The 72,089-nt window shown below is 44.3% G+C and overlaps 2 protein-coding genes across 5 annotated transcripts; both read right to left on the reverse strand.

Moving 5' to 3' along the window:
* Positions 1-14,606: 14,606 nt before the first annotated feature.
* Positions 14,607-27,384, reverse strand: LOC119163157 (uncharacterized). 3 transcript variants are annotated; one of them, XM_037415100.2, is made up of 5 exons: positions 27,139-27,376; positions 25,276-25,342; positions 17,794-17,939; positions 16,357-16,465; positions 14,607-15,252 (listed from the first exon to the last, which is right to left on the reverse strand). In XM_037415100.2, exons 1-5 carry the CDS (start codon positions 27,341-27,343, stop codon positions 15,036-15,038), a joined length of 744 nt encoding a protein of 247 aa, XP_037270997.2. In that variant the 5' UTR covers positions 27,344-27,376; the 3' UTR covers positions 14,607-15,035. The 3 variants fall into 3 exon arrangements, with proteins under 3 accessions (XP_037270997.2, XP_037270996.2, XP_075730045.1); XM_037415099.2 differs by having other exon boundaries at positions 25,207-25,342; positions 27,139-27,374; XM_075873930.1 differs by lacking the exon at positions 17,794-17,939 and having other exon boundaries at positions 16,357-16,413; positions 25,207-25,342; positions 27,139-27,384.
* An 11,548-nt stretch (positions 27,385-38,932) lies between these two features.
* On the reverse strand, positions 38,933-59,254 carry LOC119163158 (uncharacterized). Of its 2 annotated transcripts, none has more exons than XM_037415103.2 (5): positions 59,068-59,254; positions 53,613-53,742; positions 45,638-45,780; positions 44,552-44,654; positions 38,933-39,243 (listed from the first exon to the last, which is right to left on the reverse strand). In XM_037415103.2, the coding sequence occupies exons 1-5, from the start codon at positions 59,135-59,137 to the stop codon at positions 39,027-39,029; spliced, it is 663 nt and encodes a 220-aa protein (XP_037271000.2). In that variant the 5' UTR covers positions 59,138-59,254; the 3' UTR covers positions 38,933-39,026. The 2 variants fall into 2 exon arrangements, with proteins under 2 accessions (XP_037271000.2, XP_037270999.2); XM_037415102.2 differs by having other exon boundaries at positions 53,613-53,748; positions 59,068-59,253.
* Between the last annotated feature and the right edge of the window lie 12,835 nt (positions 59,255-72,089).

Raw genomic sequence — 72,089 nt, forward strand, 5'->3', positions numbered from 1 at the left:
ACTGCGTTGATCTTGAACCTGCATGTGTGTATACATCGGCTGAAAATTTTATCACGTAGGTTATTTGCGGCTCACTATTCATGATGAGTGAAGCGAGACCTACTCCTGCTACCCTGAAGTTGAGCAGCACATACACTTTGCTTCATGTAATAGGTGCTCTTTTTCAAGGCTGGTTGTTCGTGAGAGCTTCCTTATAAGCCTCGTTGAAGTCATCACCTTCGGCTACAGACAAACAACGAAGTGCTAGTTGGTGCCTGATAATAACTTATGATTCAATTTTTCTTCAACAGACTTGAATGTGCTAAACACGTGCATCGACTCTGTCACCATGTTACGAAGGTGCCGTATCACAATTGTGGAGAATCCAATGGCGGAGATTGCTGAAAAAACCTCAAGTAAGCATGCTAATTTCGCTCTTGCTTTTCTTGAAAAATCACTTGTTTCCCCGAAGCACAATGGCAGTTTTTTTAGAAGATAAATTGCTTACCTGACCATTCGAAAACAACTGTTTATAAAGTATAGACGAAATTTCAATATGGTATAGCCTACGCCAGGTAACATAACAAGCCAACTAATGTTACATGGAGATTTTGCTGTTGTTTTGTCTTTATATTTTGGTAAAACTGAAGCATTATGAAACATTTAGACTGTATAAATTCGTGGTCGATGACATCTTTTTTATGTGAAATGGTAGAGGCTGTGCACTGTGCAATGTCACTGCACGTTAAGATCAGACGGTCGAAAGGTATAGAGCCATTCACTACGTCGTCTCTCAGAATCACAGATTGGTTTCAGGACGTAAAATCCTGGACAAGATGATGATGGTTACTATTCTTATTTTTATAATATACTGACTCACACTAAAGGTTTTTTGAATTTTCAAATTAATACTGCATACGAGAAAAACAAAAAACTGTTTCTTCTTCAATTATTAAAAATCACGTCAGTGCTCATTTGGGCCATCGGTAATTTGTGCTCCATCGTGTGAAACTTCCCTGGTGGGTATGCGCCACAGAAATTCGGCAAGCCCCTTCAGCCAAGTAGAGAAAGTGAGAGTGTCGAGTGAAAACGAACACGTGAAGAAGAAAGAGAAAGTGTGAGACGAAAGAAGACTAGAAAGAAATGAAGCGTTAGAAATAGTAAGGAAGAGAAATATAGTGACAAATGAGTGGAATAAAGGAAAAAAGTTAAAAGCACACTAAACGAGAAAGAAACATATGTAGAGAAAAATGGACATGAAAAAGAAAGAAAAATAGAAATTGCTAGAAAAAGAATCAACATATTTGGCTTTCTCAGCTCGACTTCCCGACTTTATCTCTATTTCCCAAGCTGAGCAACTGGCAATAGCCCTAGCATTGCGTAAAGTGCCCCAAGATCTATCAGCAGCGATTGTTCTAACAGACTCTCTCTCGGTCTGTACTGCCTCAAGCTCACCAACTTTTTTGCGTACCTTAAAAATTTTCTACTCGATCATTCCTAGACAAGTGCGACTCGTTCGACTAGTTTGTGTACAAGGCCACAGAGGTTTAGCTCTCAATGAGCAGGCAGATCCACTATTTGTATCTTCTCTTGATTGTCCTGTTTTACCTATTTTGCCTACTTCTGAATATCTCACAGCAGCACGCTTTGAAAAACACACAACGGCCAATAACTTCGAAAAATCTCCTTTGTTTTTATCAGACTATCCACAGCTAAAGTTTACTTGGAAGAACAAGTGGTGTTCATCAATAAAGAAAGAAATAGTAATTACAAGGCTGCGTTATCGAGTCCCTTCGTTGAACTTTTACCTTCACAGGTCATGTCTCGCAGAGTCACCTTTGTGTCTTCATTGTAATGAGAGAGAATCTTTTGAGCACTTTTTTTGTGATGCCGAAAATTCAAAATTCAATGAAAAAAACTACTAGAAGAGCCTTTACGAAAGATGTACTTAAGCTTGGCACTTCCAGTGATTCTTTCATTTGGCGCAATCACATTTGGTCTCAGCCACAGGAGTGTTTTTACCGCTGTTACCAATTTCTTACAAGAATCTAAAAGAATGGAATACTAAACATAGATAAATTCAGTTGTTTTGTGTATAGAATTTGTGTGTGTGTGTGTGTGTGTGTGTGTGTGTGTGTGTGTGTGTGTGTGTGTGTGTGTGTGTGTGTGTGTGTGTGTGTGTGTGTGTGTGTGTGTGTGTGTGTGTTGTGTTATCTTTTCAAGATTTTTTTGTTTATTTAGCAATCTAACACCTTTAAAATATTACCTATTTTACCTCAGGAATTCAACCCTTCCTTTCAAAAAGTCAATTGATTTAAAAAGCAAGGCACCGTCCCATTCATGGCCTATCTCCCTAGGTGGGTTGTGCCATGTTGTTGAGGAACCAACCAACCAACGAACATATTTACACAGCGCAGGACTACGAGTAGTTAAGGCGTAACTACGGAAGAAGAGGCAAGGACAAAAAAGAGTGTGTGAAACAGTGCCATTTTCTGTCTTTGTCTCTTCTTTTGTAGTTACACCGTAAGTACTCGTAGTCCGGCGCTGTGCAAATATGTTAATTCTCAATCACCGACTAGCCCAAGCATCTGTCTTATCGAGAAAAAAGAAAGAAATTGAGAGGGGGAAAACAAAAAAGTAGAAATAATAGTGTTGTACTTACTTTATTTGAGCGTGACATTATGACTCACGACTGTTCAATTTTTATATTCTCTAGATAACTGATTGGCTAATATTTCTTATCCAAATTTAATTTTTATCTGTTTATTAGCCAATGGTGTAACGGCCAGTCCACCGTAATGGGAACGAGACAAAACATAAGCACAAGCAAGCGAGCAGGAAGCACACGCAAAAAAGAGGTACAAGAAACAGAAAGAGAGGAAATCGACACGTCCCACTCATTGTTGGAATCGATGTAATGCAAAGCAGCGAGCGAAGAGCAAATCATGCTGCACATATCATTCATGTCAGGATTTACGTGTTAGCACCTGTCATTTACGTTCACCACACACTAATGTCACATAGCATATATGTTTTGTGTACAGGTATATGGGCCAATATATATATGTACAAATTTGCACGCACAGACAAATTTCGAAAAGTTGCAGATGTTTATATAACCAGTTGTTTGCACTTGTGCAATGATGCCAGCAAGAACATGCGTATTAGCAACACCAGAAGCTGATATGAAGTTCTGATGCTCGCGAGGATTCTGGGCCTGGGCACTGCTACATAAATCAACTACAGCGCATTACAGCTAACCACAATAGACGTCAACCCGACGTGACGGCTTTATGAATAGAGTATAGAGTACATATGTGATGTATAAAATTTTGTGGGCAGTACAGCAACCACTGTGAACGTTTCATAAAGATTAGCGTCCACTTAAAACGTATTTCCTAGACCTGGCATAGCTCTGTGCTACGATGCTTCATTGCCACGCACAATGTTTGCGTTCGATCCCAGCTTGGACCCTGACATTTATTCTTTGCATTCGTCGCGGCGACGCTACCAATGTCGGGTATTTTTGAACGCTCGCGCGTTAAAATATCCCATGTGTGTTCTGGTCGTTCCTGGGTTTATACTAAGTCTCCGTCCCTTGTGTCACATACCCGAATACCAGCTGCACATACCCGCCCGTGGGTATGTGCCACTGTCTGGCGGGAAGTGTTTGACGACGTACGAGACGGGGTTGTGACATTATCGATGTCTTGAACAGCGCGTCATATTTGCCACCCCATCTTACCCTCCCTTGCTAGTTTTGGTTCACGCCAAGATAAAAGGGTGATTACTAGAGCACCCAAACTTAAGCGGCTGGATAGAAGATATGCTCGAAGTCACCGAAGTTGACTGAGAAATGCTTCGCATTTATTACAGTAATTGCGAACACCTACGTATGTGAAGTTTTGTAGACTCGAGGTTTCCTTGGAGATGCTTATTGATGCATGACATAACTTTGTTCACTAGTTAGCCCTGACTGCACTGAATTTGTTGTGTGTTTCTAAACAGTTGTTAACAATTTAAAGTACCTGGTATACTCTACTATGGGAGAGCAAAAAGCCGTCCTGTGGGCCTCACCGACAACACATCCTTAACGGTACCCTAAACGGCCCCAATATCGTGGCTCTCACACTTGAAGCCATCGCGTAACGAGAACTCCACCGTACCATACGGTAAAACGGTTGCTCATATTATTTCATTTTTCATTTCAAACTCATACAAACAGTGTTAGAATCACTGGCGCTAAAATCATTTATCAATAAACTAAGAAGTTTCTCATCAACCCGCATAATATTTGGTAGCATTTATTTTAGATGGTTCCTAATGAAAACATTCACTTTTTGATGTAGGGCTATTTAAAAACAAAGTTTTTTGCTAATCACGTGCATTGCATGTTCTGACAATATTGCGTCATGTCTCTGAAGTGCGAATTCTCAATTTGAATGTCAGCCGTTACATTTTTTTTCTTTTATGCTATATTAATTTTTAATATTTCGCCTTCCACATTTTCTACATACAGCAAGCCTTAAATAAGTAACGCACTTCAAGACTTGATTTTTTTTTACTTCTGAAAACTTTAATTCTCGTTAAAATTAGATTGTATTTTTAAGTAAAATTTAATGTTTGAACGTGGTTCTGTTCACTTTTTCTCCGCAGCTCTGCCAGGGAAATGTCAGTTTGCCTCAGTGATGTTCTGAAACCTTGCTCCGAAGCACAGCACTTCTACGCCTGGAATCACATCACCAATTCTTACGCCCTGGCTCTGACGGAGCTCTTCTGGCACGACAATATCACTGTGTCCCACGTCCATCCTTCAGTTCATGAACCAAAGAAAATCGAGTTTATTTATTCGACCACTGAAGCTACGCTGACATTACACAGTGCAACTGCAGGGCGCGTTTCGCTAGGCTTTTCAGGCCTAATATTGATCACTATTTTAGGGATATACACTGCCTAGTAGTATTAATTCATGACTATTAACACTAGTTATAGTTATAAAATACAGCAAAAAGGGGAAGATGAAAGCTTGCTACGAAACATTTTCTAAGAAGCGGTTGTGTCGAGCAGATGTCTTGGCAAGCGGACTTGCTTTTTATTTAATTTTTGTGCATTGATATGGTATATAAGGAGATGTTAGCGAACACGTACAGCGCCAGCTACTCCTTAGCCCTTGAGTATAAGTTGAACACATATCTTCAAGGTAAATATAATTGGCAGTACATTGAATATACAGCATGCATATGCGAAAATACAATCATATGTACATTTCAGGCACCACCAGCACAATGTTCGAAAGTCAACAACCATATCCTCTGGTAATGCCTCTCGTTGACATTCGATCCAACCGGCACAAACTAGCAGAGCACACGTCTGGTCCTTATGAAGATGTATTCACTTATGTGTACACAGAAGTCGACAGGACATTCACTTTAGAAATGTCTTCCTCAAACTAGTCTTCTTCGAAGCAACAGATTCCTAAAGGCTACAATTACAGATTTTAAGAGTTCGAGTGATAATACAATATCACAAACGCTATGAAGAGCCACGCTATACGACAACATAATGTTGCTACATCTGCGACTCTGTACTCTTGTACTGCCAAATTCGGAACTGCAATGACGTTTTTCTCCCTGATTTCATTTGTTCGATACGAAGACATAAACTTTACTAAGCTCATGTATGTTCAGAAGGCAAGTGTTTGTGGAATAGGTGAGTCCTATAACGTAATGCTCCAAATTAGTTATGCGTGTCAAATTGCAGCTTCCTTTTCACGAACTACTTTTCTAATAGCGTGGTAGCCCACTGGTAGAGGGTGTCAAAGCTTGCACATAGCGAATGTTAACGAAGTCTCGTTGCTCGTGGGGAAATGTATCCACAAGATTGTGCTTTTGTAAAACAAATGTCACAATAAAAAAAAACATTTCTGCGCCACACCGCGGTGGTCCAGTGGCTAAGGTACTAGGCTGCTGACCCACTGGTGGCGGGATTGAATCCCGGCTGTGGCGGCTGCATTTCCGATGGAGGCGGAAATGCTGCAGGCCCAGTTGCTCAGATGTGGGTGCACGTTAAAGAACCTCAGGTTGTCGAAATTTGCGGAACCCTTCACTACGGTACCTCTCATATTCATATCGTGGTTTTGGCACGTTAACCCCACATATCAATCTAACATTTCTTCGCAGCTTGTTTTTTTTTATTTTATTTGCACTGGGCTTCAACCCACCAACGAACTGTTTCCACCAACTATCAGATCGTGCACGAATTTTTTTATGTGTCCCAATTGTTTAACCAGTGCTGTTAAGGTTACACGCAGAACCCCAGTTAATAGGTTAATTCTGCAGTCAACGTGAGCACCGGCAATAACACTAGAAGATCAGATGAGGCCCACAAAAGCTGATGAGTTGCGCTGATGATTATACTGTTGAAGGAGACAAATGTGTCCATCACTGTAAGTGAATATTGGGGGTTGTTTGTACATTGATGAGGACCATAAAAGTCGTTAATGGGAATGTTACTGGTGTGTTTTGAAGGGCTTCTCGACCATCACGGAGCCACAAGTGCACAAAGACAGACGTTGAGTTCAAGCGGGAAATGGTGAATTTGGAAAACCTTCAATAGCTGGAGCAATGCTTGCAGACACGGCCTATATTCGCTCACTCCAATCAATACATCGATACAGAGGTACATATGGGTGTAAGTTGCGCAGAACTTGCCTCTGTACTTGAACAATCAGCCAACTCTTTGCATCAAGTGGATAATCAGGGTGGGAGTCCTTCAGGTCAGGAAAAAAATACATCAAGAGTATCACAACTGACACCAACCAAAACGTTGCAGCGGCGTATTGAAGGCATTCGTGGGGTGGTTAAGAACACCCTCCCGTTTTGCCGCGGGTTGTAGTTTGTGTGTATACACCGGTGCAAGACTTCCGAGAGAACAGCTGATCTCTTGAGCCGTTTGCTGTATGGGCCATGATTCGAGTAGTAGCCTTCTTTTCCAGTTAATCTCGCTTTCAAGGTTTGTCGTTGCGTTGAAATTCATCTGGTGGTCAAATATCTCAAAGAGCTCGGCGACGGCTGGGCGCTCTTTGTACAGCTTCCGCACGTCGTTGGTGTGTTGTCCGAGTATGTTAGGTTTTTGTCACGCTAACATTCGTAACTGTCACCACCTAGAGAGGGCGCTAAAGTAAGTCCAATTATAAACCCAACAAGGCCGTCATTTGGGGGATCACGCAGCCGGCGGCCGCCCCTGATGTGCCCATCACTTCAAACTGTGTGGTATTTTCGGCTGAAACCACAGTGCACATGTTTTCAAGACTTTGTGCAGGAGGCCATATACTCTAGAATGTATTATATCCCACATTACGTGTTAAGCAACGCGTGTGCGTTGTATTATCGAAGGGAAAGAAGTTATGAACACCAGGCACATCGTTTGCTAAGGTGCAAATGGATGCTCGTACAGCTTTGTGAAGAGTATTCAAGTATTGCGCCAGCTGACTTGCCCATCGTGGACACGCACCAGCCGCAGTTCGAATTCTGAAGCAACGAAACGACGGGGGTGAGTTTACGTACTGCACTGGCTTACTTAATTTTGTAAGGGTAGCGTGTATCGTTCTTCGACTGGGTAGTCTCGCCGACTTGGCGCGTTTGAACAGCACCTATGAAAGTGTATTTTTTTCTTCACCCGAAAGTAGTATAGAAGCGCCTCTTGCTCACTAGGCCGTAGTTGTCCCCCGCCACCACCGCCAGTGTCCGTGATCAAATCGCGCGAAATTAGCAAACAAACCTAGTATCCATGACACAGTGGGGCTCGAGCCCGGGTCCGCTGAGTGCCTGTTCAGTATTCTACCACTGAGCCTCGCCGGTTCTTGGGACTTGTTGGCGCACTTGACTTAGGCAGGATTGATGTCGGAAAAGCAATCGCGTTTCTACGACTTATAAAGCGTTTTAAAACAGTGAAAAAACGAGCAGTCGTCGCACAATGCGAATAGCGTAACGAGTGGGTCATCCAATGCTCCAACCCGTTACAAAAGCTTGTTCGCGTTCACCCCATAATAATGATGATGATGATCCTCGTAATTCTGGTGCACACCCACAAAGGGGTGCATATTTACTTGTCGTCAGCCACTGCATGAACAATTGCCACGAAGTTTCTCGTATAGTTTAGCGGAAACCATGATTTTCAGAAAAATGATAAAAAACATCATAATTAATATCAGCCTACTACCCCAAAACTTTTAATCTTAATGCCATAATTGGCATCAAGCAAGTGTGCTTGCAGCAGTTACCCAATGAGTGTTTAGAAAAAGCTCTGAAAGGCCGATCATCTAGCTTTCGCTGTGACTGTGCTGTGCCTTCTGCGTAGACCTGGCGCATTTTGAATGGTTTGCAGTCTTCATTCATTCCATATTTCACAAAGAAGCGTAATCATGTCACATCTATTTATAGTTTGAAAGCAAGCAGCTCTAAGGCGTCGCACATTGTGAAAATTCCCGATTTTCAAGCGTTACCAGTCATTTATTTTCGGCAACACTCTGAACTGTCCTGAATATACCTTATACCTATTGTTTAAATAGTAATTTGCTTCCCACTACGAGTCAAATGACAGCACTCCCCCCCCCTCACTGCGTGTAAAGAATGTTTATATATCAATTCTATGAATCTGTACTAGGAACGCTTCTCGCTTACTTTTTTTTATTGATACATTCGTAAATATAGCAATACCTCATATATATATCCCTGCTTTTAGACATATTATTCGTTTATTTCAAGCGTTCTCTGTAACTTTTTTTAAATTTTTGATAACGCGACAGCGTTAAACAGGTCATTTCGCAAAAAGTTTGGTGTCGGCGTGGGCGTCATCGATTGCAAGCGAAAAATTGTAACCTTGTCTACAACAACAAATCCAGAAAATTGCTAATAAAAATAAGTAATACATCTTGGGCCTGACTGCGGTTGAAACCCGGACTGTCTGTGTGGGAAGCAGGTGTTCTAGCTCAGAGCCACGAGATTCGTTGAAATTGCTATGCAAAAAATATATTACACGAATGTTATGCAGTTGAAGACGTCTTTTTAATTCATCTATATTGCGTAGTACAAGCGCGAAATCAGGCCAGGCGAGCTTCCATTGTAACTGCAGTGAGCTCGTTGTATATACATTTAAATTTTTAAATAAAAATTTAATGTGCATAAAACTGCGCGTATTTTCGCTGGCAAAATTGACGTTAAGAAAAAGTTAAACAGTGCACGAAAGATTAAACACCCAGAAGGACAAAGAGACACAGAGCTCAACTCACAACTGTTTTACTGCGTGTTCCGCATGGCCTTTTACGGCACGCATCAGAGCAACAAAAATAAATTATAGTGAAGGGGTCATGACACCCCATTTTACACCATAATATGTGTTCTGTGGGCTAGTTCTTGTGCGTTCACAAACAAGCTGGCGAAAATTCAGCACGCTTAGTCGTGTTGTTAATTTATAATTGAATATTTTTTTTATAAACGAGCGAGCGGCCTAGTGGTCGGGCAACACTGGCACGCTCACTAGCCGTGACGTAACGAATCGTTTGCTCCGCGAGCTTCTGCATGGTGTGCAGTCTGGAGGGCGATCGCGGATTCGCTCGCAGGATTTCAAGCTGGATGGTTGTGCCCTCGCGATCTCCGACATCAGCGTAGCTCCCGCCGACTGGTTCGCCCTCCGCGGTCTCCTGATGCCGTGCAGCTCTCGCATTGTGGCGCCCCGCCCTTGGACTGCTTCGACCGGATCTCCACTTTCCTATCTCCTTCTTTTTTCTCTCGCTTGGCTGTCTTCTTCTCCGTCTATTTTCCTTCTATTCTTTTTATCCCTCCTTCCCCCCACCCCTATAAGGCACTGCGCCGTGTCGCCTGAAGGCAGACAGAAATTAGGTGCATTTTTCCTCTTCATTCTAACCACTACCACCAATCGCGTTTCATGGTCAGCTGCGCTTGCATTCGAGTTGTTTCAGAGTTATTCAACATGCCACTGGAACTGAATGACTTGCAGCGGTTGAAGCAATGCCACCACGTCGCCCACGCTGCGCTGTGGGGTGCCAGAGCATGCAGAACAGCGAGAGTACTGCGTCATTCTTCAAGTTCCCTAAAGTGCTCGCCAAACGCAAGGCTTGTGAGATAGACGTGCGCAAGTGACACGTCTGTTTTGCGCTCAGCGCACTTCACGGCAGACAGCTACAATGACGACCAGTGTCTTATCGACGGGTTTGGTATACCAGGGAAAAAGCCAAGGCTGCGGCCGAACGCTGTGCCGACCGTGTTTTCGCACCATCCCGTCCACCAAGCTAAGTACCGGAGTGCTTTTGAATAGCGTCAAGGGAAAGAGGTAAGTGGATTTGTCGATAGCAATAGCGTTGGTTCGCCCCATCTTCGACGCTTTCTTCATCACTCGAGGTGGTGGTGATGAGGACGAAATCAAAATGCACAGAGTGCAAGATGTCTTCACCGCTTCTGCTGCTGGATGAATCTTCGCCCGAATAGTGAGCTGATGACGGTGCCGACGACACGGCGATGGTACCGGTACTAATTCCCCAACACTTGCAGACCAAGCGGCAAGCAACACTCGCAACTCAGTAAACACACTGACTACGTGCTGAAGGTGCCGTTTGGTAGCAGACGATGACATTGCTTCTATTGGTTAGTGAAGTCACGTACCCCAATACAAAATGGCGGTCACCGGCCGTAGGCGGAGTTTACAGCCGAAGACTTTTACGGTTTATTTTGGACTGAAATAATCTCTCACTCTCCAGTTTTCACACGTGTGCAAGCATATTCGAATCTCTACCTTAGTTTTTTTTTTTGTCAACAACCGCGAATTGTTCGGTGACCTTGTCATGACCCCTTTAAAATACTGTACTCAAACATTACATGACAAGATGTTGCTGAGAAGGGCATACAGTGGTGGCAGTGCAGTCGTAACACTAAAGCAGGCTAATGGTATACAAAGCAAACGTAAACATAAGTAATTACAAATGCGAATCCTGCAGCGACCTGAGAAACAAGACAAAAACAAAGAAACCATGGAAGTTGCGCGAGTACAGAGAGCACGAAGTCAGCAAAACGCTATTGACGAGCCATGCGCTCGCTCTATGTATTGTGCCTCCTTCATAACAAGGAATAATTCTATCTGTAGCATTGTGGCGATTGCGGTGAACATCACAGCATTAACAAATAATAATAGTTATTCCAAAATTCGCACGCTTTTCACCTGATTATATTGTCGTCTCAGACCTCCAGTAGATGTCCACATTTGCTGGTGGGATATCATGAAGCCCTTTACCGAGAGAGACTATCAGTGAGTCAAAGTCCACATCATCAACACGTACATCGTGGTACCGTCCGAACTTCTGCAGCATCCAAACGTGCCTGTGTTCAGTACCCTGCCATCCTCTGCCGATTCACTGACAACTGACGTGAACACCAGCGGCGCTTCCGACATTTCTCACGCTTGGTGGTTAGAATGACGGGATAAATGCTCTACGACAATACCACTACATGTTGTATGAGTAATTGATAGTTTTGCTGTTACTGACATTCCCTGAAACTTTGACACACCCGTCATTTCCTGGTTCTTTCACCTTCGGCGATCTCCCAGAGTTACAAAAATACGGGAATACAAAATCTGGCGGTGGAACTGCACAGAGTTTTCAACAGAAAAGCTGAAGTAGCTTATTCTACAACAGTTTGTTCGCACTCACCAAGAAAATCCGCATATTACAGCAAGAAACGTGAGCAAGCTACACCATTCTTCCGAGGTACGGAGAAGGCAAGGGCATCTGCCCACTGGTTAGGAACAAACACACGTTCATTGTCCGCAATTTAAGAATTCCGCCCAGAAATATAGTGCTGCCAGTTAATATAATCATCCTAAATGAAGCATAAAGCATATTTTTGACGTTCTCAGCGTATACAGCAGCCCGAAAAAACACAGGCAGTGGTTCAAAACCGTGTAATCACCAATCACCAATGTGGTCAAGCTGGCGGGCTACTCATCTTTCATAGTGCCTAGGGACTTAACACCCCTTTTCATGCATGAAACTACGTACACGATCGACACGACCTGAAAGAAAACGTCTTTGCCAAGAAACGAATAGTTTCAGCGTCTCTTAAGGGCCAAAGGTGGCATTGGCGATCATAAGGGGTGCATCTACCACCTGAAACTGTACAAGACCTTACTTTTGCAAAAAAACGTCAGCTGGGTCAAGTGGTCCAACCTCATGGTTGACCCCTGTAGTGATCACTACATGCCTACACCAGTTCCGGCCCATGAATTTGTGCTTTGTAGCAAGACAAAGGCCAGCAGGGCGTGGAACCTTGCGCGCGTTCGCAGCTCATGCGACGAACCTCTGCCTCCCATTATGTCGAAGCTCAGTATGGTAGTGCATGGAAGACCACAGGATGTGGTTACCATACAGTACTTGGGAGCGCACATCGTGCCATTTTTCTCCCTAACTAACGACGCTTTGAGAAGAATATCAAGTACCGGTGTTTATTATGTACTTGTTGAGGACATCCATGTATCGAATTCACGATAAGCTGTGTTCAGCTACAGCTTAACAACTTCAGCGACCACGATGGTTAAACCATGATAAAGGGTCTTAGCCGTCGCGATGGAGAAGTGCCACTGGCGTCGTTGTGAGCGTGGTGACATAGCACAATGACATGACTGCAAAACTTCAGTAGACGAAGTGAAAATTCTCATAATCACTACACTATTTGCACTACTTCTGTGAAAACAGTCTTCACTATTGTGCTACACTGATTCCTATGAAAGAAGCATCAGTCATGTCTTTTATTCATTTTGCATCATGGGTGCGTACGAAAATGGGTCCTTTTTTTCGTGTGAGTCTGAAAGAATGCAGCACATCTCTGGTGAATACGCTGAAGTTTCTCCAAGATGTACACACTACAAAGGTTAAATGGTGTATATCAACAGCTCACCGGAGACGCTCGATGAATTTGTCCGTGATGTCTGTCTCGTTCGCAATGTCATCTAATCGGCGACGGTTCGCCGATCAGGGCTCCATTCACGGACTTGTCTATCCATATCGCAAACTTTTTTTTTCTCTCAAACTTCACTCCTCTCTCCTTTAATTTCTCCTTAGTCCTTCTTTTGTGAGCTATTGCTGAGGCCTGGTACTCTGGTGCCGGCAGTTGCGGGTCTCACTTTGTTTTATTTTTTTTTATATTATAATCACTTCACCACCCCCACTCGCAACTACTTCTCTTTAGTGTGACAACGGATGACAAGTGGCGAAGTAGAATGCCGTGGCTTTTTGTTCCCTTGAGGAATAGAATGAGATTGCCTCATCTGGAAAAAAAAGGTGTCTACAACATAAAACGTTTTTTTTTTACTTGTAAGAAGGCACATTTTTGGCGCCAAACCTCAAAGCACGACAAAAAACAATTTACCGTGAAATCCAAATAGTATAAGATTTCTCACAACAGATGATTAAGTGTGATAGGCTTTCGACTCCATCAAGCTAAATAGTCTTCACGGTTTATGATGGGCTCGTAAGGCGAGATTTTATTGCGCATGATTGCATTTTCGAGTGTATGGTAAAGTTTGTCGAACTGCAGAAAGCTCAATAGTTTGTATCTGAATGATTGCCGAGGGTGAAACCCTTTGCATCTCTGCGAGAATTTTAAACCGCTGGGCCTCTGCAGCGCTGTAGCGTATGACGCGCCCGGCGTTTTCTTTCTTTTTCTTTTGTGGGAGCGGGGGCGGGGATTCATTTAGTAAGAAGGACCCAGCTCTTTGTTGTTACTTGCACAAGTTTGTCGTCTGATGTATACACTATATACGTCTAAGAACAGATAATAAAGCAAAAAAAATGGACGTGGCAAAGTGGTCTAATGCTGTACCGGGTGCAGTGAGGGTTCACAGCTTCTAATCCTGGTGGCGCGCATCAATTTGTTTTAAAGACGATAGTTTTTCTTGGAGACCTTCGGCGCAAACATTCTGGTCTGTCTGTATGTCTGTACAACTGTTCGTTTGTCCGCCCTTAACAGTAGCTTAAAAGGCATCATACTGACCAAACGATACTCCAAACGGCTGACCCCATCCGCAGTGCCCACCAATATTGCTCAAAGTTCAGCGCTCATACTTATGCGATTGTCAATTAAAAAGCAATTATTATGCATATCTTAGGCCCCATAACAACACGTCAATATTATGTACGTGTATTTTTACTAGAAAAGGCATACATAAGAAATTCTTAGGACCGTAGCGTTCATCACGCTGCGCCGACCATGCAACACTTGCACGAGCAGGCGAGTGTTTCCAACGTTTTGCTAAGACGACACGGTGGTGGCACCTACCCGTCGCCTTGCGTTCTACAAGTTATCACCTCAGAGATGAGCGCGCATGCCACCCGCTTTGTTTTCCAAGATAACTGCCACTTAGCGCTCATGTCTTACGTGTGGCTTGACTTGATGCGCTCGTTCGCCTCCGCTGCACGCTCAAGGCACTCTAACGCAGCGCCTACAGAATACCATTTACCAATTTTCTTGCACCGAACATTAAATAAATGCTTTGTGCACTCTTTCCAGACGCAAGAAAGACTATCGTCTTTCGACGACAATTGCAGTATAACATGCAGATACAGGGCCAATTTTTATTCCTTTTCTTTGTGGCCTTGTATATGTACTGATACGTATGCATACATACGACATGACGGCGACGACGAAAAACAGCTCAGAGTGTACATGTAATTGTCATCGCAATAACTGAGCTAGAAAAAAAAAGTGCAACTGTGCTGTTGCTGTATCAAAGCCTGAGTCATGCCACACTGGCCATTTCTTAGAATATGTACCTGTAGTCTTAACGTATTTATTTTCTTCCATATATTTTTCACTCTGAACGCAACTGCATGCTAAGAGCAGTCTTCAGATGATTCGTATAATCCCATTCACGGGCGCGTTTCTCATGGGGTTTTTAATTGTCTGGTATGAAGAACCGAATGTCTCATTGACCATGATCCGTGACTGCGGGGGGGGGGGGGGGGGAGGCTTGAATACATGCGTGCTCATCTACACATAGCTCCGTACTGCCAATCCCAGGAGGCATGCTGCAATCGCCGCTGTTGCACTTTTCGTTGGGTAAGCAGCGTTTTGCATCAGAGGTAACCAGGACAGCTCGACAATGGCGTCGGCAATCTTCAGCAGGTGGGAGATCGCGGCATGGTGTTTCTTCACGCCACACGTTTTAACCGCTGCCTCGACGCATCCCTTCAAGTTTTGTGCTCCCCTGCAGGAAACGACGTGGAAAGAAAGTCGTAACAAGACCTTTTATTGTGGGTCAGAATAACGCTTCTGGATACAGCAGGTGTTGCTAATGATTGATACAAAGAACTGTGAATAGGTGTTATATATCTTCGAATCACCTGCACAGCTATACACTTCTGACGCCTTTCAACACAACAAGTAATTATTCTGAGAATCGATGTTTTTGACTTCCACGATTCATGGTGAAATATCACCTCCGCACTCTTTTTATGTAGGAATCACTTAATTATTCCTGATTGCTGAACGGGCTAAAATATTGCTTCAGCTGTGACTCAACTGTGATCGGAACACCCTATATTTCCAGTGCGCGTTATTCAACTCTAGCTGCAAAGACTTTCAGAGACAGCTCTCACCTGTGCCAGAAAAAAAGTGGAATTCATTCCATTATCTGGTCATACTAAAATACTACAGGCTAAATATGTGAAGTGCGTACGCACAAACATTAGAACCAAATAATTAGCACATGCCGAGGTAACTACCGGGGAGGAATAGGTGAAAAGAAATCATCTTTTTGACGCTGTTTTCTTACTCTTATTCTTTCCCGGAGGTTTGTGTTGAGTACTTTTCTTGTAACACGCAGCTACTAACCCAACAACAAGTTTTACTAAAACATATATATGTAATTATGTTCAAATTGAGCGTGGGAAATATCCGTCAGTGTCGCTAAAAGTGAGACAAATAAGACTAAACCTGAACCTTCAGCATAAGCGAAATCATGGCGTCTAAAATTGGTTAACAAATAAAGAATACGGCGTGCCACCTACCACAAACCTGTGCTGCGGAGGTGATATGTGATTGAGTAAGAGAATGGTCTTGGGACGTTAAACCCCACATATCAATCATCAATGATTGAGTAAGAGAAGTCAGGCATTCAAAGAGATTACTTACTAGTCAAAAGAATTTTCACTAGTTATTCGCATACTACACCCCGATGTAATCAGCAAGCATTCCTCGCATGCTAGGAATAATTGTGGTGCGCTAACAATACCGACCAGTTTGGTGGCTGACACTATTCTGAATCGAAATGTCATTCGGTTATAGCACATGCCACACAGGTCAAGCTCACCTGTTCTGTTCAGGCACCTGATCTTCCAAAGTGCCACTTTTCATATCAAGGCTGACACTGCAAGTGCGCATCACGTTGAGATCAATGCATTCGCGAAGCTGTGCCACAGCTGCATAGTAAAAAAACGAAAGTAAAAAAACATGAAGTAAATATACATGCGAATAGAAAAAACTCTCCAGCCACTAGGACCCAGTGGAGTGCATGCGGAGAACTCTTTAGAAGAGCACTTGATGAAGATTTAGTTTCGTTCACCCCATATATTCTAAAGTGCCAGAATAATTGCTTTCACAATGACTTCTTCGTGGAGAACTGATATAATGTTTTTGTGAAATGAACAATTTTGCCTCGGGAAATGTGCGACAAGTTATCGCTGCTGCAAAGCTTCGTCTTCTTGAAACATAGCCATCACAACCGCCATTCCAACTCCTGTCTTCGGTCTCTACTGACTCTACTGCATCAAATAGGGCCACCTTCAAAATAGTAGAGCATATTTTTAATTGTCACGATATTGTTCTTTCAAATTCTGAAACAATTGGCTATGTGGGTACCTTGATGCACTATTTATTAATTTATTTATTTAGTACATACTGCCAATCCCTTTAGGGGTTATTACGGGAAGGATACAAACTATAATTATATATGGAAAAAGACAAAGAAAAAAATAATCCGAATTATTGTAATAGTGCATGTTCTTGTCATCATACGCATGAAATCATCAGCCTATCTTGTGCCTGGCCCCACCGCAGTGGTCTAGTGGCTAAGGTACTCGGCTGCTGACGCGCAGGTGAGATCAAATCCCGGCAGCAGTGGCTGCATTTTCGATGGAGGCGGAAATGTTGTAGGCCCATGTGCTCAGATTTTGGTGCACGTTAAAGAACCCCAGGTGGTCGAAATTTCAGGAGCCCTCCACTACGGCGTCTCTCACAGACATATGCTGGTTTTGTGACGTTAAACCCTGCATATAAATAAACCAATATCTTGTGTCTACAGGGGACGAAGGTATTCACCAAAGCTCACCAACGCAACCTGCCATGCGTAAGCTCATTTGGTTGCGTAGCAACCAAGTGAGCTTACACATAGTACAAAAGCAACGTAGCAACGCACGCTAGGTATACGGTTTTTGCATATTTCATCGCTTCACTCTCCCACATACTCAATTAATATTCGTTCCACGTATCCACATCCTCGCTTTTCAACTCTTCGTGTATATTTTTGTCCCTCATAATGACCTATATTAATCGGTCCTTCTCGTTAAAGCCTGCATATATTTACTTGTTTCTAGTTTTAACCACAAGAAATCTGTCACGCTCACCCACGCAGTGCACTAAGCCTACTGCATCGCCAGTTTATCTTCGTTGGTGTGCACCTGTTTTAATTTCCGTTTCTTGATCACAAAGCTAAGCGCACTGGCAAGTTGAAACGCAGGTGGGTACCTACACTCGCAGTTTTGTGCTGAAGTTAATTCTTCACGAAGCGCCACGTAGCCTCTTTCCATCCTAGAGAACTCCTTTCTCTCGCTTTCCGTGCACCTACCGTAGCGATGTTGCTTGCAAAAGTTGTACTCGGGAAACTCCGATGACTCACTGTAAGTACAACGAGAAAGAGTACTTACAAAAACATTTTTTAAGAATTCTTGCATGTTTTCTGACCTGTTTTCGGAAGCACAACTATAAGGGATTACAACTGCACTGAGCAATCCTATAGCTTCCATCGCACGAAGCTACGCAGAAAAGTGAAGCGGAAACCGAAAAGATTGCTAAAAATTTTCTGCATTGTTGTGTCGAAGCTCTTAGGCCACGTGATTGCGAAGTGAGGTGGCCATCTTAATTGGCCAATGAGCAATGAACATGGCACTCAACTACTAGGTACAACGAAAGAGGAAAAATTCAATGGCTCTTGTTAATCGTTACACACGTCATCAATGACAGCCAACAGGCGATCAAAGCAATGAAAGCATACGATAAATTATTTGTTAGGATTAGAACATTTTGTACATACGTGTTGTGGGGAGGACGACGACGAAGTGATTGCTTAGCAGATTGCTGTTTCACTAGGTGCTCTCTTTTTTCGCCTAATTATAAGTGAACTTCGCGAATATCACATCCGTGTCCGTCGGTGATAGACGTGGACCTCACGGACGTCCGCCAGATACGGCGACGTCGGCGGTGGCCGCATCCAGGAAGCGTTCGGGAATCTACAGCGACTACGACAGCGAGGGCACTCTTGTTTACCCAATGAGCAGCGAAGAGCCTTCCGACGACGACGACTTTAAGCTGGTGCTGAGCCGTAAAGCGAAGAGGTGGAACGGCAGAACGTCTTCGTCATCGAGTACGTTGAACGACAGAGTGCCAAGGAGACCCGTGACAAACACTATCACTTTTGTCCCTGAGGTGCCGGACGGTAACATGAAGAGCCTCAACAGGCAATCTGTTTCGATGATGCTGTAAGGACTCGTGCCAAACGAGATCACAGACATCAGAGTGAACACGCGTAAGAACGTATTGGCCATCGACGTTTTACATGCTGCGGCACTTAATATACTGCGCAACGTCAACGAGCTGGGGGGAATGATTGCTCGCTGCTACATTCCTGTGAGCTCTAACGTCATCACTGAGTCATCTACGATATGGATACTGCCATTTCCAGCTCCGACTTCGATGTTCTGGTCAAACCGGCAAATAAACCCAGCGTCATCGCAAAAGTTGTCTGTTTGGGAAACTCACGCTGCTTGAAGATCATGTTCAAGGGTGACTCTCTTCCTTCAAACGCAAAGATGGGCCATTTTTAGCATTCTGTGCGACCTTTCGTACCAAAGCCCTTACAGTGTCATAAGTCTATGGAGATGGGCCACGTGAGAAGCGTATGCGAAAATAGGACGGTGTGTCCTTGTTGCGCGGAAGCCCATTCTGCGGATGACTGCGAAGCAACTACCCTCAAATGCTCGAATTGTCATGGGTCACATGCAGCTTCTTCAAAAGAATGCCCCAAATGCAAAGAGAAATAGCCATACTGAAACAAATGGTCAGAGACAATTCGTCGCATCGAGAGGCTGCCAGGACCGTCCGAAAGAGGCGTCAACATCGCCGCAGTTCATCAAAGAATGCCGCAGACGCTGCATCAAAAGCGCCACTCCACCACCCCTCTCTTCCACCGCCCTTGCCTCCCAGACCGAAGGCGGCCACCACAGTCAACAAACCAACGAACAGCAATGTTGCAGATGAATCAGTTTGGCCTTCATTGCCGAAATCACAGCCACCTGCGAATTCCAAGCGCACATCGACAATCACATCCCTCCAGCCAGCCACTGACAAGCTGCCTGAGGAGGACACAGAAGTCATCAGAATGTTCCGAACACTCCTGGATGCCATGCGAAAGCTGTGCAGCAGCCTGAAGTCTCCACTCGCTCAAAGTGCATTACAAGTACTGGATGCTCTATGTCCCGTATTTGCAAGTCTCCAGTAGCAACCATGGCTCGACCAATTTTCTCCTTCCGCAACGAGGTCCAACAAGCGTCGATAATGCAGGGGAACGCGAAAGGCCTGAGATCTCGCATCTCTCCATTCCGTCAGTATATATTCATGAATCGTATTCCTATAATAGTTATATGTGAACCAAACGTGCAACAACCTCCTAAACTATCAGGGTATGAAGGTTTTGTTTCTTCAACGTGCGAGGAATGCAGCGAGGTGGTTGTTTACAGTCGCACAGATTTCACATATGCGCATCACGCAGTTCAACCGCATAATGACAATCAGTATGTCTGCTTACGTGTTAAAAAGGAAAAGGTGTCATTCACACTTATTGGTGTCTACATATCACCATCCAGACGATTTGAACAAGACCGATGACGAGACATACTGACAACTACGGGCCCATGGGTTATAACTGGAGACTTCAACGCATATCACTTAATCTGGGGTAGTTCGACGATCAACGCTAAAGGAAGAAACCTCGTGTCATTCCCCTTCAAGCCCGACCTATGTTTCTTAAATGATGGCAGTCCTACACATCTGCGGAGCCTTACGTACAGCAGTTGCCTCGATTTGACTCTGATATCAAGAAACTTCCGGTCACAAGTGCACTGGTTTTCAGACATCGAAACGCATGGGAGTGACCACATTCCAACCTATATGCGAATAAGGGGTCTTACTAACTCCTCTCCTAAGACCACAACACGAAGAATTGATTGGTCCGAATTTCAGTGACTCATGTAAAATACATGCGATGAAGACCCTGACCAGAACTTCGAGGATGTCATCAAAGAGGCAATGAGGGAAGCTTCTTGTCTCCTCCCGTTCACCGGCGTTCAGATTTCGATGTTGAACTGGAAAACTGTGTGCGCTTCGCCGAAGGGCGGAAAGGAGATACAGGCGGAAGAAAGCAATATGCGACTTGAAGCTGGCACGACGCATACAGAAAAAAGTCCAATGACGTTTAGACAAACTTGAACAGGAACCCTGGAAATCATTCTGCGAATCATTGGATCCCCGAAAGTCGTTGTCACGCATATGTAGCACTATTCGTGGCCTGCGCTTGACTCCCCAACAAATACATCATTTCATGGCTTTAGCCCTACATTTAGGCCACACCCAACTTGAAGTGGCAAATGAGTTCTGTACGCGAATCGCTGGTGTGTCCGCCTTGTCCGCTGGCACCAATAGGAGCGTTATCCCTGAACCCGGCATTTCTGAAATGGACAATCTTTTCACTATAGAACTTGACGCATCTTTGGCGGCTTCCCGACGATCATCTTCACCAGGACTCGATGGCATTACCTACGCCCCTCTAGCCAACTTTCAAGAGTACGCAAGGGGACAGTTGTTATGCTATCACAACCACTCGTTGTAGGCGGGCATTTTTCCCCAGGATTGGAAGATAAGTCGACGTGTGCCACTACTCAAAGCAGGAAAGTCATCATTTGATTTCACATCATTTTTCCCTATCGCCCTCGCAAGTTGCGCAGGAAAAGTCATGGAAAGGATGATACTTACATGCCTGGAATGGTACCTCGAGCGCTACAACGTATACCCAAACTGCATGACGGGTTTTCGGCGAGGTAGGTAATCTCTTGACGACGTGATTGATCTCACGACATTTATCCAGTATCAGAAGAGCCTCGAGCACATGCCACTGGCACTCTTCCTCGACGTCCAAGGGGCTTATGACAACGTAACACATAGAGCCATCCTAGACTCGTTGGAAGCTGTCAGAATCGGTGGTCGGATGTTCAAATGAATCCAGGATTGTTTGACCAGGAGGTCTTTTTTTGTACAAACCTTAGATGAACCTGCCACCAATTAGTATACCTCCCGTGGCGTCCCTCAGGGCGCCGTATTAAGTTCCACTTCATTTAACATCGTGATGGCAAGACTTCGTGAAGTTTTGCCAAGTACTATCCTCATATCCATATATGCTGACGATATTTGTCTATGTACTTCGGCTGTAACTCACATACAAGTACGTGCAAGAGTCCAGCAGGCTGTTACCCTGACATGCTCATATCTCCGCAAGCAAGGTCTTTCCATCTCAACGAAGAAATGTGCATTGGTTGCGTTTACTCGCAGAGCCATGACACAATACCCCGTTACCATCAATGGACAAAATATTCCATAACGGAAGAACCATCACCTCCTGGGTGTGATTATTGACAGGGACCTTTCGTGGAGTGCCCACTGCGATTACCTGAAGAGAAGGCTAACTTCCATGGTTCATATAAGGTGGTTCCTCTGCGAAAAATCTTGGGGTACATTGACAAGGTCAATGATGCAGCTATACAGGGCACTGTTTCTGAGATTTTTGTGCTACAGCTTGCCGTTACTGACAAGTACGTGCAAGACGAACATCCGCACCCTCGAAAGTCTGCAAGGACAAGCACTACGTGTGTGCTTAGGATCGCCGCGATGCACCTCAACCTACGGGGCAATTATGATCGCAAGAGAGCGTCCAACTCAAACATACATCACCACTGACAATTTGAGAGCCCCCATAAGACACCTCTGCCGAAACACCTCTGCCTTTCGTGGAGTGCCCACTGCAATTACCTGAAGAGAAGGCTAACTTCCATGGTTCATATAAGGTGGTTCCTCTGCAAAAAATCTTGGGGCACATTGACAAGGTCAATGATGCAGCTATACAGGGCACTGTTTCTGGGATTTTTGCGCCACAGCTTGCCGTTACTGACAAGTACGTGCAAGACGAACATCCGCACCCTCGAAAGTCTGCAAGGACAAGCACTACGTGTGTGCTTAGGATCGCCGCGATGCACCTCAACCTACGGGGCAATTATGATTGCAAGAGAGCATCCAAGTCAAACATGCATCACCACTGACAATTTGAGAGCCCCCATAAGACACCTCTGCCGAATTCCTGGTCACCATGTTGCAGTGTTGCCACTTCAAAGACCACAAGCGATGTTTTCAAAGACTATTTCTGCCCATAGAGAATTCCTTCCTTTAGGCTTCACTCCAGCAACAAGACCAGCGTCACCTCTGTGGTGCCTACAACAACTACAGGTGTACCTCACTATTCCGGGAATAACGAACAAGAGCCGTCATTCAACAGTCGTCCTACGACACGTGACATTGTCGCTACTCAACGAAAAATATGGCCAGAGGACCCACATTTAAACCGATGGATCGGTCTCGGCTGACAGCTCCACCGGTGCTGCTGTCATCCCGACGTTCCAGGTCACTATAAAGTTCAAACTGTCGCATACGACAACATCCACAGCAGCGGAGCTTACCGCCTTACGTGCTGCTATACTTTATATCGCGGAAGCCCGACCTCGAAAATGGGCTGTGTTCTTCCAAGGCATCCCTTCAGAGCTTGCAATCAGCTTTACGGCAAAGGGAGCATCAACAACTAGTGAATGAAATAAGAGAAGTGATTCACGATGTTTTGTTGAAAGTAAATGACGTGGTGTTCCAGTGGTTACCGGGAATTGTGGTATTGTCCGTGACGACCTTGCTGATAATGCTGCTCGATCCACCCACAAGGACGCCCAGACAACCACAATTCCATTGTCGAGCACCAACGCTGCAAGGGGCCTTCACTCGTTCGCTAACACCGTGTCGGAAACCTGGCTGAGTGACCCCAGTGTCAGGAACCACCGCCTACACAAATTGGACCCATCGAGACAGCTTCAAGTTCTATCGGACCTCTCCCGCCAGGATGCAACTTTACTGTGCCGCCTGTGGTTAGGTGTAGCTTTTAGAAAGGCGTACTCCTTTCGCATAGGAATGGCGGATAGCTCCCAATGTGAATCGTGCGACACTGACGAGACAATAGAACATGTACTGTATTCAAGCAAACATTTTGCGAGCGAACGCAACTTGCTACGCGAAACGTTAGAGAGACTAGACAGTAGACTTTTTTTCGAAGAGAAAATCCTTGGTTCATGGCTCTGCGCGTCGCAGGCCAGCAAAGCGATGCGGGCATTGCTAAGTTTTCTAAAGACGACCGGACTACGCGACTGCTTATAAGCGTGCAATGGACAAGGTCACCTCTACACACACGTTGCCCTCCACTTCTCTCCCTCTTCTCCTTTAATCCCCTCACCCCTTCCCTCAGTGCAGGGTAGCAAACCGGACGTGCTTCTGGTTGACCTCCCTGCCTTTCATTTCTTCCCTTCTTCCTCCTCCTCCTCCTCCTCCTACATGTTTTGATTACGACATGTATGTACAACATGAGTCCGAAAGAAAGGGTTTGATTACGTACTTGACGAGATTCTAGATAGATAGATAGATAGATAGATAGATAAATAGATAGATAGATAGATAGATAGATAGATAGATAGATAGATAGATAGATAGATAGATAGATAGATAGATAGATAGATAGATAGATAGATAGATAGATAGATAGATAGATAGATAGATAGATAGATAGATAGATAGATAGATAGATAGATAGATAGATAGATAGATAGATAGATAGATAGATAGATAGATAGATAGATAGATAGATAGATAGATAGATAGATAGATAGATAGATAGATAGATAGATAGATAGATAGATAGATAGATAGATAGATAGATAGATAGATAGATAGATAGATAGATAGATAGATAGATAGATAGATAGATAGATAGATAGATAGATAGATAGATAGATAGATACGCTTCAAGTCGCCGAAGTAAGACTTTCTTCGCATTCAAAGAAACTGGCTGCATGCGTTGCACAACTATTCACTCGCCCCTTCGTATTTGTAACTGGGTCGCGAGTTGGGATTAAGCTTTCGCTTGAAGCTTTTGCCGACTCGAGTAGATATGATGGAAGCAACAGCATCTTAAACCAGTAGTGGCACACAGCCAAACATCAGCTTCCCACCCCTCGTTGAAGGCAACACTTCACCTTCATTCAATAGATAACAATAATGATGAATTACAAATTAGGCATTGTCATATCATATACGATTACAGAACATGCTTGGGATACCCCCACCGCTCAGCGACGCATTTATTCGAATTCCCTCTGTGGGGAGATGTGGGCGTCTTTTTTCTTATTTCTTCCCACTTCTGCTCCGAATTTAATCCTTGAATTCATTCTCTGTCGGTCAACATTAGCGCTGTGTCTAACTAAGATATTGAACTCTAAAATCATCCTTGGCAGGCTCCTTCGTCGCGAAGGTCTAGTCGTAGCAGAATTCGGTCCTCGACATTCTGTCTCCGTCAGAAGAGTTGGCTAGAACGCCCTCGCAACAAGGATACAGCGTTCCGCGAAAAGGTTCTAGCCAACTTACGTCTTCCATAAGCACACACATCGTTCGAAGGTTTGAGGCATGAAAAATTGATCACCAAATCAACATTTACGGCAAAAACTATACTGACAATTGACTTCGCACATCTTACCTCAAGCACAGGTTTGTCAAATAGGACGTTTTGTTGTCCTTACGTCCTAAAAGAGGAATTTTCCCAAACCTGTCAGCAAAGCCCCAGTAGCACACAGCGACGTCCTGCTTGTCGCAATACGTTTCGTTTCCACCACCTTAAAAGCACACACAGGAAAAGTGTATCATGTAGACGCCACAAGACCTCAGAACAGGGGTCAGAACGGCCAGCGTAGTTGCGGCTTCATTTTGGCATTTCTAAGTAACGAATTAGAGAAGCGCGCTCCCCAATGCTAACTTTAAGGTAGCGTAAAGTGACCCTCACAAGCACATAAACACCACAGGTTGTTGCTTGCATAGCTCAATCATCAAGACCACTGTCTGGTATTATTTTTTTAGCTAGCAGACTGTTTGTTGGTCCTACCTTCACCATTCTACATTTTTGAAGAATTTTTCCTTCAGTATGAGCCCACAGCCAAACAGACAAGGACGTTTATTATTCAGTGTGAGCCCAGACTTTTCTTATGTCGTAATAATGCAGTAATTATTTTCGAATGCTTTTTAAGCATTGGTTCTACAACTACGACAATAAATACTTATCGCCAATCCCAAAAACTCAAACGCTCTTGATTCTTCCATTTTCAAGCTCCCTTTCAGTATATGTATATAGTCATATCCGGTATTGTTGATCGTGCTTTTCATACACATTAGCTCTCGCATCTATTTACAGCAGAGTTGCCGTTTCACCTACAAAAGATTATATATGAGCTTATTGTTTCGCCTTGTGGCTAGTGGAATTTCGCAGTCACTTGTCGTGCTCTCTTCGGCTTACTGCATTTCCTCGTCAAATATTACTATTTCAGTTATCATCACGTTAACCAAGGCAAGTTCATCAATGCCATTTACTAATAGCATGTTTGTCGACGACCGAGTAAATGGGTGCGTAGGCGTGCGCTGAGCTCCCCATCAGATGGGTGGAATAGAATGATGAAGGCTTATCGCTGCTCCCTCCTTTGTCCTACTAAGTCATTGTACAGGGGAAGTGTTTGCGCCCCCCCCCCCTCCTTTAGGTTAAAAGGACTGGCCAAGCGCCATTAGTCACCTAAAGGATGTGGGTATGGCGACCCCTCCGCCCTCTTGGCACTAAATAAGGTGGGAATGAAAGTAAGCGAGCCTTGAATAAAATTCAAGTATTTATGCAGTCGATCATACGTTGACGGAAATTGCAAGAAACGTTAATTATGCGCTCGCAAACGTGCTTTCAATAATAGGGGGACTACTCTGGAGGAAATTTTAAGAAGTTGTATCAAGCGCCGTGCCATTAACTGGCACTAGATACCAAAAGCTTTATGTGGCGTATAGTCTTCAACCTTAATTTAGTCTCCTGTTAATCTATCCCATTTCCTTCTAGCCACCCCACCCCCCAAGAATGTTTTTCTCCTATTTAGTTTTTTTAGAAAAAATGCGGCGAAACTACGGGTTCTGCAAAAAAGAGTCATGACTGTCATTTAAAATATTTCTTCATCAATGACGAAGACCTAAACCCTTGAAATAATACAATGTTGGTTACCGGCCCTTCCTCCCCACATATATTCTACGAGAGTGACAGGCTTTTGCACTAAGCAAACGTCACAAAAATAGGAGCAACTTTCAGTTTCTTGTCACTTATGCACAAATACCGTCGTCTGACAAATAATGATCCTCTGACCAATCGGGCTATTTCACCACTTGGCTGGACTTATCGTTGGTAAAGTTCATCAACTTTCTATCATTGCGTATATCCATAGTGCGGAATTCGGCCCACGGAGCCGTATTCTGCAACAATAAAATATCTGAAAAGCTCTATTTACGAAGTAAATAGAGTTTTTAATAAATCTTTTCAGTAAATCTCTCTCCAATGAAGTGTACTTCATTGAAGCGAGAGTTCTCAATCACCAGAACCTATGGGCCTCACCTTTTCCAGAAACTAGCGCAGCAAAAAGCAGAAGGACACTTGAATGCCTCGCGATCGACACTGTTCCCATTCTCCGAAGCCAACCACGGCGTTTGTCACTAAGGGAGGTGTGGTCAGCTCGTGTGGTATCAAATACTCCTGGAAGTAGTTCCTCGTGCAACTCGCAATGCCCAAACTTCTGCGTATATAGCAGCGCGCATGGCATGAGACATACCTGTTGTTATCAGAATCTTTGTAGCCTAATCGTTCGACAGATATCACCCCTCGTCCAGGGCGACACTCCCTCTATCAGCTCATATGGCGGAGAGGGGGAGTGGCATTCGGTTGTGAGACATGGTTGCTCTGAAACGCAGTTTCTCCGGCGTGGATTTCGTAAGCTCAAGTGCTTGGCGTGCGTGTTACCCTCACGTTTTCTTATCTCCCTGCGTGGGCGAGATGTTCAAGCAATGCCCATGCAGTTTCAATGTCGCTGATAGGAGTGCCTTTCATTTACTGTGGTTTCCATTTGACTGTGCAGTTTTCTCAACTCAATGGTCATAAAAAAATGAGGACATCGTTTTGATATAGCTCATTCATCGATTATAGCACCATCTAATCTGTACTTACATTTCTTAGGCTTTTTTTGGTGTCAAAGCCACGGTAATGTGTCTTAATGTGTAGCAGTATGAATGGGTCGGGCACCGATTGTGTAAGCACTTCACCTTTGTGCTCGCGGGATAAAGAATTCATAAGACCAACCCCTGTCGTTTTACGTTCCCAAACAACGATATGGTTAAAAGACGCCATATTGGAGGCCTCCGGAAATTTTGACTATCTGATGTCCTTTAACGTGTGCTGACATCACACAGCACATCATGCGAAAGGGTAGTGGCTATCAAAATGCGATTGTCACGGCCGGGATCAAACCCAAATGTCCGAGTCAGCGGCCGAGCACTTTAACCATTGCTCTACGGTGGTGGACTGTTTAGTAGCGGAAAAGTCATTCAGTAGCAGAAGAGTTGATTTGTGGTCTTTTATAGGCTTACCCGAAAGTAAAGAAGAAATCTGGTCAGCTTGCACTACAGCGTCAAGCCTCAACCGCAATGAAAGAGGTGGTCGCTTAGCTAGTGGTGGTTTGGCTCAATCTCAGTTACGCGTATCCAGAGATGATCATAATATTTTGGTTATTAGGCATAATTAAACACCTTTACAACTCTGACATATGGGGTGCGCTGGGCTCCATCACAGAACCTTTATATTATTCTTGTTAGTTACACTGTCCTAATTAGCACTAGTTATACACAGTTGTACCTATTTATGATCACCTCTAGAGGTCACTAGAAATTATGGTTCATTTAGCTGGGCTTCACTTGCCATTTTAGAATTTCCACTCTGGTTTCACACGTAAATTTCAACTAAGCTATTCTTAATCAGGATATGTCATGCTCAAGTATGATTAATTAGATTTGTCTATGCTTACATTGGTTCGTTCAGCTCTTTTAAGCTTAAGTAGCCTAATTGCGTCACTTGAAACTCGAGCATCTTGTGTGGAGTTTGCTGTCTCACACATAATTTAATTCATCCTTGTCAGTATGTCATAAGTAGCACTAATGAGACTTCTTTGGGCACACTTGGAATGACTCAGCCAGTAGTAATTTCTATCTTCTATCACAGAAAATCACAGCATAACCATAGAGTGAATGAAGATGAGTGGGGTGAAGCTTGGGAGGGTTATACCGGTAATTTATAAATAGTCCATCTGTCCGCCCATTCGTGTACCTGTCTGTCTGTCTGTCTGTCTGTCCGTCCGTCCGTCCGTCCGTCCGTCCGTCCGTCCGTCCGTCCGTCCGTCCATCCATCCATCCATCTAGTGAACACTCCATGTACCGCCGTCTCGCATCTTTTCACCACATATTGGATGAATGTATCCGTCTGTGCCCTTTAGATCAGGTGGTGGCTCACACCACCTAGCCATGAAGTTAAGCACTATTACTATGTGTTTAAGGATTGAATTTCACTCGCGCCTCGATTGTAGCCACCAATGAGTTAGCCTCCTCTTGGTTATTTCTACCCATTAAAATCTATTTCCTTATATGTCTATAAAAGTGTATTTTGCCTTTAACCGCAATGCTTTGAAAAAAGTCGGCGCCATTATCTTCGACTATAGGGCGGAGCCCTTTAAAGAACATCATCAAATGCTCAGCCGTTTCTTCCTCCTCTTCACACGCACTACCTACCATGTCTGTGCCTTCGCATTTGGCTCGGTACGTGTTGGTCCGCAATACTCCCTTTTTAGCCTCGAAGAGCAGACAACTACCCCGAGATTTATCGTAGAACGTTTCCCTTCCAATTTTCTGCTTAATAGTTTGGTAGGTCTCCAGTGATGATTTCGTAAGCAGTCTCAAGTTCCACATGTCCCTTTCGGTTTCCTTCACCTTCTTCTTAACCGATGTTTCCTTTTCGTTTGGTATTCTGCTAAATACTTGTATAAATACTTGCTTGAAATTTTTGAGCTCGATTTCCTCATTTAGTGTCAACATTCTTTATGTACAAGTAGCTGAAAACTTTCCTAGCTCAACACTACTCTCCAACTGTTCTCAATCGCTTCTCAAATTCTATCTCACTGATAGCTTCCCTGCACTCAAACAATGTCCATCCCATGTCACCCAGTACCCCCTAGTTTGAGGTATTCATGTGTGCTCCCAAAGAAAGTCTACCTAGGCCCCGTTATTTAATTTCCAATCTTGCTTGAACTGTTCATTTCATGCGCAAGACCGCATTGCCGAACTTCCGACCCGGAACCATGACACCCTTCTTAATCCCTTTTACAACGTCAAACCTATTGTAGTTCCACAGTGGCCTATTTCTCATTACAGCTGCATTCTCAGTGCCCTTAGTCATTACGTATCTTTCGTGCTCCTTTAGATATTCAGCACCGTTATTTATCCATACGCCGAAACATTTGTGTTTATTCACTATTTCTAGCGTGACTTCCTGTATCTTATGCTCACTGCCTTTGTTATCATTGAAAATCATGATTGCCTATTTTTGCCTGCTCAACTTCAAATTTAACATGTCTACCTCATTACCACAGATGTCTATCAATCCATGCAGCTCTTCCTTGTTGTCGGCTATTAATACTTTATCATCTTCATACATCAATGCATGTAATGACTGTTCCATATGTTTTCCTCTTGGCAAAATAGAGGCCAAAGTTGAGTCGGCTCCCCTCTAATTTGGCTTTTAGTCCTGGTATATACACCACAAATAACAAACGTGACGAGGGACAACCCTGTCGAAGCCTACGTTGTATCTCTATAGGTTCAGATACATGTTCTTCCCATTTGATAACTACCTTGTTGATTTTATGGATATCCTTCAGAAGATTGGTTATTCCATTTTCCACATCTAGTGTGTCCAGTATTCCCCACAAGCCTTCTTGAATCACGCTATCGTAAGCTGCCTTGATATCTGGAAATGCCAGCCACAGGGGCCTGGGCTCTTTTACCGCTTATCAAATATACTGCATCAATGAAAACAGAGTGTCCTCCAAGCTCCTTCGTTAACGGAACCCATTTTGCAGTTCTCCCCGCACCACCTCATTCTCCGCCCATGTCTGTAGCCTTTCCTTAACTATATGCATCACCACCCTATAAACGATTCATGTCAGTGTTATAGAACGGTAGTTGTTTATATCGGCTTTGTCTCCTTTTCCTTTATAGAGCATGCTCATCCTGCTTAGTTTTCACCAATTGGGATCTTAACCATCCATAATTGCTTTGCTCGCTTCCTCTCCTAATATTTGCTTAGAGTTTGGTGCTAGTTTCTTTAGCATCATTGGGATGTCATCAGGGCCTGTTGGTGTTTTATTAGGAACCCTTTTCTCTGTTTTTTTTTCTCTCTCGTTGTCCCAGTGTAGCCACCGAGCTAATTGGTCCATCCTCATCTAATACGGTGCACGCAGCACTTTCTTATGGCTTTATTTTGTCTTTCATCATGGTTTTTATACATTCCATTGCCTCATCTTCTTCTACTCTGACCCCTTGAACTGTAGTTAGAAGCTCTTGTTTCATGTTTGTCTTATTACTCAGTGCATTGAGATGGTTCGAAAACTCTGCAGCTGCCTTTCCATACTTTTCTTTACTTCCGCCATCTATTGGGCCCCCTTAAATTTCTTGTTATCTTTTCACTGATTAAATCGGACGCTTCCTTTTGCAACTTAAAAAGTTATCCCATTTTATAGTGGCACCGTCTTCCGGTTCACCCGTCTGTTTAGCATACCTGTGTTCCCTGGAGGCTTACTGGCGTCTTACTATGTCTCTCCTAACTTCCTCATTTCACCAGCTCTTGGGCCTATGTCTGCTTTTCCTGGATGATTTGACTCGTAACTTAGCAAGCTTCAACTCATATCGAATCGCATTTATCATAAGCAAGCACCGCCACATAGCGGACATACCAAAACTAATCGAGAGGTGACTACCTACTACGTACATCGATGACGCATTGCCCACAGCTTGAGAGGCTTCGACCCTAAAAGCTGACATCGGCTATGCTGCCCCGACGAATGTCGAAATATACGTCAGGGTCCAAGCATAGATCTGGCGCCTGCATTCCTAGTGGCAACCAAGCATTCGACCTCAGAGAACACCGGGCCTCACAACTGCTTTACAAACAGGCCGTAATATTCGTGAAGCGTCTAAGGGGGGTTGCAGTGACAGCTATGCAATTAGTAAACATTAAATGTGCCCCTACAATACAGCCGTCACGTCACGTTAAGATCTACTGTAGCTAAGCCCACTGCGCCAAAGGTGATTGACAGTTTTAATAACGAAGGAACGACGCGAACAGTGATTGCTATTTTCAATTCGAAAGGGTGAAGAAAAATAAGTGCATCACGAGGAGATGAGTGATGTTGAGTGAGCGAAGTTATAGGTGATAAGGTCCATACTGTTCTCGTTGAAGTCACTGACTACTATGAAGGACGGACAGATGGAATGACAGATGGATGGACGGCTGCATGGATGGATGCATGGACGGACGGACAGATGCATGGACGGAAGGGCAGGCGAAGGGCGCGGGAGATCATGTATTGTGCTGTCGTATAGTTGATCACCCAAAAGTTGGTTGTTTACATATTATGTTCTTGTTTTCGGTTGGACAGGTGTTCAGTTTCCGTTTTGGTTTCGTGTGGTGTGATGCGTGCCAACAAGGCCGGCCCTTAGGTGCTTCGCCCCTAAAAGCTGGCATCCGCAGCGTTGGTTGAACGAACTAATGGAATAAATATGTAGGTCCCAGCAAAAATTAATCCCCAGCAATCTGCGTGGCAAGCGAATATTGTAGCATAGAGCCATGCGAGGTCACGGAATTGTTTTCAAGTATACTGTATTGTTCGTGAAACGTCAATCGTGGTAGCAGTGCTAGCTATCCAATCCTATAAAGAGTACATGCGTACTCCTGCTATATAGCCTTCACGTCAGGTTAACGAAAATTGCAGTGAAGTGCCATTGACTGGAGCTATCTTATCTAGCAGTGTCGAGGACCACCATACTCACTAGCGCAAGCGCTACACATAAGGTTACCGCTTCTGGTGTTGCTAATCCCCACGCTGCGTTTCGCATCGTTACGCAACAGTAAACATATGACTGTTTAACATTAGTCTGTGCGTATAACATCTGAGCATGTCTTTACAGTCATTTGGTAACGTTTCGCCATGTATAAAATGGTTCCAAATCTGCATGATAAACCGCAAATCTCGTCGAAAGACGATAGTCTTGCGTGTGGAGAGAGTAAACAAAACTGTTATTTGATGTTCTGCGCAAGAAAATTGGTGAATGGTATTCTGGAGGCGCTGCGTTAGAGTGCCTCGTGTGTGTAGTGGAGGCAAACGAGCGCATCGAGGCACGTTAAACACAACTGCCATCTGGCAGTTATCTTCGAAAACGAAGGCGTGCAGCCCGTGGAGAAAGATGCGCGCCAGTCTCGGACGTGATAAGGTGTAGAACGCAAAGCGACGGGCAGGTGCCACCACCGTGACGTCGTAACAAATCGTTGGGAACACATTTCTGAGCATCACGTTGCACTGTCAGTGCAGCGCGATAAACGCTACATTCCTTAGGGTTACTGGTGTTTGCCTCTTCTAGTATAAAGGCAGACACACAAAACTTCGAAGCGTTGTTGTGGCGCCTCATATTTGCGCAATTATTCCTTTTTAATTGTCAATCGCAGAGCTATGAACGCAAAACCTTGAGCAATATTGGTGGACGCTGCGGATGGGGTTGGCCGTTTGGTGCCGTTTGCAGTATCGTAAGGATAGACAAACAGACAAATGTACAGACAGACAGACACATAGACTAAACATTTTCTGTCGAAGGTCCCCAAGAAAGCCTATTGTCTTTAAAAAACATTACTATTCAATCACCTTCCCTTCGCTTACTTCGTTTAGCACCGATTCCCAAGGCACCTGGCATCCACCACGTTTTCGTTGAAAACAATGACTCAACTGACCAGCATGCGTGTACCAGGGTTTCTCCTGAAGCCCTACAAAGTTCCTCAAGTCTCTTCACGTCGAGTAACATTAGAGTTGAATATACAGCCATGTATTTACACATTTATGTATCAACCAGTGTTGTGATACGCGACACCAAGTAATTCCTTGAATAGCAACAGAAGTATTGTGTTTCACGCTTTTCGTGTCTTTTATCTTTAATAAATCTTCTATCGCATGTGACTTGGAGTGGGAAATGTAAGCTCAGTGCGATAAATCTTGACAAATAGGCCTAAATCAAAGTTTTTATTTCCTACTCAGCACTGAGGAAAACATGTGTAGAAGGTAAATATATAGAGATAAGATAGAACGAACAAGTTCTCAGTATAAACGCAGTTGCTAAAATTTTGAACAGATGGCCCTATCGGAAAAAAAAACAAATGGTGGGCATGGTGTAAACCACCACCCACCATTATAGTGGGTTAATGTAGTGGGTGAATGGTGTGAAACGCCCACCATGGCGCATGGTGGGTATGGTGGGTGCTGCAGTGCCGTCAACGCTTGAACGCGAAATGACGTCAGAATCACAGTGACGAGCTGCCACAAAAAATAAAAAGAATTCTATAAAAACGGTATAAAAAACACCCGTCCCGTAAAAAAAAAACAAGACGCCACGGGGGATCGAACGTGCATCCTGTGGTTTCCCATTCGAAGACACTAGCCACTGCGCCATACCAACATTTTTTTTTTCTTTAATGAATGACATTATCACCAGTAAAGTACACAGAACATACTTCATCAGAAGTCAGGCAAACACACACAAGCGTCAAGAACGGGAAGTCACTCCGGAACGGGGTCAAAAGTCTCGACAACACTGCGCACTTGAGCAGCTGCTTCTCGGAAGACAGATCTCGTCGACCGTGGTGGCTCGGCGTGTCTATCGATCATGCCAACATGAACGTTTATTGTGTGTTAAACATGAACATAACGTTTATTGTGTGTTAAATACTTAGTTGGCATACAAACTTACGGTTCAAGTTAAGTTATGTTTGTCGTGTACACAACATAGACAAGATCTACACCTGCTACTAAAAATTGCACATTTATTAAACACAAGCAACTGCGGCCTGTAACGATTGCCACTGTGTTAATGGCACTAGTGCTATTTTTTTTACAATTCACAACTTCAAGAAAAAAACCAAGTGGACTGGGGAGCAGCAACAGTTTACCGCCGGGGTCTGCCAAGTTTAATATCCGTTTCGCGCTTGTTCTAAAGGGCGACATCTGCTCACGCTTTATGACGCTTCTAGGCTCATTCCATAGATACGCCCACCTAATTTATTTGATTGAGTATTGGGATGCTTTTCGCGCAATGTAGAGGGCGGTCGTGCCAGCGCAATGCTGTAACTCTTTCGCTAAAGCAACAACTACATAACGGCTTGGCCAAAACGAATGCAGTGTGCCGGAAACATTACGCTATCATATTGGTTCACCAAGCATACGAATCGCCACTTCTGAGTTCTCGTACAAAAGCTAGACAAGTGCCGGCGAGTGCGACCGGCGGTTGTCAGTGAGAAGACACGTTCTCTGGGAGTGCTTTAATCGCGTCGCATCCATGTTTGTTGCTTCTTGAGTGGACACCATACACAATGAAAAATGCTTCATTTAGGTTATTTGATGCCATGGCTGCGCTGTGTCGTCATACTTAATCGTCGAAATCGTGTATTCTGAAACCCGGAAGCACGGATAGCACGATTGTACGGGCTCGGTCGGTAGGCCTAACCTTTGGTGGAAATCATGGTGGTAGAACATATAGTGTACAGATCCCAGCTTGGTACACTATATAAATTGCCCGCGATTATAAGCCCACCCATCATCTGCTTACTGTTTCCCAGCATTATCGCGATGGTGGGCAGAGCTTCTCAGCTTGGTACACCATGTTGCCCACCATAACAAACAGCACCCATCATCTGCTTAGTGCTTCCCAGCATTATCGCAATGGTGGGAAAAGTTCCTCAGCTTGGTACACCATGTAGCCCACCATAATAAGCACCACCCACCACATGCTTAGGGCTTCCCAGCATTATCGCAATGGTGGGCAGAGTGTCCAATTATTGCCCACTATCTAGCCTCTGCTTTCCACCATCATTTCCACTTTACCCATCATCTGTACACCATACCACCGAGTATGTCCCGGCATATCCACCATATTTTCCACTACGTCCCACCATATCCATCATAATTTACACCATGCCCACTATTATTTCCACTACGCCCACCATGTTTTCCAGTATCCACCATGGCAATTTTTCCGATAGGGGGATGCTTGACGCTCCTGAATGTTTCCTACGCATGATTAATATGTGAGGTTTATCGTCCGAAAACCACAACATGATTATGATTGGCGCCTTAGTGGAGTGCTCCGAAAATTTCGACCACTTAGGGTTTTTTAACGTGCACCCAAAGCTGGGCACACGGGCCTACAGCATTTTCGCCTCCATTGAAAATGCAGCCGCCGCACCGTGGATTCGATGCCGCGGCCTGCGGTTCAACAGCCGAGTACCTTTGCTACTAAACCACCGCTCTGGGGCAATGTTTCTTACATAGATATATTCTAAATATAAACATAAAAATACTTAGGCGAGAAATACTGGCACTGCACCTTCTTAATGTCGTTTACTCGCGCTGCTCAGATTTACTGTATATCGAAGCATGTACCAAGCAAACCACCAGTGGATTCTATTTGCCTAGTCAGCTCCTCCCCCCCCCCCCCCCGCAGAAAAGAAAGCGTTAAGATATCGAGGTACGCTGATACCAATGGGTTGATATTGCCACATTCTATCCTTAAGTTTTGTTATCCCCTATTTTACTGTCAGTGATTCTCGGCCCAAACCGCCCCTGCAGTGTTCGAGAAGCTTCAAGACATCGGTAGATCACTTTGTTAAAATTACGCTCATGTCGTCAACATTGCAGATTATCCTGAAACGTACATCGCCGTACACAATAATGCTAGAATATTCGATGGCATGCGTATAAATGCCGACGCGACTCACCACTCATCAGTTTATAGACGGTCGACACTCTTTTTGCCGCTATCAGTGCCAGGGGCATCGCTGTAATCTGACCTTCAGTTCATGAGCACAAGTTCGGCTAAATAAACAGTTTACCTTGTAATTATGTTTGAGAGATTACCCTTGTAAGATTACCCTTGGAGATTACCCTTGTAATTACAGTTTGCTTCCTTTGTACACGTCACGACCCTCGTGACATGAACAAGGCACGGACACCCAGCGCTAGCTTCGGTTTCAAGAAACATGCACACTCGTATCGGTTGCCGGGCATCCAATGATCCGGTTGAACGGAGTGAGGTTGATGTGAATGCTACTATTTATGAACTTTCACAAGTTTTTGCAAGTAAAGAATGATACCTCTGTAAATCACTTCTCTTTTTTTTATATGCCTCTTCTTATTCCTTCTTTTGAAAATTTCAAGTCAGGAGAATCGCAGGAAGTGATTGACTTGCGTTCGTAGCGCTTGCCTCCGCTCTTTCTTGCCCCACGCTCAGCGATGTTAGAAGTTTGATCACACTCAGTCATCTCGCTCATTTGGCGTGTCAACTACGTGAATGGTAAACTACGTCAACTACGTGATAGGAAGTTGGGGCAAGCAGAGAACGAAAGCCGCAGTGAACTACGTCGGACAAGTCAACCTTGCATTCATCGAAGATTGCTTAATCGGGCAGCACAATTTTGGGCTAACCCAGGTGATTTAATTCCTCGAAGGTTTTTCAGCACCTCATAAAGGCAACGAATGAGCACAAGAATTTCGAACCATCATTTGAACAGATAATAATTTTGCATCAGTACATATGAATAAACGTAGTTCTCTGCAAGCCTGACTAAACTGACAAAAGTGCAGTATCGGTCGAAAAATTGGTGAAGACGGCAGCCAAGCTTCTGTCGGAAAAATTCATTATTAAAATGCTTAAGTCGAGTTGGCTCGGCTACATAACTTTAGGTCCCTTTACTTTTGGTGTGTAGTTCAAATGATGTCAAGTAATTATAGGTTGTTTCCTGCTCATGAAGTTCTTGTAGCAGCGGTTTGAAAATTTGGCAGTCTTTGCTTCTAATGGTGTGATTCAAGTACAGGTAATAGAGTAAATGCTTGTAAAATTTATTACAGAGAATGTCGTTGAGCGAGCATTTTGACAAGCGAGATTTTCTTCGTCAAAGCAACGCTGGTGCACTGACGAGGACAAGTCATAGTGCCAAAACACTGTTTTCAGCGACGTTCTTTCTGGAAAAGTTTATGATCGCTTTAAGCCTCTCTGTGCCTCTGAACTTCAGTTTCGTTTCGTACTCAAGTTCTGTAAGAAAACTATGCCCGTCGTCATAACAAACGTAATTGAGTCAAATGCAACGTGTTCTACTCGTAATTGTTGATAATATTTGCATTGGTTCTGATATTCTAGATTCAAAATTTGCTCATTGTGTCAGTACGTCACTTGTAAGTTGAGGCTGTTTTTATATATAGACACTTTCACACCTGGTGTATGTCCGTTTTTTATACAAAACGTGCAACAAAAAAGTTAATTTAATTTGTGCCGATCAACTTTCGTCTTACTGATAAATCAGTCAGCTTAGTTTTGGCCTCTTCAGATGAAAAGAACAAAATTAAAAATAAAAGATTTACAATATTGTAGAAATAGACGCATCGCCCAAGAGGCCAACGGACCTGAAAGAAGGAACGAGCACATTCGCTTGCACGCGAAGTGGGGAATGAGGGCTTCCGCGGCAACCCTCCTGCTCTCAATTTTTTGTCTTTTCCCTCTACTTCTGGACGTCACCAGTGACGTCATGACGACAATTTTTGTTCTCAATTTATTTTTAGTACTATGCCCGGCAACCACCAGTGTAAAATCGGCGCTGCCGTAGCCGAGAGACAATACATGAGAAGTGTAGGGAGTTCCTGCTCCCTGACAATATGCTCAAGGACCTTTAAGTTGTGACCTTGAGCATCTTTCAAAAATGCATATCATGCTGATATGCTTGGAGTTCAAGTAAAACATTTTTACAAAACAGCTGTCAGACAGCCTTTCACAGAAGTTGCCTCTACGATTGCCTTTCCACAGCGCACTGAGAGCAGATGTGCCAGATAAGTTCTATTGTTTTGAGCGGTCTCACACTCTTCTCAATTCAGACTGTATGCATGGCCCATGGCAGCCGTACCTTGCAACGCATGCCTGCAAAGCACCTTTTCATAGCACGGGATATCCTTATTTGTATATTTGAGCCGAGTCCCTGAATAACCACTGTAAAGCGAGGGCACACACAAATTGTTGAAAGATTTAATGGTAGTTTGAAGATCACGCTACTTCCTCTGAATATGATTGGTGATTGTCCGAATGTGTGGCTATACAAGTAATTTAAAAAAAGTTAAGGGCTACCAAGCTCAGCAGAGATGTCACGATGACTGCCGTAGCAGCTTGCGTGGTGGGAGTACCGTTTGGCTTGTCAGACAGCCTGTAGAGGTCAATTATGGCTTCGGTTATTTTCTGAAGATGTGAGATGGCGGCAGCGTTCTTCTTGGCATCGCATGTTTTCACTGCCTTCTCGACGCAGACCTTCAAGTTCTGTGCCACCCTGTTGGTAAACACGTGCATAAAAAGAAGTTTAACACAAGGGTGATAGGCAAAACCAACATGTAAAGCTGTGGCACGTGTAAGTGAACTAATTAATTCACCTTGATAAAGCAGTGCGGCAAGAAACAAGGCAAGTAAAATTTCACACATTATCTGGTAATTCAACGCCTGTCATATGTCCTTCTTGCATTGTGCAAAACAGACAACCAGTGCCTATTATATTTCATTATTTTATATCTATTAAAATCAGTGCCCCTCAATGTACATATTTTTCCAACTCGTGTGGCCGCCATTTCAAAGCGCCCTTCCATCCGGTCTGAAAACTGCCTAACCTCTCGGTCCTTCCTCCTTTCTTCCTCCTCAAGGCGTAGTTGTTCAAGCTTTTAGTTGTTTCAAGTAACACAGACAACTAAGTTCCGCCTAGCACGTGCAGTTCAATAACTCTGCTGGCACGTACACTTTTTGTACTCTCTTCCTGATTTGTGGATTGACCAAACACATAGCATGTTTTTTTTTCTCGAAAAGATGTATTCAATAAAAAGCATGGCTATATAGTAAATTTGTCTGTATCGCCTAGTATGTGGTGGATAATAAGACTCGTAGGCACTGCACCCGATGTGCTAGAGCCAATAGACGTGCAAGGAAGGTGTCACGTTTATGTGTGTCTGTTCTGTAGAAAAGAAAAGAGGAGCCCACAACAAATAAATGGAAGACAAAAGAGATAAGTAAATATAGGGACATCAAAAGGGAAGATGAATAGATAGTTACAGAGGAAATACCTTGGCAATTAGGACCGTGTAATGAGGCTCTTTATTATTAGAATTGTGCTATTCAACATTATGCTGATTAAGACCATGTTTTGCTAGTAGTCCAACAGTGCTCTACTTGCGCAAGCTACCCGCACTTTTTCCGCGCAGTTTTTACCATCAACGTGCAACGCGCGGAATCATGTAAGCTCGCTCAAAGCACCACTTCCACCGAGGCCTTTAGGAAGTGACTGTAACCTAGATTTCTCATAAGGTAAAACTATTTTATACCAACCTGTAATACGAAAATACTAGAGATATATAATTTAGCTTTCCCTGCATCTTGGGCACGCGTGAAAAGACAATAACTGGTTGTCAACAGTGCCTGCTGCAAATTGACGAGAACCTAGGTATGAGCACAGTCAAATAGAATGCTCAATAAGCTGTATATAACAATCACCTGCTTCGCTAAATGTCTTTCTTGAAAGATGTGTTGGTAAGGGTTATCGTAATTGCAGCCACATATTATTAAGGCATAAGGAGTGAAGGTTAGACAGCTTTAAAATAATGACGGCCATTGTAAGGCAACTCCTCAGAGGCGCAACTCTCACCCCCATATCCCGTATAAAAGTGAGTTATGCAAGGGTGCAACAGGTGAAACAGAATTTGGACGAATCTTCAAAGCAGCAAAATCTTACTTTTGGAGCAATAAAATACAAATTCAGAGCAGTTTATGGGGAAAACTTTTATTTTATCTCGAAAAACCAAGTTTTGAGCACTACAGAAAACAAGGCTTATATTTGGAGAAACTTTTTGTGAAAACCATTTAACATCGCCTGAATCGTGCTGAGCTAACATAAAATAAAAGCAATTAACAATATTTAACAATAAAAACAGTATTCCGAACCACCCCAATGAGCAAGCAATGATCAGGTTCCCATTATTATTAGCCGCGTACAGACTTTGTGATATCAAATATTGATATACCTAGCTGTGGCAATCTTGAAGTCTTGGCGATTCGTGAAACTTGGTGGTAGGGGTGGCCAACAAAACTGCCTCACAGTTTTTTAAGGCTTATAATGTCACCCACTGCTCCAAAGAGTTTTCAGTAACTTTTTCAGACGTGGGAATTTATACTAGTGCTCACAAATATGCCGCCTATAGACGCATGAGTCATTGAATACAATGGGATGTGTCTTTGAGCAGTGCAAGTAGCCCTTTACAAATATTAGTACGTTTTTTGTAGGTCACCAATGTAGTGCGGCTAAAATAGCTTAAGCAGTGTTCTGCACGGGTTAGAACAAGACCAAAAAAATTTCGAACATCACGAAGATACCCCCCACCCTCCGCTTTTTTCTCGATGTGGTTAGGTTCAGTGCACAAGCTCTCAGCTTACTTGCAAGGTGCGTTTTACCAGGCAAAGTAACAACGGCGCGCGCCTGTTGGTCCGGAAACCACAACAGATAATTATTCTCAGAACGATGCAACTAACGCAACTTCTGATAATTATTGACGTTTTAAGTCTCAAAATCACCATATGAATATGTGGGACGCCGTAGATGACAGCTCCAGAAATTCGAACTTCTTGGCTTTCTTTACCATGCAGTTAAATTGAATCTAAACATGCGGGCCTCAAGCATTTCAGCCTCTATCGAAAATTCAGCTGCTGTGCCCGGGATTCCGTTTCATGACCTCCGGGTCAGCAGCTGAGTGCCTGAGCTACTCGGCTACCTCAGTGGGACACCAATGCAAGTTCATGACGTAAAAATGTCATATTTTCAGTTGCTATGGCAACGAGCATCTGTTCAGCATTGTCTCTTTTTGCTCGTGCAAAACTGGGCATGTGCGTTCATCTCTAGTTGGTAAATGTCATAGCCGTATTTGCAGACTATGCATTTCATGTTACCCGTGAAGGATTGGCGGCTATGGCCATGGATTTTTCTCTTGCAGTTGCAACATCTCGTAGGTTGACATCCGCTGCCGCAAATGGACCAATGGGAGCACGGCTCCGCTACAATATCTGGTCGATCACTTCTCTGCAAGTGCCCTGACCCCGTGAAGATATTTCTTACACCTTGCTTTAGGTTTGGGTCTGCGTACTTGGATTTGTTAATGACGCAAACTGCAGGTTGGCAACATGGCCTTCATTCAACGCAGTTTTCAAATCACCGCAACTAAGAAAATTTTGAGGCTTCAATCGGGCATTTTGGTGCAGCGTGGCGCAATTTCAGCAAATTTTATGGCTTTAGCACAGCTTGGCGCGAAAATGGGGAACAAGATCAAATTGGCACAAAAGGCGCAGTGGTTGTATGATAGCTGCACTTCACGATGGTGCTGCCATGTTGATAATGATGCTGTTGTCACGTGACACGTTGACGTATAGACGAACTGCCAAGGAACGTCAGCAGTCCGAAATCCAAGCAAGTGTAAGCTCGGGTGAGGCGTGTATATCACCAACGCTATGGCCTGCCTTGCTTGCTGCTTCGTCGTCGCCTCGAATTGTTCCCTACGTTGATCCCCGGTGAAAAGCGCCGCCATGCTGGCGACTTTAGGCGTAGCCACTGTAGCGTGGTCATAATATGGCTTCGGGCGACTAACATTTACAATTTCTCTACCACGACCACGTAACTCATCAGTCGGTGAAAAAAGCTCAATCTCATAATTGACTGGTGACGCACGGGCCAGAATGCGTTAGAGCCCTTGGTATGAGTCCAGTGATTCTGACGAAAGGCCAGGAGTACTCGGTAGAATCCAGAGCCAAACGAGGGCTGCAGTCGTGAAAGTAGGGAGAGGTCGGTCAGGGCTGGCCGTAGCTTCTGGTGGCTTTGGTCATTGGTTGTTAGTGAACGGGCCAATTGTCTGCAATCTGCGGCGTACCTGGCAGCATCAGAAATTGTGGTGTACTCAGAGGAGTCAGGCGTGTGGGGGATAGTGTCCAGCGTGCATGATGGATCACGTCCCTTCAGCAGAAACAAAGGGGAAAACCCTGTGGTCGTGTGGCTAGCGGCATTATACGCATACGTGACAAATGGAAGGACAGTGTCCCAATTAGTCAGGTCTGAAGCTGTGTACATTGTCAACATATCACCGAGAGTGCGATTAAATTGTTCTGTGAGACCATTCTTCTGTGGGTGATAAGCTGTCGTCATGCGACTTGGGTCCGAATGGCGTGTTGGAGGTCCGGAGCCAAAGCATGCGTGGGTTCATGTGTGAGTGGCAGGAGCGACAGCTGGCGCGCTACCTTTTCACTGACAAACTCCTTGACTGTCGAAAACAGAGGCTGCTGATCGGCAGGACGGGCAGGTATGTGCAAGCCCGCGAGTGGGTCTGGCATCGTGAGGGCTTGACGAGTAATCGCACGCTGCCTACGCAGCTCGTCGAAGCTCTGCAAAGGGAGACGAGCAAAACAAAACGATTGGGGGGGGGGGGGGGGGTCTCGCGAGCCACATCTGAAAGGCGCTGTCTTCGATACCTTTCAAAATGTGCCTAATCTTTTCTTCCTCAGGCATGGTAGAAGTGCCGCGGTTGCATAGATGCAACACATCTTCGGTGTAGCCCGTGTAGTTCTCGCCTGGTTGCTGCGTCCGTTGACGTGAACGCTGCTCGGCTTGAACTTGCGTGCTGCAGGTCGTCCAAAAACGTCCGTAAAAGCAGTCTTGAATGTAGACCACGTAGGGATGTCAGCTGTGTGGTTATTAAACCACAGTTTCGTGGTGTCGGCGAGGTAGAACGTGACGTATCCCAGCTTACTTGGGTCGTCCCCTTTGTTACTTGCGCCGACTTTGTCGTGCCTTGCCAACAATCTTCGACGTCCGATTCTGCGGAGCCGGTGAAGATAGGGGGATCTCGTTGAGAATACACTGTGCTGCAAGTGACATGGATGGCTGAAGGTTCTACCTGGAGAGGCGTCTTGGTGACCATGTTGGGGTGACGAAGATGGGGAAGCTTACGGGAGAGAAGATCCAGGTTCGTGCGCGAGCTCACACACTTTTAGCAGATGTCACGTTATTTGTTCACGCACAGACGAACTTAAAGGCTAAGGAACGTCAGAAGTCCGAAATACAAGCAAGTTCAAGCTCGGGTCACGCGTGTATATCACCAACGATGTGACTTGACTTGCTTGCTGCTTTGTCGTCGTCTCGCATTGTTCCCTACACTGTCTGTGATTTTGGGTTCAAGATTAGCCCAGGATACTATTGGCCAATACTTGCGAAATCGTCGAACGATACGTAAACTCGGGGATGGGCTACAAGCCGGACAGCTTTACCTGTCCGCATTCTGCCGCGAAGAAATTAACATCAGCACTCATCGAATTGTTTATACAGTGACGGTTGCATCGGACTTTTCTGTTCGTTACAAATAGCCAGACGCGGTTAGCCCGTCTCTCGCTCATGGTGCACCCACCATAAAAACGCTTCGTCTCAATGCCTTCAAATCTATAGGTAAGCTCGGTTTCCCACATGTACTGTGTGTGACGCTGCCTTGACTTCAAACTCCGTTGCATTCAGAACTTTACAGCAATGTAATTGGACCCCTTAAACATATTTCATTGGCTACACTCACCGGTTCTGTTCATCAATCTGCTTCTCGAAGCTACCGGCATTCATTATGGTGTCACAGGTGCGAATCGCCTCGAGGTCCATGCATTGGGCAAGTTGCACCACGGCTGCAGATTAAAATGCACCAAAATATAAACTTTGCAATCCCGCTTTTAATGTTAAAGCAGCAAGGTCTCTTTAGTTGCAGAAATAAAAAAACTGATATTGGGGCTTTTAAGTACACGATTTCATTACGGACACACGTCTTGAAATCACCAGACAAATTTCGCAATTGAGTTACTGTCTGCAAGTCTCTTTGGGTGTTTAAATACACCAATTGATGTCCTTTCTGTTATCACATCTTCCAATCAATATGGGCTGGCAACGAAATCTAATGTCACCATGAACTAGGCCTGGTATTGCATTAAACACTTCCTTTTTGTTTCAGTCACGTATCCTCAACAATTTCTCTACAATGCGCCAATTTTTTACAAGGCACGCCAACCTTTATTGCGCGTGAAGAGTGGCGAAAACGCCCCAGGCACGTAATGACTGTTCATCCAGGAGAGCAAAATGGTTCATGCAGGAGAGCAAAATGGTGCTGAGTGATCGATAAAAAGAGCGAGTCTTAGGGATAGACAAACGTATCCTAGAATGTGTACATTTTATCTATATCTAAGTCAAATACGAGGAAACTAGAGAATTACATTCATTATTTCAAATACATCAACGTCATTATCATCATCATTATTACCATCACCCGCTTTAAGACCACTTCATGCCAAACGTCTATCTCACGTTCCGCCAGCCAACTAGGTCCTTTGTTTAGTGCTGCCGCGTTATAGCTGCAAACTTCCTAATCTTATCTACACACCTGACTTTTCATATGCCCCACGCGTGTTTGATTTCTCTGGAAATACTGTCAGTTACCCTCAATGACCTGCGGTTACCCTGCCTACGCGCGACGATACCGGCCTATGTTCATTCCTTGTATATTTCAACAACGACATTCTCAACTTTAGATAGTTCGCTGGCTTTGCTCTGCTCTCGTCCTGTCTCCAGAGATGTATACTGACAGAAAAATGCATATGCGTGAAAAATAAGTTCTTACCACCGCAGTCTTTTGAGGTTATTTCTGCACGAAGTGCAGCGTAGCCTCGTTCCATGCTAGCAAACTCCTTTTTCTCGGCGTCTGTGCAGCTGGCGTAACGATCTCTTTTGCACTCAATCTCTTCGGGGAAGCCATGTGGATCACTGTCAGTAAAGGTATAAAGAATATGCACTGTAGTTTAAATAAAACCATGAGCGCAATGAGTAAGCACCGCGCACTTTAGCAATTAGGGCAAACTTACGAAAGACACGAAAATACAAAAAATGCCAGAGCTTCGCCTTCAAGCCACTCTTTATTCTTGGTGGAAAACTTGACAGTTTATGCGAGGAATTAATGCATTGAACCTTTATTCCTTAGAAGAAGGTGGCTCTCGGCCGCAGTTTGGGAAAGGGTGGGGAAAGGACTATTGGGTGTACAGCTTGTGGGGGTGCTGACACCCCCCCCTGTAAAGTTGTCTGCGCCGCGTGACGCACGTGTCTTGCCCCAAGGCTTTGTTTCGGTGGTGACCACCGCCGGGGGATAGATGGCGTTGTGTTCGCTTTGAGGAGTACCACTGTTGGTCGAGTGGTAGCGCCGGTGGTGGCCCCTGGCGGAAGGCGGGCCTTGTTGGTGTGCGAGAGTTGAGCGAGCCTCTTCTGCGCGTGGCGGCTGCCGCGAACGGTTGTCTGTAGCGTGGGTCCCCGGTGCTCGGCACCGCGGGCTTCGCGCCGGGGTCCCACGTGGAAAGTCATGCGTTGGCGACGCCGCCTTGGGTATGTGTTAGTGTGTTGGGTGTGTTAGTGTGTGTTTATCATGTATATTGTGTGTTTAGTGTGTCACTGCTTTATGTTGTTTGTATGGTAGCGTGTTAATTAAAATTGATGTAACATTCGGCGGACAATATCGTCGTCTAAATTAGTTAATAAATGTATGTATGTTGTGTGCTTTGTACCGACCGCGTCTGCTGTGTCCGTTCACTCCAAGAGCGTGGCGTGGCGAGGCGCTCGTTCGCCTCGCCGAGACCCCACACTGGCGCCCAACGTGGGGCTCTTGTAGTATCGGACGACAGTTTTTGCGGTTCAATACAGGGATTTTGTTTGAGTCGGAGTAGAGTAGGCCTAGGGGGGACTTCTTTGCTAGCGTCGGTGGTGTGCTTTGTTGAGAAGCGAGGAGATTGGTTTTGTAACGTGTTTGAATTTGTCGGCAGGTTGACTTTCTATTTATTTTTTTGCTCGCAAGTGTTGTTATTTTTTTGTTGTTGTTAGTTTTCAAAAACGTTGTTGAATTAGGACGAGAGCCATGCGGTCTGCATCCTGGGATGAGCAAGGCTTAGAGCACGTGGTTTGTAGGCCAGGCCCGAAGCGAGTGAGTACGGAAGCCTCGTGGGTGGTCCGATTTTCTGTAAATAGCTTCTTCTATATCTTTGGGCTCAGGGACCTAGGCGTGGTTGCTGTCTGGTATTGCGGCTCGACGCCGAGGCGTCGTGACACCGCCCGGGGCGGTGGACGTCGATCGCTCGGTAAGCTGCTGTATGCGGCGAGCGATAGGGCCACCTCACAGCGTGGACGTCTCCTCGCGGCTGCCTCTTCTTCGCCTAGGCTGGGTGCTGGGTGGATGCCGGTTGTTGCCGAGCGACTCATTAGGCCTAAGGCTCTGCGCAGCTGCCTGTCGCACGTGGCACAACTAGGTGGATCGTGGCGTTGAGGTGTTGCGCTCTGCTTCCCTCATTTTTTTCTTGTGAGCACGAGTTAGGAAAAGTGATTTTTGTTTTATTTTGATGGGCGTCTCGGCCGCCACCGATGTATCAGCTAGCAGTACTGACCAACGTACCACGTGGACGAAAAGCTCGAAGCTCCCTTCCCGAGGACCTGCTCGATTGTTTTCTTTCAAGTTTTTTTGTTGTTGTTATTGGTGTATTCAGCAGAAGGGATGTCATCCACCGCCGGCTGTCCTGCACATCGACAGCGTCGCTGGCCAGGAATGCGGTCGTGAGGTCGGGCGATGGAGATGCCTGGGACCTGCGCAACTGCCTGCAGTCCGGTGCCCTTGCGAGTGCTGGTCGCAACTGGAAGACGTGTCGGCGCTAGCGACAGATGGTCGCGCCGACTGCAACGTTGCTGTTGCGGGGCCGGTACTGAGGTGAAGTCTAGCCGGACACTGCAGCAGTGTCCACCAGCGGCGGTGTCGTGGTGCAAGGACATTATGGTCGTGCGATATCTTTTTTTTTTGTTAAAGCTTGTGTAGCTAATTTTTAATTTCGGGATATGGTTTGATTTAAGGTTGGGGGAATGTGGGGGTGCTGACACCCCCCCTTCCCTGTAAAGTTGTCTGCGCCGCGTGGCGCACGTGTCTCGCCCCAAGGCTTCGTTTCGGTGGTGACCACCGCCGGGCGATAGATGGCGTTGTGTTCGCTTTGAGTACCACTGTTGGTAGAGTGGTAGCGCCGGTGGTGACCCCTGGCGGAAGGCGGGCCTTGTTGGTGTGCGAGAGTTGAGCGAGCCTCTTCTGCGCGTGGCGGCTGCCGTGAACGGTTGTCTGTAGCGTGGGTCCCCGCTGCTCGGTACCGCGGGCTTCGCGCCGGCGTCCCACGTGGAAAGTCAGGCGTTGGCGACGCCGCCTTGGGTATGTGTTAGTGTGTTGGGTGTGTTAGTGTGTGTTTATCATGTTATTGTGTGTTTAGTGTGTTACTGCGTTATGTTGTTTGTTGGTAGCTTGTTAATTATTATTGATGTATCATTCGGCGGACGATATCGTCGTCTAAATTAGATAATAAATGTATGTATCTTATTTGGTTTGTACCGACCGCGTCTGCTGTGTCCGTTCACTCCAAGAGCGTGGCGTGGCGAGGCGCTCGTTCGCCTCGCCGAGACCCCACAAGCTTCAGCATAATAACCAAACATGCATTTATGTTAATTTGTTTTCAGTACTGGTTAAATATAGTCACTTTCACGTAATATGGTCGACTTCTACACCCCTCCACACAGGCCACTTATACTGGCGTCGGTCCCAAAGGATTTTTCTTCTTCATGATTTCATGGTAACACAATGCCTAAGCCTCTTATGTCATTGTGTGGCAGGTGTTACATGTGTGTTCTCCTATAGAGAAAATAACATGTTTTTTTCTTTCTCTCTTTTTTTTGTATGGTTCTCCCTCGTGAGTAGAAGATAAAAGAAATAGTAGAGAAAGGTAGACAAAGAGCTTAAATCGACAAGGAAAGACGGTTTCCTAGCCTACACAGGGGAACGATAAGAGGACATTGAAAGAGGCAGAGGAAAGAGTGAAGAAAGAAAAGTATATAGCACATTATACAGCAAAAACAGTCAGTACATGTACATCACGCTAACGTGGTACCCGACATCAGTTTCATAGCCACTTCTCAAAATTAGGCAAATCCAAACCAGGGGGTGTGAATCGACTCTCCCTGATTACTGGAAATGTGGACATCGAGGCGAAGCGCTTGCAATTGATTGTCCAGCTTCAGTACATTTCCCAAGTACGTCTGGCATGTGGGCTGCGTTGTATGCAGAGCACCTATGTATTTTATTTGCGTTAAATTCAAAAGTTACAGTAAACGAACGCTGTTATAAGCTACACCAGCATCTCTGTTAGATGACAAGCGTGGACTTACTCGCGAGCATGAGATATTTCCGAACAAATTTCGCGAGGAAAAGAACGAATGTGCGCGTACAATAAGTCGTTTTCAGCTCCCCCTTAGGCGTTACTGTAAATACATTCACGAAGGGCTCAATGCATCATAGTATTGGTTAAGCGAAAGACCTAATACGCATCATGTACAGCCGTCAGCAAGCTTACCATGAACGTTCAGCAGCATGTCCTGAAACAGTTTTGTTTGATGCTAGCACCGCGTAGCTTTGGGTTCTGTTGCCGAGGCGTTACCCGTGCACACCGGCATGCTGTCCAATACGTAGTTAGGAATACTTTAGGTTACAGTGCCTAGCGATCTAATGCTGGTTTCAGCCAAAGTTGTCAAGATCGTGTGTTGGAGCGTTCGTGTTACGCTTCTTTATCGCTATAGGTCGGCGAACTCACCCGTGAGTCGACCGACTCGAACTCACTCATACTCAAATGGAGTCATGAGTCTGGTTGAGTCCAAGTGAGTAATGATTTGGTGAGTGTGAGTCCGAGTAAATCCGGTTGAAGAAAATTTGCTTGAGCGTGAGTCCAGTGTGTCCCGCTCAGGAAAGCTTTGATGAGTCTGAGTCTGAGTGAGCGTAAAGGCCAAAATATATTTCGTGAGTGAGTTCGACTCTTTTTCGGAGCTGTGGTCCTATCTTCCTATATTCAGCATTACTACCACCTTTAACTCGATTTGCGTTTACACTCACGTTTACTCCCACGTATTTCAAAGCAGTATCGTTCATACACCGTTTCAATAAATGTTTATCACAGGCAAAAATTTTGTAAGGAAGCGGAAGTGACTTGGCATCTTTCCTTCCTGTTCTTCAAGAGAATTTATTGATAAACATACCTTTTATTGCCATATCTCTCAATAATTATGTCCTCACTAGCTTTCAACTACTGAGAACGCGTATTCTAAAGCACTATATTGAAACGAATGAAGTAGAACTTTTAGCACGTGATATAATGGACTTTAAGGACATTGACAATATCATCGAAAATGCTCATTTTCGCCCTGCAGATATATGAGTCAACCCATTAGGGCTGCCTCAGGATCACTACGAGCGTTGAGCCTAAGTATGGGTAAGTCCGATTGAGGAAAATTTTACCCGCTGCCATCGCTGGAGCCTCAGGAACCTCCTTCACAAGACACCAATAATGTCCGTCCGTCCGTCTGTCTGTCTGTCTGACTGTCCGTCTGTCTGTCTGTCTGTTTGTCTGTCTGTCTGTCTGTCTGTCTGTCTGTCTGTCTGTCTGTCTGTCTGTCTGTCTGTCTGTCTGTTCGAGTGAGACCAGCTCCGGAAAAGTTTGGTGAGCCTGAATCGAAGCTAGCCCAAAGCGCGATATAATTTTCTTAATTAAGCCTGAGTGAGCTCCTCTATTTGGTTGACTTGTTCTTGTGGGTATATTTGCTCATCTAGATACTTTGATGGTGATGGGTAGGTCTCTAAACTATACCAGATCCACGACGTGCACCATGCACATGGTGCATTTCTACACTTGCGCAAGCATTATTACATGTTATCGTGACCGCTTACATACATCTACAGGGTTGTTTTCTAAACAGCTTCAAGGATGGCTTTGGCAAAACAAGCGTTCATGAGCAATACCCGCTATTCTATAAACAATCATAATTTTTTTGTAAGAAAGCACCAACTTTGCATTATTTGTCATCCTGTGTACAAGCAACACATCTGTAAGGCATTATATGTACTTCTTTTGTATTGCGATGGATGACCAAAAATTGTGGCAGAGCCCTTTATAATAAGTTGTAAGCATTCAATAACGCACTCTTTTCGCTATTCGCGTTCTGTGACGCTTGTTTGTTGTTCCTACTTTTATACCATGCCACATTACATAAGCACGGCTTCCCGCTACACATATGTAAGGCATTATGGGCAGCTAGCGCTGTGCATGCTGACGATGAAGAATTATCCGAGTGATTTGTAATAGGTCGGAAGCATTAAACGACCTACTCATTACTTTGTTCGCATTTTGGGATGCCTGGTTGTCATTGCATCCTTCCTCTCAGCAACATCATGGATGTTAGTTATTCTTTATCCATGACTTCGTCTGTTTTAGGCCTTTTAAGACAAACGTATTATATGCCGATGTCCACCAAGGCTTAGGTTACGTAATCATGTCACAGAAATGCCTTCAAAAAAAATCCGCATGATCAGAAGACAAAGAAGAGTTTTGTCAATGAGATTAGAACCCCCGATCTCTGGATCTGCGACAAAAAATGCCGGGCACGCTATCCACTGCGCTACGGCCACATATGTTGTATGCTTTAAAAATACGCCTTTTATATCTACCACTGTGTTCTTACAGCTTTCTTGGCAAATTGCAGTCATACATCATGACCGTGGCTCTACGATTAGTTCCTTTAATGCGTAATTTCTCAGTGAACCTCCCACTCATTGCGTTTCCATGGCAGTAGTGCAATTTCATAAAATGCTTAACACACCTCAAGCGACGACCCCATTAAGTGTCGTCATCGCTCATCGCATGAATTCTTACCAAGTAGCTCTGCGAAACCCGCCGAGTTCACCTGGTTTTAACTACGCATTCCAAGCTACGGCGGTTGTATATTCCATGAAGGTCGAAATACTGTAGGCCAGTATGTTCAGATTAGGGTGCACGTTAAAGAACACCACAAGGTCTAAACTGCCGCAACCCTTCACTACGACATCTCGAAATACCATGTGGTGGTTTCAGAGCGTTAAACCGCACAAATCAATCAAGCAATCGATCTACTATGCATTCACCACGAAGTCTGGCGCCCCGAGTAATCGCAGCGTGCCAAACGGAAGACACAACGCGCACTGCGTTTCCCTCTGGTATTTTCCAACATGCGTGGGCAGGTGACCCAAGCAAGCCTTACCCCAAGTTCGGGTTTCAAGCAGTCACGCTCTTCTGGTTGTCACATCACTTACTCTGGTGCCACTCTCAGCGTTAACTACTACAGCTACCACAAGCCTCTATGCAAAAGGGGTCTGTCTCATCACTAGTGATGGACATTAGTCGTAGGAATGTTGATGTGTCACTAAGCGTCAATGTGGATAAACCCACGTTAAGTGGTTCTGTACCTGTCGAACTTCCATATACATTGCACTACCTATTTCATATCAATGTGGAGTTAACAATAAAGCATCTATGCAACACAGGTTTGTCTAATCATAAATGATGGACGTTAGTCTTAATATTGGAGAGGTGTCCCAAAGCGTCAATATGGATGCACCAACGTTAAGTAGTACTATATATACCTGCCCAAGATGAATAGACATCATGCCAGTTCTCCTATATGAATATAAACATTTAAATACTTCTGTAGAGACACGGTTTGCTTTCGTATTTTACCGATTCCTTGAACGCGGGGATTAACAATATTTTTTTTTCGAACGATGTTCAAGCACTAGCGTGGCCTAGTGGTGGAATGCTCAGCTACTACGCAAAAGACCGGGGTTCGAATCCGCTTCTGTTCTAAATTTTTTTGACGCTATTGTGGTTGCGGACACCAGCGGCAGAGGTGCTCGACAACTACCACGCCAAAATCGGTGATGTGGTCTCATCCTAGCTTTTGTTCGTACCGCCACCTCATTGTTGGAAATGGTACAAACCTTACTTCAGCCTTTGAATATTTTTTTGTATTTTTACGTGGCCCCGCCGCGGTGGTCTATTGGCTAAGATACTCGGCTGCTGACCCACAGGTCGCGGGATCAAATCTCGGCTGCGGCGGCTGCATTTCTGATAGAGGCGGAAATGTTGTAGGCCCGTGTGCTCAAGTTTTGGTGCATGATAAAGAACCCCAGGTGGTCTAAATTTCCGGAGCCCTTCACTATGGTGTCTCTCATGATCATGTGGTGGTTTCGAGACGTTAAACCCCACATATCAATCAATCAATTTTTTACATGTTGTCTCATACATCCATTACTCTTTTACACTCTGCATAACTAAGAAAGTGGTTAAATCGCTAAGTGCTAATTAATGCGCATCCCGCGCACAATTTCAGCTATGTTGCTATGTACACCCGCCCGCCAAAGCTTGCGGAACGCAAACTCCACTGCAAAGGGGAATTCTTGCTGCTATTGTGCACGGCGCTACAGGTCTATTTGGCACCTAGGTCGCAAAAGGTACACTATGAGCTGGAACATTTGTTCGAAGAGATGTTCTCTAGCAAAGCGAAATGTAGTCTTCATGAATATTACGAAACCTTTGTTGGGGTAGGGGGGACGGGGTGAACCGCGTTGCTTCATTAGGATTCTGTACGCCAAGAATGAACGAAATTCTCTGAGCCGTATTAAAATATTCCCTTATTAATGAACGATGACAAAAAGAAAACTGCATGTATCTTACCTGTGGCACAAACTGCTCATATAGGAGTCTTTGTTTTCAGCACTGTCTGTGAGCGCCATCTTTCCATACTGATCTGCAAGGCCCCAGTAGCACCCCGCGATAGCCTGCTTGTCGCAGATAGCTTTGCCACCTGTACCTTGATATGCAGGAGGTAAAATAAGTAGAATGTAAGAAGCCGTAAATTTTTTTCAGCTGCGAGAAACACATGGTTTACATTGTAGTTTTCATAAATTTTTCTTTCTGAACGAGACTACCACAAATTTGTCAATAAGGCATCCCTGCCGCACAGATAAATGCAAAGTATACCAAATCTGCAAGAAATAAGTACGTAACATTTAACACTGTGATCTACCTGGCCATTCACGAGTGAACTTGAAAATGTCCCTATGTGTTGAATTGCCCGAACAAAATAGGGATTAAAGAACAGACAACACACTGAGCATGAACTACTAAAGAAAGTTTATTTCCCAGAGCGTACAATTTTGTTCATAGTTGGCACTCCATTTGTCGTTCTCTCTTCTTTTAGTGCCTGTCTGCTTTCTGCGATTCTACGCTTAGGATCGCGAACCAACATACCCAACTCTCAACTATTCTGGAAATGACCCTTAGCTTGTACAAATTGCAAAGTTGACAAAGTGGCCACTTGCCACTATCGCCATATTTTCAACAGCAGTTATCGCAAAAAGGAGCCAGCCATCCCAAGTTCACTTTTTTCTGGAATGCCCAGGCAGGTGGCAATACAAAGCAATATGAATGAGACATGAATTTTATATAAAACTCCACTGCGCTGTACCTATGGATGAAAAACATATTGGACCGTGTGGTCGTTTTCCAGCATGCATCTGAGTGTGTCTTTTCATGTGTGGTTCCACATTTTTTTCTGGCTGTGGATTGGTTGCTCTCGCTGGAACAGTGGCTAAGGTGCTCGGCTGTGGACTGAAAGATGGCTAGGTCGATCCTGGGGCCGTCGCTTTTACATTTTGATGGAGGCGAAATTGTTAAGTCCCGTGTACTGTGCGATAACAGCGCACGTTAACGAACAACATATCGTCAACATTTGCACAGCCTTCCATCACATGGTGGTTTCGGTTCTTAAAACCCCACATATCATTATCATCATTTGTTGAACAATGCCTGGCTACATTTGGTTTTCACTGAGAGCCTCGTTCGTTCCTATATAAGCCCAATATTTGAGATATGTCTACAATTGCTCGAATATAGCTGTGTTCAAATTTTCGAGTACCACCTAGCTAACCTGCATTTCCACGTTACTTTTTTAGTTTAAACCCTCTTTCCTTGGTCTCATTTGCTGAAGTCGGTTCTAAATTAATTCAAAATACGCAAGGGTTACTTTTACAGCCATCTCAAGTCACCACATACTGAAACGAGGTACCTTCACTTTCCTAGGGACCCTTCAAGTAGTTTCGGTGCCAAGAAGTGCTTGTTTAATATCAGCGAAGAAATGACGATTATATTTTAATGAAAAAGTTTTCTCATGCAACGTTTCATAGTTCCATGGTGGCCTATGACTCGTAAGCCTAAGAGACACGAGCTCACCGTGTCCATCACCGCAACTCACCGCTGAACTTACGCATTACTTACGAGTCCATGACTTATATCATGTTCGAGTACAAATAAAAAAATGTTACGATGTGGGGCTCAAAGATCCGAAACTTCGATATGACTATGAAAGGCACCATGGGGGAGAGATTTTGAAATTTCGACCATATAGAAGCAGCTAAATGAAAGCACACAGGTTTGCAGCACTCTGCCTGAGTCCAAATGTGGCGGCCACACTCGGAATTTGACACCACAACATTCGGGTTGGCAATCACGCACTGTGATCATTAGATCACCACGGCTGGTAACAAAGTAAATTGATGGCTTGCAATGCGTCCAAATCTACAGTAGCCGCCACTGTGTGCATTTGTTTTGACATCAGATGTTTACTATGCATCTGCGCAAACAGGCAGAGCATGAACAATGTATTTGACGACATGATAGGCTGATCACTGAATATTGAAAATATTCCCACTAATGGAAAAGTGGCCTGTGCTGTCTTTTTGTGACTACGAGTCTACTTGGCGGATGAATAAGGCCCTCTCCATCCTCAAATATTGGCTTGAATGAATGACTGAATAAACAACTTTATTCGTCGCTGTTAGCAGAAAGGCGCATTGGATCATAGGCTTGACTCGTCTTGCATAAATGCAGCAGGATTCCATTTAACCGCGTATTAATTTTCCCCAGACTTCTGAAATGTCCGCCTTCAGTGAGTCTCGAACTTCAAAGCTTATATTGTACCAATGATTCATTTCACGTGTAGCCGCACCAATCAGCTTGAAATGCAGAACTGTTGGATGCCACTCTCTCAAACGTGGCTGTCCGCGTGCAGAGCAAATGATGCTTGCGCCTCCAAAGCAATATGGGACCAAGGAAAGACAGTGCATATTGTGTTCAGAGTTTTCATGCACTCAAGAAAAAAAGAAAACTATTCACTTGACTCTTTCGAATGCGGAGAACTTGAAAGGGCTGCTCTACCATGTGCTGTCGTATGCTGTGACCGTATGTTGCCGTAGTCGCTTGGCGGGAAGCAGGAACTACCTACCTACAGTATAGCCAACTCGAACGTACTGGGTGGACGCTCATACCAAAAAGAAGACTTCTTCACAATGCTCTTCGGGCACCTTGATGATGATATTAACGCAAGCCTTTTTCCCCTTGTAGTTCAAGTGCAGTGATGCTGCATGTTGTTGGGCCAGTTGGTCATACAAAAATAAACAAAGTCCCGCATAAAGGAAACGCGGACAAGAAACGTCCTTGTTCACCTCTTTGTCCACGTTTTCTTTTCTCAGAGCTTCGTTTAATGCACTGGTGATATTACTGACGCAGGCCAAACCACTTACACCATACACAACTGTAACATATTGAGTGTGTGAACGCACTAAAGACAACTCTACTTTCTCCTGTTCTTCGAGCTCCTTGATGATTATACTAATTGCAAACATTCTAATATAGCTATGGAGACACGACAACACGAATCCTTTATAAAATCAAGAGAACAAGCAAGTGAAAATCAGAAATACAGGAAAAGGGGGAAAACGAAGAATAAACATAGAAAAACACGTTGAAACTTAGAGATAAAATACAGAAAGCGTTGAAAAGCGAGAGTATAAAAACAATGAGGAAGAAAGAAAAAAATTAGGCAGATACCACATACCAGGGAATCGACATTATGCGAAGCATGCAGTGGAGAAGGTTTTTTATTGAGCGACAGGTCATGAAATGACGCTACATATATATGTATATATAAATTTTGCACACACAGACATATGTTGAAAAGTTGCAGATGTTTATATAACCATTTTTTAGCACTTGCGCAGCGATACCAACTACAACATGCGTATTAGCCACATCACAAGCTGGTATGTAACGTTGATGCTCGCGAGGATGCTCACCCTGGACACTGCTACATAAATCAACTTCAGCGCGTGGCAAGTAAGTGAAATTCACGTTAAATCAACAAGCCGGCTGTATCAAAGTAGTGTTAATAAAATTAGGTAGGCAGCACTACAAGCACGATTGACGTTTCGCGAAAATTAGCGTCTATTTCAAATATAGTTCGAAGACCTGGCGTATAGCTCTGTGGTAAAATACTTCATTGCCACGCAGAATGCTCGGGTTCGATTTCAGCTGGCACCATCACATTTATTCTTTGCATTCATCGGGTCGACGCTACTGATGTCAGGTATTTCTTAACGTTCGCGGGTTACAATTGACAAGGTGTGTTTTCGTCGTTCCTGGATAGATAGTAAGTGTGAATCACCTGTGGATCATACTCGCATACCAGTGGCCCATACATACAGAGAGACCTTTCAGAGTCTTAACACTCGTTAGGTACCTGGCGCAAGCACATTTGCACGGTGCCCACTACGCCATCAATCGTTGTGTAGTAGGCGGGCATTCACTAAGCCATCCTTCGTCATTTTTTGGGAGAAGCGTGGTACCTGCTGTACTCTTGCAAGGAATTTCGATTAGTTTTTATGCTGCTGCTGACTACGGTAGAGAGTTTAACTAGAAGATTTTGTAATAAGGGGCACACTAAATCGCCCACAGTGGGTGTGCACCACAATGATTAGGCGAACAAGATCAAATTGTCATAATGAGTCGGAGCATCGAAGAGCCCACTCCTTACGCAATTCGCATTGTCTGACGCTTGGTTGTTTCGTTGCTGTTTTAAAATACTTCATTTTTAATAGTAACACAAATCCTTTCACGGCATCTAACCAGCCTAAGGCCAGTTTCCAAAGGAGTCTCAAGCACCATGTGGCTCAGTTGTACAATACTGAGCCAGCTTGCAGGAGATTCAGTTCCTATTCCCAATGTGTCCTTGGTGTTTTTTTTTATTTCGTGCGGAAGCGGTAACGGACACCAGCCGCGGTGGCGGCTAACTATGGGGCCGAACCTTTTATGGGGGTTTCATAACAGCTTTCACTGTAAAAGAGAAAGTCGAAGAGAAACAAGGAAAGTTCTTCAGCACCCCAGTTTTTTCACTCTTGGCTTGTCACGTAACTCTTTTTGGGGGCCACACTACACTCTCTGGGGCCACACTCTGTCACGTAAATAAAGAGGCACGTAACTCTTTTTGGGGGCCATACTACACTCTCTTTTGAGAGTCGTGAAACCGACAGGATGGAAAGTCAAATGACTACGTACGCCTTCTGCTGCAATAAGGCGCGTAGATGTTACCGCATCGCTCTTTTACGGTTCTTGTTGTTAGTGCTACGCGGCGCCGGTTACGCCGTAGCAGAGGTGAGGTGAACAAATGAAATCATCCGGAAATAAATGTTCTGTATTAACTACTTGTTAATAAAGTTGTTTTCTACTACTACTACCTACTCATCCAACTAGTGTGTTAGCAGCCCCAACACCTCCTTTGTGATGCGAATGTTTCCAGGTTAATACCACACTTTGAAAAATGACATAAATATTTTATAAGGATTTATTTAAAAATAAGTATAGTAAAACGTCCTCGTGTCGTTACAACGTCATGGTAGCTCTCTCTGAATGTTTATTATTATGTTCAATAAATTGCAATACTTAAGCAATAATGACAAAAAAACCTTCTCCCATATTTACAATTGATTAGCTGCGCAGGCTACCAAGAGTTCGCCGGCAGGCGTTGCTTGTCTTTGGACTGAACCAAAGAATTTGAAAAGATAAGAGATAGTTTCGTGAACGCGCACTGATCCAACAAATTATTTCTCGATATCTTTTTTTTTTACCTTAACGGTGTGTTCCTTGAATAGAAAGTGTCTTTGGTGCCCTCAATTTAAAAGTGCAGCATTGATAATAGCCATACTGTGCATTGAAATAGCTTCTACTTGACGCTACGCCCGTAGGCTCAGAAAGAACATTGTTTCAACTTTGACACTCACTGAACCGGAACTCTTACCTTGTCCCAGAACAAGCGTTGCCAGAAGCAGAGTGGCCCCCAAGAGTCTGGTCAAAAGTAGCGTTGTCATTTTTTGAAGCACTCTTGTAGCGTCTGATTTCTGCCAAAAAGTGTGATCAGCCGGTACGATCACAAATGCTGTGGCCGAAATGAGTGCCCGACAAGAACTGCCGACTCTGTGTCGATGGCGCAAATATTCCACGGTGCACGCCTGCTGTTATCAGCACGTTCATTCGATGACCTTTCCAGAAACCACCCTCTGCCACCGGTGAACCCTCGCCCTATCGACGGATGTGGCCTAGCGACCGAATAAAAAGATAGGGCGCAGCAGTCATACCAACGCATGTCACCACTGCGTAGAAACACCTGCTTATCGGTCCTACAATCTTACGTACACAGGCCTTTTCGCGAGCGTACCGTTCTACTCACGTTCTCTAACCCCTCTTCACGTTATCTAGGCCACCCAATCGTGAAATTTCTGATATGGCAACCTACAATGCTGTGCATCACCTGAGCGGAGCTGTCGTCACCCTTTATGACAGTGTCCGATGAAATGCGGAACTGTACATTTTCGACGTGACCCACCCTTATTTATCCATTCATATAGCTCATTGTTATAACTGTCGTGGTTTGTTGGTCCCAATGCCACGTTATAATTTCTAAAGACACCGCAGTGGAGGCCTCCGGAAATTTCAACCACCTGGGTTCCTTCCTCTTTTTTTTTTTGACGAGCTTTCTGCGGAGAGCTTGAGCTTTATATCCCCTCGGCTGCTGCATATATGTCAGAAACGTACAGTACACTAAAACCAAGGAAGAAACTATCATAGCAATGAAAAGCTGGCTTGCAGGAGTTCCCATGGCAAATCTTTACATTTCACCTTATATAAGCGCATGGGGCTTCATTCACGTTGCCTTCGGTGAATACTGAACCTCGAAACCGGGATTCGATACAATGACGTTCTACTGGTAAGTTCACGAATAGTTTCGAATGGCGTACGATGACGCCTTTGGGTCTCAGTCTTAGTTTCTCATTTCACAAAAGTGAAAAAAAGCTCTCTTAAGTAATACAAATATAAATGAGAATTTTAGTGTTCCCTTTGCTGGAACTCTTGTGAAACGACCTCAAAAAAAATTAGGCGCAGAGAGTTCAATCAAGGTACTTCATACTTTTTAACGCGATGGTGTTAAAGAGCTCGTTTCACGTGAGTTTACACGTCAGCGTTGGCGTCGGTGGCGTTGGTTGGGAGCGAAAAATCGATAAAGTTGCAAATGAGTAATAAAACAATCTGGGTTTGAGTGGAGATGAAAACCGTGTGTTTTGCGCGGCAAGAGGTTGTTCTGGCGCACAGCGATTCATCTGCTTGTAAACTCATTGAAAATAACTTCCTCTGGTTGAAATGCAGTGAAAGTAACGGTCATGTTTTACAAACACATGCGTAAGGCATACATGCTTCACAATACAGCACAAAAGATTGCAATCATGACCCGCTGTACTAGCATACGTTCCTATCAGCCGTCCGAACATGCAGTTATCATAGTGACTTCATGGTTTGAATCTTGTCTAACACTACAAGAGGCACACACGTTACTGCGCCTATTCCCCTAACTTAACGTAGTGGATGGATGGCAAGTTTGGAAATATTGTATGCACTAAAACTCAAGTGTTTGAAGTACACACTAGGAATGAGATTTCGCTATTGCATTCGCCTCAAACGTGAAGCTTAAGGCTTCCCCCAATTTTTTAAGCACAGATATGGAAGCCAAGTCGAGTCATCGTACAGCAGTCATCTGTTAAAGATTGTATCCCGTTCTCCGGGCCACTCCTATTGGGAACAGCGCATGACGCTGTGGACAATATTTGAATTCATATATATATACCAGCTTCCCATCTATTATGTTGCGCCTACCACGACGTATTTGCATACATCTTTTCATCAATAATGTAAAATTGCCATGTTTGCTTATCGTTTCTACCTAAATGGTGCTATGGTAGAATGTTTCCAAGCTGTCTAACATGCATTTTTAACAGCGTACCTCTTTATTATGGAGGTAAGGGCATTTTTAAATATTATGAAATAGGAGAGGTTTGTGTCATTATAGTGGCAATGGCCTCTCTTTTTCTTCTAGTAGAGAAAATATGCCGTGAGATAAAATATTAGGGCAAAAAATGCAAGCCAGTACAACATACGATCCGAACGTACACAATAGTAAAACGTCAGGGGTCAGTTCACATATGGCTAAAAAGGTAATATGTACACAGGTTTCTCACACAAGCTCAGTTCACATCACTTGGCAGTTCAGATACGCCTAGTAAGTTAATACTGGCCCACGTTCCACACACAAAGTCAGTTCATATCACATGATACTTCAGACAAATCTAGTAGGTTCATATGTGCACAAGTTGTACACGCAGGGTGAGTTAACATCACACAACAGTTCAGATACTCCTAATAAGTTAATACATGCACAAGTTCCACACACAAAGTCAGTTCGTATCACAAGATACATCAGGCATGTCTACTAGGTTCGCATGTACACAAGTTGTACACGCAGGGTCAGTTCACATCACATAACTGTTCAGATACGCTTAATAAGTTAATACGTGCACAAGTTCCCCACACAAAGTCAGTTCATATCACATGATACTTCAGACAAGTCTAGTAGGTTCACGTGTACACAAGTTGTACACGCAGGGTCAGTTAACATCACATGACAGTTCAGATACGCCTAATAAGTTAATACGTACACAAGTTCCCCACACAAAGTCAGTTCATATCACATGATACTTCAGACATGTCTAGTAGGTTCATATGTACAAAAGTTGTACACGCAGGGTCAGTTAACATCACATGACAGTTATGATACGCCTAATAGGCTTTTATGTGCACAAGTTCCACACACAAGGTCAGTTTGCATCTCATGATAGTTCAGATACGCCTCATATTTTCATAAGTACACACGTTCTACACGCAAGGTCAGTTTACACTGAGACAAATGGTTACACATATGAAACACGCTGTGTCAATATTACACAATTCCTTTAGCATGAAAGCGAAATCGCATACTGTGGGCATAATATCCTGCGCATAATAATATTTGCGCATAATATCCTGCAAATATTTTATCGTTCAAGATACTTGTTGAAGGCAACAAAATCTCTTCTCTGAAAAATCGCTATCAGACATGCACCTAATATTTTCGCTAATCGAAAATCCTCCTAAAAGTTGCAAACTTGTGTCACATTTGGGTCACTCGAGAAGCATGTGATGTACATCTTCGCCAGAGTGGCCGCAGGAACACTCTTTATTAGATTCCAGGTTTGTCCTGTGTAGGAAGTGTCACGTAAATTCTGTACCAAACCGTAGGCGGTAAACCAATGTTTCAAACCTCCTCTTTTCACTAAACTCTCATGAAATAGTGTAACAAATAAAAGTCTGAACTTTTATACTGCTTGTCGAACCATTTGTATTGGGTGACGCTAAAGGTTATTTCTCTGAAGAGTAGACGGATTCAAGTGCGTGAAGTTGGCACAATAAATCTCCCTTTGTCATTGTGGGCTCTATTTGCCGCGGCACACCTTGCAGAGTTTCTGATATGCTGAGTGGCCTGGTATCAATTTAAATGCGATTTCACGATTCATTTCTCCTCCTTTTGTGTGTTCTTTTAAGGTCTCTTGTAACAGGGAAGCATTTAGACAGAGTTTTCTACATCTTTGCAGGACGTTAGAGTGGCCTGCGAATCGCTCAAACTGACCCATTTTCGTGCCTCTTTTTCAGATGTTATAAAGCCTAGCGCAGACAGAATTGCAGACCGTTCCACAACAGTAGAAGGCGTCACAAGACATAATTTATATAACGACAGAATCTGCAGAGGAGGAATTTGCGTGACAAGAACCGTCTGTGCGTACGTGAATATACAGCGAATATAGGGAATAAATCTGAAATAGTACCAGCTGCAGTGCGACTGTGACGAACATGTCCCTTTTAGATATTATTTCCTCGACCGACAACTGTAATTTCGGTCTTTGAACATCCAGAGAGGAAAATAGTTATCTATTCTGTTTATCTCAAATCTCGGTAATGATGCGTTGTGTTCCAGAGGAATATTTTGTAGCTGACATTACCTTCTTTTTGTATGAACGAGGTTCAATGAATGCGTCTTGAGCTGAGTTGTAATACGGAAAACATGGCGACAAGTTGCGCCAGTTCGTATTATTATGGTGCTTTAGTACTTTTTTTTCTGGTCATAAAACTCCCTCAAAAGTTTCATATAGGGACCAAAGTGAACACCAGAAGTGCCACCGTAAGCAGGAGGGCACTGATCGGCCGCGCTTGGCAGGGATGTAGAGCATTCACGGAAGTGTTTACCATCAAATACACTTCTTCAGATATTTTTGTTCTGCGTGCTCTCGCTAACAAATGATAGCAGCTATTAGTATTGTCAAAGTGGCGGCCCATGATGCGCGTTGTCAAATTGGCCAACTCCTTTATTGCTGACAATGTTTTAACTGATCCCGTCTGTCAAGTGACGCGCCTTCATAGCGTTTCTAAATTTCTCAATTCCTGCATAGCCACTTTTGGCCTTAAACAGAGCACTGTGACTGGTTCTAGATGACTGACTGGTTAACATAGTTTGCGCTAGAGATTGCGGAGCAGCCTTGTTCTGGCTGCACGTAACGTTCATTTTCAGAATAATTGTCACTTTATTCTATTGGGCATCACTAAGCAGCTAAATTCTAGAGATTTTCTTTATGCACCTAAGTATCTGTTTCGATCAAACTTCAATTTTCATGTGCGAGACATGTCTGCCTAATGGAAACAAATCAGTGCACCACTTACCTAGCAGTGGGTAACATTTTGAACTTGGCAACAACGCTACACCTTGCAAGCAAATATAGGCAAACATTTCGGCATTTTTTTGCTGAAATTACTGGCACTTGTCGAGAATTCCAAACTAAAATGAGTAGAGGCACATAAATTATTGAAATCTTCATTTCATAAACTGTGCTTGAAAGTTGGATGGTGGAGTGAACAGCACAACAAAAATGACTAAAAAAATCATGCCCCTGGTTTCTTCCCTCATTTACGACTTTTGCTTTTTTAGAGGTGGGCGTTGCGATAATCTTTCTTGTCTGTCGCACTGTTCTGCATTGGGTGGTAAGCAGAACAGGGAAACTTTCTACGGTGCACTTGTATCCAGAGCGACAGCCTGGCACGCAGCAGGTGTTGGGCATCACGTTCAACTTGATGTGACCCCGAAAAGCAAAACAATTGTGGACCCTTCAGCTTCGCCTTCAAGAGTTGAATGCGATAGTGAAATCCGGTCACTAGTGCACCCTGCAGCCGCTAAATGCATACTTATTTATTTGTTTAGTTACACACACATGCACGCACAAAAACACGCACACAGTACATTGGACCAGCGTGCGCTATTATCGCCGAATGGGCTCGTTTTCGTCGTGACACCTGTCGTACAAAATGCGTTAAAGGGTTCTGAAACACTTTTTCTAGTAACCAAAAAATGATATCTTTAGGAGAGCTTATTGCCTCACAAATTCAACGCCGCAAAAATTCAACGAATTTGTTTAGTGCGAGAGGAGTTACAAAGGACTGTCGGATGCTGTCATTGCTTGTCTTCTATCATCCCGACGAAAGCGCTGGAAGATTAGCAAGGAGGGGTGGCAGGGCAAAGAAACTACCGCGCCTAGTGACCCTGAGCACTTTTTTAATGTGCGGCTTTGTCAGTGTGATCGTGTGCGCACGCGTGGACATGTAGCGGCCTCCCGCGGCTATCTCGGTAACTTGAGTTTTCGGTCCCAGACGCACAGACGATTTTTCGCTCACAACCAACGGGGCCGACGCCGGCGGCGGGTTTTTTGGGACACGAGCTCTTTAACGGTATCGCGTTAACATCAGGGGGATCCACATGACCACCACTACTCCACGCCAGCACTCCGCTAATGGCGATCAGTGAAGTAGCCGGCCGAGCCAGCTTTCTCACTCCTCTATCTATTCCAGCATTGCAGCGGGAAAAGGGGAGGGCGACATGTGAAGTTCTCCCTTTGAGAGACGGGGGAGTTTCATGACCACAAAAAGTATCAAAAAACCATGGTATTACGAAGAATGGTGGATGACGAACTTGCATTATTGCGAGAGAACTCTATGTTCCCTGAGGAACACCCATGCACACCCTCCACCCCCTTGCCAGTAACCACTGAAGACGCTCCTCTGTAGTTTGCTATCTTCTGCTTTAATAATGCGTTATGCATCTCTAGTTCTGAAGGGACTGACTCTCCCACCCACATGTTGTGCCAGCGGTTTGACGAAGTACGTTTAAATTTATGTGGATCTGTTTTTCTAGTGCACGAATCCATGACGCCAACGACAGGTGTCTTTCAAAAATAACGCCAAGATGTTTATATTCTTTCACCAACGTCAGGGTCTGTTTACCAGCGTAAGTTTGTTCATCTGTTGTCTAGCGAAAGGCAATACCGCTGCTTTTGCATACGAGAGACTCATGCCTCTGTCCTTCAAAAAATTGGTTGACAATCTCAAGACCACGTTGCAGCACTGCTTGAACTTCGCATGCCTCTGGTCCTGAGGTCCATATGCAGATGTCATTTATGTAGAGTGAATACCCCAATCTAGTTTGTAACTTTCCCGGTAACGCCACCGTAAGAAGTTGAAGAGGAGTGGGCTTAGAACACTCGCTTGTGAAACGCCCTGTGTGACGAAATATTAGTCACTTTGTCCTTCAGTTGTTTTCATGTATATATTCCTGTCACTAAAACATTTAAAATACATGTTGGTGATCGGCCACATAGTCTAAGCTCTATCATCTCTGCCAGCACGTTGATGTGACTGAGTTGAATGCTCTCTGAATGTCGAGAAATAACACTAATGTGATGTTCCCACACATGAGTTCGTGCTCCACACTTGTGGCAATATCTAGTGTAGCATTCAATGTTCAACGCCTTTGAGGAAAACCTGCCTTAAAGTCTGACAACACTTTTCTATGTACGCACCATCAATGAAATCTACTGCATACCATTCTTTCCATCAACACACAAAGACAGCTTGTGAGGCACGCTGGGTGGAATGATTCGAGACATAAAGGAGTCTCATGGTTTCACGACTTGAATTACTCGACCTAATTCCCAAAAATGACGAAGAGTCTCTTCTATCAAGATATAGTTAAATAGCTCTAGCAGTGTCATTCTACCTGCTGGTTCATGATTCTTCAGCGCCAAATATACGTAACTTCGTCTGGTCTCGCATCTATTTTTGTACTTACGTTCATCTTGCGTTCGTCCAAGCTGATTGCGAGCTCAACTTGCAATCAAGTTGAGGTTGTTCGGACATAAAAACACATTCGCTTCTTTTGAGTGGCAAGTGCTGTGGAACTTGCAAATTGTGGACATGTAATTGTGATTTCCGGTCTGGTTATTAGCCGACAGTATTCGTCAGCAACATCTGCTGGCGCGGAGTTCAGGGCTAAGTTAAATGCTCGGAAAGGGTGGCTCTAGGTAATACGACCACTGAAGGATCGTACGATGGTCCATATTCTAGGAACAGCAGTGAACGGATTTATTGACGAACTGTATTGTCGCCATCATATGCTACCTAAATTCTACAAGCGAAGGTGTGATGTTGCGTGAGTTTTGCAAGTCATCTTGAAGTCCTCGAGTTTCCTGCTGCGACAGCAAGCCCATTTTGCTCGTCTTCCGATTGCTCCTGAGCATTCGTAATTCCTGTCAGCTTCAAATTTCTCGTTTATCACTATCAGCTGCTTGGTGCTAATGTTATATTAATCGCTCAGTGTAGTTGTGAAATTTTATAGGTTTGTTTTTTCTCCTGATGCGCCCGTTATAAGATGACAAAAATTTTGCCAGTTATTGTACATTCGGTAGCGTTGAGTTCTTGTACTCCGCACACATGTCTATGCTCTACCAGAATCGTAAAGTGATCACTTCCGCGCGTTTCTACATCCGTTAACCACACAGAACCCTCAAGAACGTGATGTGACCTAAGCGCGACATCCGTGGAATTAGCACATGGGCACCAGTGGGTGTTGTGTGCCGACAGTTCTGTCCACGTTGGCGCTAGAGACGCACGGCTATGCGCATTTCAAACAAAAAAGCACAGCACATCTACGGAGAGCATGATGATGAGTTGGTTGAAGCGTCGGAGTGTTTTATCGGTAAACCGTCTATCGTCGGGCCTCATCCGTCCCCTGGCCGCGTCGGTACTTTCATATGTCTGTCGGTCGGTCTGTCTGTCTGTCTGTCTGTCTGTCTGTCTGTCTGTCTGTCTGTCTGTCTGTCTGTCTGTCTGTCTGTCCATTCATCCGTCCACCGTCCGTACGTCCGTCCATCTAATGAACACTCGAAGTACCACCTTCTCGCATCTGTTTATCACGTATTCATCATAGGCAAGTACCGTCATTTAATGGACATTCTGCGAACTAAACCAGAGGTGGCTATTTACCACTACATTCATCGAGTACGCACTACCCATGCATTGAAAATCTTCCCTAAACAGAAACCTGACCGATGGTTATTATACTTGGAATGCGAATTCTAAGCCTAGATTAGTGTTAGGGAAACGCCAGCTGTGTTTGAAGTTCTGGCTTTCCATAGTTGTAGCATGTAACATATCTCTATCATTTCTCTCTAGTTCTTTCCCTTCCTCCCTCTACTTCGTTATTTCTTCTTATTTTTCTCTTGTCTTTTATTTCTTTATTACTATGTCTCTCTTTCTCCCTATTTTCTATGTCTTTCTTTTTCTCTCAATCATTTTCTTGCATTCGTTTTTTGATGACACTGGCACCTGGTGTGCATATTAATATCTTGCGCAGCGCATGGTGAGGCGGCTAATTTGATGCACGGGAGTGTCAAGAGCAGCTCGCTAAAAATCAGAAATGTGGCGTGCGCGATGCGTGTTACGTCGTCATATAGGGGCATGGACAAAAGCCGCTGCCATTCATGATGCATTTCAACGCCAATAATCAATGTCGAAATTAGGTATCATGATTTCCCTCGTGTAACCGAATGGCGTTTAAAATAGTGTATTCATAGGAGTATTTATAAAAGGATACCAAATATTACTTCCCATAAATTAGAAGCTCTACAAAAAAATTCGCAACAGAAAGACACTTTTTAAAGTGAGATGGTTTTGAGATCGATTTTTCGTGCCGTAGTTGTTCGCCGCTGCCGCCGCAGCGGCCACCACCACCCATGTCTTCAGCCACTATCGTGCGAAATAATCACAAAATTACCGCCATATCCACAAAGTGAATCATGCTAGAGGAACTTGCTCGCAGGTACACGGGGTTTCTTAGCAACAACACGTCTGCTGGAAGGTTAAGTAACAAGCCGGCGCAAGATGCATCCGTTGAAGGCAGCGTTGTTGGGCACGTTCCGCAGCCGGCACTGCCCAGTGTTGGCCACGTCGATCGGCCCGTTAACCACGTGCCTCTTTATTTCATACTGACCACTGCCCGGAGTCAAATAAAAATGCCTAACGCTCAGAAATGGCAGTTGGATCTAACAGGCGTTTTTTAACTGGGTTGAGAGCAGGCGAGTGAGGGGGTTTGGGAGGAAATGGGTACCCGTGCGTAACACTCATTCATGAGCTTGTCATGTGCTGCCCTGTCTACGAAGCGACGCGAACGAAACGGACGTACTTGGTGCAGAAGACTGAAGCTTAAAAAACTTAACGTGAAGCAGGAAAAGCAGGAGAGAAGACAGAACAGCGCCATAACAGAACTAGCCGAAAAACATAAAAAAGACAGAACTAGCCCAAAAACAAGTCCTTTTGAAACGGACGTGGTCGCGAGGAGGCGAGCGCACCAGCCATGGAAAACCAACATGAATGGATGGGTGGTTGCATGGATGGATGAATCCGGCTGTGCCCTCTAGATCGAGCTGTGGCTCACAACATGGATGGATGGATAGATATGGCTGTACGCTTTAGATCAGGCGGTGGCTAGATCCACCAAGCCGTAATACTTAGGAACAGAAAATTAGACTTATTTATTTTTCTTTAAATAGCAAGGTTGAGGCTTCGTACTTTGCAGTGAAGGGTTTAATTTTTACTCGTGCCTTGACTTTAGCCACCAATCAGATAACCTCCTTCTAGTTAATTCTAACCACTTAAAGTCTATTTTGCCATCCCTGTCCCTAAACCCCAGTGCTTTGAAGAACTCTGCACCATCATCCTGAACTATAGGGTGAAGCCCTTTACAGAACATTATCAAGTGTTCGGCACTTCCCGCTTCCTCTCCACACGCACTGCACCCCTTCAAATTTGGCCCGATATTTCTTGGTTCGCAATACTCCCGCCCTGGCCTTTAACAGTAGAGAACTACCCCGAGTAGTATCATAGATCCTTTCCATGGCAATTTCCTGCTTAAAAGTTCGATAGATTTTTAGTGCGGACTTCTTAATCGTGCCGATTCTCCACATATCAGTCTCAGCTTCCTTCACCTTCTTCTTAATGGATAATTCTTTTTGGTTTGGCCCCCTGCTGTTTTCTAAGAATTTACCAGTCAATTTTCTGGTTCACTTCCTTCATACTGTATCGACATTCTTCATGTACAAGTAGCTGAATACCTTCCTAGCCCAACGCTCCCCCCCCCCCCATTTCTCTCAATCGCTTCTCAAACATTATCTTGCTGCTGCTTCCCTGCCCTCAATTGATGTCCATTCCATGTCACCTTGTACTCCCTGATTGGGTGTATTCCCGTGAGCTCCTCAGGCAAGTCTACCTATTCCACGTTGCTTAATTTCTAATCTTGCTTGAACTTCTGATCTCATGCACAAGACCGCATTGCCGAACGTCAGACTAGAAACCATGACCTCTTTCCATACTCCTCTCACAACATCATACTTATTGTAATTACACAGTGCCCTGTTTTTCATTACCGCTGCATTCCTGTTACCTTTAGTCGTCACGTATATTTCGTGTTTCCTTAGGTACTCGGTCGCATTGCTCATCCATACGTTCAGATATTTGTATTTATCTGTTATCTCTAGCGTAACCTTCTGTATTCTAAGCTCACTACCTACATTGTGATTACAAATCTTGACTGCTGATTTTTGTTAATGAATCTGAAATCTAACGTATCTCCCTCATTACCGCAGATATTCATCAATATCGGCAAATCTTCTTTTTTGTCGGCCATTAACACTATATCATCTGCGTACATCAATGCTAATAGTGCCTGTTCAATGAGTTTTCCTTGTTTGATGAAAGAGAGGTTGTATCCCGGTCCATTTCCTTCTAAATTGGCCTCTAATCCTTGTAGGTGCATCATGAATAATAAGAGTGACAGAGGACATCCCTGCCTAAGCCCCCGTTTTACATCTGCAGGCTTGGATAGCTGTTTTTCCCACTTCATAACTACCTTGTTAACTTTATAGATATCCTTTCAAAGATTAGGGACTTCATCTTCCACGCCTTGTGTGTCCTGTATTTCCCCTAATTCTTCTTGAAGCACGCTATCGTACGCTCTCTTGATACCCCAAAATGCTAGCCACAGAGGCTTGCGTTCCTTTTCTGCTATTCCAATACTCTGCATCAGTGAGAACAGATTGTCTTTCAACCTCCTGTATTTTCGAAACCCATTCTGCAGTTCCCCCAGCACCCCCTTATCCTGTATCCATGCCTGCAGTCTTTCCTTCATAATCTGCATTGCCAGCCTGTAGACCACTGATGTCACTGTTTTAGGACGGTAGTTGCTTATGTCAGCTTTGCCCCCCTTTCCTTTATAGATCATGCTCACCCTGCTAAGTTTCCATCCATCGGGGACTTCACCATCTATTATTATTATGCCCACTGCATCTCTCAAAGCCTGCTTAGACTTCGGACCTATTGTCATTATCAGCATAATTGGAATGCCTACTGGGCCTGTTGATGTACTACCAGAAACCCTCTTCTCAGCCTTTTCCCCCTTTCGTTGTAAAAATAGAGCCATTGCGCCACTTGATTCATCCTTGTCTATTGTAGTGCATAAAGCACTTCTATGTTGAAAATTTTCTGTCACCCTTGTTCTTATATATTCAATAGCTTCGTCCCCTTCTAGCCTAGCACCTTGAGCGGTAGTTATAAACCTCTGCTCTGGGCTCGTCTCATTTCTTAGGGAGTTTACACAGCTCCAAAATTTTGCAGCTGCCTTTCTATCTTTTTTATGTACTTCTGCCAGCCACTGAGCTCCCTTTCTTCTAACCTTGTCATTGATCAGAAGTGATGCATTCATTCTACAGATTTGACGATTTCCCATTTTTTTCAACATCATCTGTCGGTTCACCCCGCTGCTTAGCATGCCTGTGTTCCCTAGAGGCTTCCTGACATTTTGCTAAGGCTCTCTTAACTTCCTCATCCCACCAACTTTTGGGTTTGTGTCTTCTTTTCCGGGGTGACTTGTCACGCGTCTTAGCAAGCTCTAGCTCAAAGAGTCTAATTAGATTCGTGTATGTCCACACTGTCTTTTTATCCTCCGTGATTACTTTCTCAATTTGTTTAGTGGCTATATTACTTTGCCTTTCTGGATAAAAAATTTTCTTTAGTTGCTCATCTTGTCTCCTTCCCACTTTCACTGCTCTTCCGAAACATAGCTTGGTACGTTTGTGACCACTACCCAGGCTTCTGGAGCCACCTTCATTTATATGCCTTCCCCTGAGCTTATCATACATCCTATGTGACATCAGTGCGTAATCTATTGTCGACTCAAGCCTTCCTACCTTCCAGGTTATTTGCCCTTCACACTTCTCGGTACTGTTGCAAATGATCAAATCATGCCTTCCACACATATCCATGATCATTGTGCCTGTCGGGTCGGTATACCCATATATCTTCTATGTGCGCATTGATATTTCCTAGTATAATTATCTCGCACTCTCCTCCTAACTCTTCATTGTCCTTTGATATAAACTCTACCACTGCCTGGTTTTCCTCTCTGGCCTTTGCTCCCGTCCACAAGTACACGAAACGAAGGAGTGTCATTTGCCTTGCCACTTTTCG

Source organism: Rhipicephalus microplus, chromosome 9 (genome assembly GCF_043290135.1).
Source record: "Rhipicephalus microplus isolate Deutch F79 chromosome 9, USDA_Rmic, whole genome shotgun sequence".
In the NCBI taxonomy this organism is placed as follows: domain Eukaryota; kingdom Metazoa; phylum Arthropoda; class Arachnida; order Ixodida; family Ixodidae; genus Rhipicephalus; species Rhipicephalus microplus.

Coding starts and splice junctions, on each gene's coding strand:
- LOC119163157 (XM_037415099.2), bottom strand. CDS start 27,343: ATGCCATGCGCGCTGCTATATACGCAGAAGTTTGGGCATTGCGAGTTG. Junction 25,343..27,138: donor TGCGCTAGTTTCTGGAAAAG/GTGAGGCCCATA, acceptor TGTGCTTTTAAG/GTGGTGGAAACGAAACGTAT. Junction 17,940..25,206: donor TTGACAAACCTGTGCTTGAG/GTAAGATGTGCG, acceptor TTGTACTTACAG/TGAGTCATCGGAGTTTCCCG.
- LOC119163158 (XM_037415102.2), bottom strand. CDS start 59,137: ATGACAACGCTACTTTTGACCAGACTCTTGGGGGCCACTCTGCTTCTG. Junction 44,655..45,637: donor AACCTCAAAAGACTGCGGTG/GTAAGAACTTAT, acceptor TTTAATCTGCAG/CCGTGGTGCAACTTGCCCAA. Junction 39,244..44,551: donor CAGATTGATGAACAGAACCG/GTGAGTGTAGCC, acceptor GTTTACCAACAG/GGTGGCACAGAACTTGAAGG.